Source organism: Arachis hypogaea, chromosome 16, assembly GCF_003086295.3.
Source record: "Arachis hypogaea cultivar Tifrunner chromosome 16, arahy.Tifrunner.gnm2.J5K5, whole genome shotgun sequence".
In the NCBI taxonomy this organism is placed as follows: Eukaryota; Viridiplantae; Streptophyta; class Magnoliopsida; order Fabales; family Fabaceae; genus Arachis; species Arachis hypogaea.
The window spans coordinates 115,785,668-115,846,615 of NC_092051.1; the positions used below are offsets into that span (position 1 = coordinate 115,785,668).

Here is a 60,948-nt window from a genome sequence, read left to right on the forward strand (position 1 = left end):
TGTGTTATATGTTTAAAAATGTCACATATGGGAGTTGAACCAAGGACCTTCAGCATGTGCAAAAGGTTCTTACCCACTGAACCAAATTTATAAATTTGTAATGTTGACTCATTTATTTTTATAAAACGTATATCTCATTTAATGAGATATAAATACAACTTTTAACAACCTAGTGGCCTCAATCATTCAGATTACAGCCCTTATTTCACAGCCACTCCCTCAGCGGCACAAGAACCCTAATCCTTTTCTCTCAATTCTAAAATCTAAATCTCTCTGCACTTTGACCGTGTCACCGGCGCTACCCACGTTACCCGCGTTGCCGGCGGTGTTATAATCTCCCTTCACTCTCGTTGCCAGCTTGTTCGCGAAGCCCCTTCTCTGTTCAACTTCCCCGCGTTGTTCCCCTATTCAGCACCGCTCCTCGTGTTAAAACTTTCAAAGTATGTATCTGCCTTCAAAATTGAAGCTCAGTTATTATTTAATTTGAATTTAATTTTATTTTAATTAGATATGTATGTGTGTGTGCGCAGTGTGCATTTGTGTTTGTGTGCTTTAATTTTATTTTAATTAGATATATATGTGTGTGTGTACAGTGTGCATATGTGTTTTATAAATTTGGCCATAGTTCATTAGTTCTGATTTGGTCATTTCTTGGGTTAATTAACATACATCGGTGAGGATATTTGGGGAAGGAGATGATATAAGGATATTGGCCATAGTTCATTATGTTTCATGGAACTGACTCTGAATGCTTGTCTCTGCATTATTTTTAGGCTCATATTTCAGTGCTTGTTAATTATACTTAGCTTCACAAGTTTAAGGAAAATGGAAAAGTTTCTTTCCTTGTTTAGTATTCATTTCCGGCAATATGATCTTCTGGGCAATATGCTCGTTTAGAAAAGAATTTGAAAATTTTAATGGGGAGATAACCTATATAATCACCAATTAACATAAAACAGTGTTTTTTTTGCCAAATTTTGTTACTAATGAATACTTAAATGCTGATAGTTTATCTGTTTTTTATTTAGTAATACTTGTTTAATTAATTTTGACTCATTTCTACAACAATAATTCTTAATTTCTTATACCTTTCCAAAAAGAATGAAGTTGAAATCCAGTGACTAGAAAATAGAATTTTTTACTAGCTGTGATAAGATGATTATTTTCTTTTTTCTTTCTTTTTTATATTATTTTATATGTACGTGTGTGTATTTTGACTCTGTAAATTGATTTTATTTGGACTGTTTGTAACTGGTATATCTGTACAAAGTGTATTTAAACATGTTACATTTATATATATTTGTGGGGAATTCACTTCGAAATATCAAGTACCAACATGGATGTAGTAGCACAAGATGTGGCTGCAGAAGAACAACAACAAGAACCCCCGGTGGAAGCAACCGGTAATTTCATTCTAGATGAGTCCGCTTTGATTGAAAATAGCAACAAATCGAGCTTGAAGAGTGTTTATTGGCAATACTTTAGTCGATTTCAAGAGGGAAAATAGTGGAAGGCAAAATAAAACCATTGCAAATCTATTTCTGTAGCCAATCCAAGAAATGGAACTACAAATTTGAAGAATCATGTGCTCCACTATTGTAAAAGGATCAAATTAGCAAACTCTAGGCAATCAACAATTGTTGATTCATTGTCTAAACATGCAACGAGTGCTGCGGATGTATTTGTATTTGATCTATCTTATACAAGAAGGTGTATTTCCAAGGCCATATGTATGCATGAGTACTCTTTATCTCTTGTGGAACATGTTGGAATGAAGGAAGTATATGCATCAATGCAATCAACCTTTAAGGTGCCTAGCCAAAACACAATCAAGAAGGACATTTTTGAAACGTAAGAGTTGGAGAAGCTTAACATGACTAAGTGATGCACCACTATTTTGTGGTACATTCTGTACTTCATTAAGTGGATTTTATCCACTATTCTCACACTTATTCATACTAATTGCATGGTTTTACATTTTCCTTCCTAACTTTGTTCTATAATTGAAAACTTGCTTCCCAAGCCTTTAAATTACCAAATATTAATTCCCCTTTATACCATTCGATACCTTGATATGTGTGTTAAGTGATTTCAGGGATTATAGGGCAGGAATGGCTTAGAAGATGGAAAGAAATCATGCAAAAGTGGAAGGAATACAAGAAGTTGAAGGAACTGAAAAGCTGTCAACTCTGACCTCTTCGCACTCAATCAATCATAACTTGAGCTACATAGGTCCAAATGAGGCGGTTCTAGTTGCGTTGGAAAGCTAACATCCAGGGCTTCGCAATGATATATAATTTGCCATAGCTGCCCCAAAGATAGGCGACGCACACCTGTGGATCACGCGCACGCGTGACCTGGAGAAAATTCAATCCACACGTACGCGTGACTTTGCCGTGTGCTGGACATATCAGAAATCGCTGGGGGCAATTTCTGGGCTATTTTTGACCCAGTTTTTAGCCTAAAAAACACAGATTAGAGGCTATAAAGTAGAGGAATCCATCCATTCATTCACACAACATTCATTATTCACAATTTAGGTTTTAGATGTAGTTTCTAGAGAGAGAGGCTCTCTCCTCTCTCTTAGGTTTTAGGATTTAGAATTTCTCTTAGTTTTAGGATTACTTCTTCTCAATTTCAGGTTCAATGTTCCTTTAATTTAACTTCTCTTCTACTTTTATTTGTTCTAGCTTACTAGTTTATTCTATTTTTCTTGTTGATTCTCTTTTTATCCAATTTGGTTTATGAAACTTCCAATGTTAGATTTGAATTTCTATTTAATACAATTTGGGGTATTTCATATTTATGATTTTTATCTAGCTTTTTACATTCTTAGCTTTGGTTGAGTAATTGGTAACACTTGAGTTATCAAACTCCTTTGTTGATTGAAAATTAGAATTTGCTGATTGATTTGGATCCCTCTAAAGCTAGTCTTTCCATAGGAGTTGACTAGGACTTGAGGAATCCCATTGATTAGTATTTAGTCCACTTGACTTTCCTTTATTTAGTAAGGGTTAACTAAGTGGTAGCAATAAACAATTCTCATCACAATTGATAAGGATAACTAGGATGAGATTTCTAGTTCTCATACCTTGCAATGGTTTTCATGATAATTAATTTACTTTCTTGCTAATTTATTTCCTTGTTCATTATTCAAAAACCCCAAAAAGTTACTTTTCCATAACCAATAATAAATCATACTTCCCTGCAATTCCTTGAGAGACGACCTGAGGTTTAAATACTTCGGTTATCAATTTTATTAGGGGTTTGTTACTTGTGACAACCAAAACTTTTAAACGAAAGAATTTCTTGTCGGTTTAGAAACTATACTAGCAACGATAACTTATTTATTTGTGAAAATTCTAGACCGTGCGAGAGTTTCATTCGTCAAAATGGCGCCTTTGCCGGGGAATTGCAAATGTGTGCCTTATTATTGGTTATTGTAAATAATTTTGCTTTTTCGTTTCTTTGTTAGTATTTTTAGTTTTAGGAGTTTAATTTCATTAATTTTTGTTAGTTTTTGTTTTTAATTTTTTATTAGCTACTATGAATTCTCACCCCTCTGGCTTTAAGTTTGATTCCAATGTTGTTGTAAGGAATGAAAGCTATAATGAGAATAGGCATCAAGGTTGGAAGAATCAAAGATGGGAGGAGCCACAAGGATCTGATCAACCCTCTTGGCAACAAGCCCCTCCAATGCACTATAACCAACAACCATTCTGTGATGCATACCAAGACAATAGTTATGGTGGACCCTTTCGTGACAAACCACCTCCACCAAATTACTATGGTCAAGAGCCATTCCAGGGAGCGTACCAAGATGATGAATATGGCGGACCCCCTTGTAATTACCAACAAGCCCCACCATATGCTTATGAACCACCTTCCCAACATACCTTTGAACCACCATACTCACTAGCCCCTTTACACCATTCACCTCTATATGACCCTAACCCATATCCACCATACCAACCACCCTATGAACCGTATGAACCATACATAGAGCCACCCCAATTCCAACCCAATTACTCCCAAGAACCACTACCTCCATATATACCATGTCCATATCCATCAATCCAAGAGCACTATGATCCTACTTATGATAGCCGAGCGCAACAAGAATCACAGGATCGTCTCAAGAAAACAGTGGATCAATTTCATGCAACCCTTCATCAACTGGAGCAAGCAATAAATCAATCAGCTTCCCGATGATCAGACACTCAAGGAACCCCCATGGCTTCATGTGGAGAATCTAATGAAAAACGTAGCATGAAGGAGAAGCTAGAAACTCCGGTGGACAGTAAGGAGCATGACTTTGTATTGGAACAAGTGGAGGAAGCCAGAATTATCGAAGAAGAAGAATTGGTTGAAGACTTAGGAGATGCGAAACGTCCATGGGAAAGCCCAGTCATAGAGCCTCCTTCTAAGGAGTTTGAATTTGATGTTGAGGAGGGTGTATAACCTCCAAGGCATATCATGGTTGAAGACTTTGAAGGGGATGATCAAGAGATGGATCCAATCATTGATGAATTTTTATCTACATTTGAATCCTCTCCCATTGGACTTGACATGGAGATTAAAGAAGAAGAAGCACAAACTCCCATGCCCTTGGTGAACAATGAAGAAGAGATCAAATTGGAAGAAAGCTACCAAGAGGAAGAGGTTGATATTGAAGAAGCTTGCAAAGAGGTGGAAGTTGTCAAAAAAAAAGCCCAAGGGAATGGAGCCGGAGATCACCTTGCCAAGGTTGTTGGAGACCTCTACCCCAAAGCCATAACCATCCATCCCTTCATTCAAGTGGATAAATCTCTCATCTCTAAGCTTAATTAGCCCACTTGAATATGCTTTGCTTGAGACGGATGGGCAACTTAGAGCTCTTTGTGGCTATAAGAGTAAGAGGGAGATGGTCAGTGGTTGGCAACACAATCCTAGGTTCATTATGGTAGGAAGCTCACGGCTGAATTATCATGGTTGGAAGAATACTAAATTGTATGAGTCTAGGAAGCAGTTTGGATGCCTCAGTGAGAATTCGGATTGCTTACCACCCGGTTGGAACAAAGATGGTCAACAAGAAGACGGGTGCAAAAGCAAGGTTTGGGACCCCGGAATTCAGTCTAGCAATCAACACTCTTGGGACCTTGTCACTTGCTTAATCTTGCTTGAAGGCTCTTTGCACCTAGTTTGAGATCCCGGAGGCCATTGGGATTACAATTGGTGGGGATTCAAGGATCAGTACAAGCACAAGCAACCATGACAAGGAACTCACCAAATGTCCAACTTAAGGACTTTAACTAAAAGTGCTAGGTGGGAGATAACCCACCATGGTATGATCGTCTCTTTTTATTCTCAATTTTATTTTATTTTAATTTTATCATTGTTAATTCGTAAATTCTGCATCATCATCTGTATTCTGCATCATCATCTGCATTCTGCATTCTGCATTCTGCATTCTGCACACACACACACACATATATATTTAAAAAAAAAAAGAAAAGCGCGTCCCACGCGTGCGCATGAACCACGCGCACACGTCACATGCGACGCTAAACCTTACAGAAAGTTACGCGGGAGCTGTGCAGGAAGAGTGCCTTGCGCACGAGCCAACCCATGCGTACGCGTGGGCGACGCATGCGCGTCACCCGTATTTTAGTCACCCCACGCGTAAGTGTTAGCGACGCGTACGCGTGAATCGCCAGATCGGCGTCAATGGGTGATTTGGCCGAGAGTTGTACTGCCTTGGTGCTGGTGTTGTGCGTTTAGCACAACCAGTGGTCACGCGTACGCGTGACCGATGCTTACGCGTCACTAGGATTCTTGCTCAACCACGCGTAAGCGTGGACAACGCTTACGCGTCGCCTCTTCTTCTGCACACCCACACGTACGCGTAGGCGACGCGTACTTACGCGCCGCTTCGCAGATTCCATTCTTCTCCTCTTCTTCTCTCCTTTCTCCTTCTTTCTTCTTCCTTTCTTACTTTCTTCTTCTTCATCTCTTTAACTTCTCATCCTTCTTCACTTTCATTATATTTTACTAATTTATTTGCATAGTTTCATTCATTGTATTTTAATTTTGTGCATATTTTTATTTGCTTTTCTAAATTTATTATTTTTCCATTGGTGTTAAAATTTTTTTTCAACTGTTGTATCTTTTCTGGTATTATTTTGGTGCTTAGTGACTTGTTTTACACTGTTGGATGATATTATTTATCTGTCACTGCCAATCTTTTATGTTACCTGTATCCCTTTTGCATTGACATGAATTTATATTTTCTTGCATTACCCACACTCTGTTCCCATTGTTGCAAATTTTTGCACTCTTGATTTGCCATGTGCTTCTACTGTTTTCTCACTTGCATGTTGTAGCTATCATGTAATTGAGACTCTCATCATTTGGCATTAACCCAACCATATTTTAAATTATTTTCTATCTTTGTTTCTGGGTTACTTTTCTTCTTTTTCCTCTTCTTTCAGGATGGCCACCGAGGAAGGGAAACGGAAAACTTTTACATGGGGCGACAAACAAGTTCCTACGCACAATCTTTGGAGAAAAGCATCAGTGTAGCAACCTGTCCACTTGCACATCTTAGCATGCACCGAGGACGGTGCAATCTTTAAGTGTGGGGAGGTTGATACCGATCTCCATGGGTTAGTTATTTTCTTCTCAACACCAATATTTTATTTTCTTTGTTTGTTCATTGTTGCATTTGCATGTTTGATTGCATATTTGTTTGATTTTGTGCATATCTTACCACCACTTGGTTAAAGTAATATTTTCTTTTTCAAGAAACCTTTTATAACATTTCGCTAATTTGATTTAAAATTTTTGATAAACTTGTTTGAAGGAATATTATACTGGAACATGGTTTAGAGCTCGAACACACAAAACCTGTGAGATTCTTAAGCTTATTTGAATTGGTTGTATTTTATCAACCAATATTTTATTTTTGGTGTGTGTTGTTCTCTCTAAAATTGTGATCTTTGTCTTGCTTAATTCTATATTTCTATGGTTTGATGTATGCATGCACTTATATGATTGAGGCCTTGGTTTCACTGAGCTTACATACCTATATGGCCTTAACATTTTCATTATCCTTTGTAAACCAATGTTGAGCCTTTTAACCCCTTTTATTCTTTACTTTAGCTCATCACTAACTCTAAGCAGAAAACAATAATGTCCTTAATTTGAATCCTTAGTTAGCTTAGACTAGTGAGAGTATGCATGATTTAAGTATGGGGAAGTTGGGCTTGCCAATATTTGGTTTGAGAATTGAGTGTTGTATATTCCTGTGAAAATGTGCAAAACAATAGTTAAGCACATATTGTTGCATTCAATAATTTAATCATATGCATTGAGAAAAATAAAAAAATAAAAAAATAAAAAAATAAAAAAATAAAAAAATAAAAAAATAAATAAAATAAATAAAATAAATAAAAGAGAAAAAGAAAAGAAAAAGAGCAAATAATAAAAAGGAAACAAAATGCCCCAAAGTAAATGGTGATAGCAATGCATATGTACTATACTCGAATTAGGATGCATGAATTTGTGGAAAACATAATTAATGGGTAGTTAGGCTTTATATTATGATTACATGGATTGTCCTAAGTTAGGTGAGAAGTTTAGGTTAATTAAGGATTCAGATTTTAGTCCACTTAACCAAATACAATCCTACCTTGACCCTAACCCCATTACAACCCTTAAAAGACCTCTTGATTTGTGTATTTGTGCATTAAACTTTTGTTGATTGGTAGAAAAAGAGCAAGCCTTAGAAAGCAAGATTAGTAGATAATTGAGAGAATCGAACCTCAAACACCTGAGCGATTAGAGTGTATACACTTCCAGTGAGGGTTCGATGCTCGATTCCTTGTTCCCAGCTTTCATGAGCTATCTTCTTCTTGCAAGTCTATTTGTACTTCATTTTTATAATTTGAATTAGTGAAATCTAGTTCATATTTGTTCTTGAAAGATTTATTTACTTTTCACCAAGTAGGTAAAAGCATTTTGCATTTAGCTGCATTCATACAGATAGGTTGCATTTCATACATTCTACCATTCCTCTTCACTCTTTTAGTTCTCTTGAGCTTAGCATGAGGACATGCTAATATTTAAGTGTGGGGAGATTTGATGAACCACTATTTCGTGGTACATTATGTACTTCATTAAGTGGATTTTATCCACTATTCTCACACTTATTCATACTAATTGCATAGTTTTACATTTTCCTTCCTAACTTTGTTCTATAATTGAAAACTTGCTTTCCAAGCCTTTAAATTACCAAATATTAATTCCCCTTTATACCATTCCATACCTTGATATGTGTGTTAAGTGATTTCAGGGATTACAGGGCAGGAATGGCTTAGAAGATGGAAAGGAAGCATGCAAAAGTGGAAGGAATATAAGAAGCTGAAGGAACTGAAAAGTTGTCAGCCCTGCCCTCTTTGCACTCAATCGATCATAACTTGAGCTACAGAGGTCCAAATGAGGCGGTTCTAGTTGCGTTGGAAAGCTAACATCTGGGGCTTCGCAACAATATATAATTTGCCATAGCTGCCCCAAAGATAGGTGACGCGCACGCGTGACCTAGAGAAAATTCAATCCACGCGTACGCGTGGACGATGCGTACGCGTGACTTTGCCGCGTGCTGGACATATCAGAAATCGCTGGGGGTGATTTTTGGGCTGTTTTTGACCCAGTTTTTGGCCCAAAAAACACAAATTAGAGGCTATAAAGTGGGGAAATCCATCCATTCATTCACACAACATTCATTATTCACAATTTAGGTTTTAGATGTAGTTTCTAGAGAGAGAGGCTCTCTCCTCTCTCTTAGGTTTTAGGATTTAGGATTTAAGATTTTTCTTAGTTTTAGGATTACTTCTTCCCAATTCCAGGTTCAATGTTCCTTTAATTTAACTTCTCTTCTACTTTTATTTGTTCTAGCTTACTAGTTTATTCTATTTTTCTTGTTGATTCTCTTTTTATCCAATTTGGTTTATGAACCTTCCAATGTTAGATTTGAATTTCTATTTATTGCAATTTGAGGTATTTCATATTTATGATTTTTATCTAGCTTTTTATATTCTTAGCTTTGATTGAGTAATTGGTAACACTTGGGTTATCAAACTCCTTTGTTGATTGAAATTTGGAATTTGCTGATTGATTTGGATCCCTCTAAAGCTAGTCTTTCCATAGGAGTTGACTAGGACTTGAGGAATCCCATTGATTAGTCCACTTGACTTTTCTTTATTCAGTAAGGGTTAACTAAGTGGGAGCAATAAATAATTCTCATCACAATTGATAAGGATAACTAGGATGGAATTTCCAGTTCTCATACCTTACAATGGTTTTCATGATAATTAATTTACTTTCTTGCCAATTTATTTCCTTGTTCATTATTCAAAAACCCTAAAAAGATACTTTTCCATAACCAATAATAAATCATACTTCCCTGCAATTCCTTGAGAGACAACCCGAGGTTTAAATACTTCGGTTATAAATTTTATTAGGGGTTTGTTACTTGTGACAACCAAAACTTTTGCATGAAAGGATTTCTTGTCAGTTTAGAAACTATACTCGCAACGAGAACTTATTTATTTGTGAAAATTCTAGACCGCGCGAGAGTTTCGTTCGTCACTAAGCTAATGGATGGAAATGATAGTCGAGTAGCAACTACAACCGACATGTGGATCTCTGATAAACCCTGTTTTTAGGGTTTATCTTGTGTTGAATTTAGAGCATTTTGATAACCTTTCCTCACATTTATTCAATGAAATAGCATGATTTTGTGATTGTCACCTTATATGTGCTTAGATGTGAAAACATGCTTTTTAGACCTTTAATTTGATGATTTTTATCTTCCTTTGATTCCACTAGATGCCTTGATGTGTTTGTTAGTGATTTCAGATTGAAAAGGGCTAGGAAAGGATCAAAGGAGTGAAAGGAAAGCATACAAAGTGGAGAAATCATGAAAAGCCAAAGATTCGGAAAACGCCTATGGACGCGCGCGCGCACTATGCGCCTACGCGCGGATTGTGAAATGCTCCAGGGACACGTACGCGCGCTGTGCGCGTACGCGCCGAAGGCCGTACATGATTTTTAAAGAAGAACTCGTGATTGGCGATTTTGGGGGGTTTTTGGCCCCATTTGGACCTGAGTTTTTGGCGGGAAAAGGCTAAATAGACCAAGGAATGAAGGGGAAGGGAGGATCTACACACCACTACACACATGAGAGAGTTTTAGTTAGTTTTAGAGAGAGAAGCTCTCACTTCTCTCTAGGATTAGGATTAGGATTAGGTTTAGGTCAATAATCTTAGATCTAGGTTTTAATTCATGCTTTCATCTACTTCTACTCTTCAATTCTTTGTTGTTACATTCATCATTCTTCTATTATTTGTTGCAATTTTCTCTACTTTATTTCTATGCTTTGTTATAGATCTACTCTTGTTCATTCTATTTTCTTTTAATTCAATTTGAGGTAATTCATAATAATTGTGTTTCTTTTTATTGTTGTTGTTAATTCCTTGCAATTAGTTGTTGTTAGATTTTATTCTTGTTGTCAAATTACTATGTTTTCCTTTTATGCCTTCCAAGTGTTTGACAAAATGCTTGGTTGGATTTTAGAGTAGAATTTTATGCTCTTGGCTTGGGAAGGTAACTTAGGAACTCTTGAGTTACTAATGTCCAAGTGATTGATGATTGAGAGCCATTAACTCTAGTTCTCACTAATTGAATTAGTGGAGAGTTAGGACTTATAGACTTGGATTGATATAACTCATTTTACTTTCCTTTACTACTAGTTAGAGGATGACTTAATGGGATTGATCCTTGCCAATTCTCATGTTGTGGTTAGTGATAAGGATAGAGATCCTTGACCACCAAACCTTGCCAAGACCGCTTTATCATTTACATTTTCATTGCCATTTACTTTTTATGTTCTCTTGTCAAAACCCCAAATATAACTCATAACCAATAACAAGAACACTTTGTTGCAATTTCTAGGGAGAACGACCCGATGTTTTAATACTTTGGTTTATAGATTTTAGGGGTTTGTTATTTGTGACAAATAAATGTTTGTATGAAAGGATTATTGATTGGTTTAGAAACTATCTTGCAACGAGATCTCATTAGAGAAATTCTATACCATCGAAAATTCCGTTCATCAAAATGGCGCCGTTGCCGGGGAGTTGCAATGGTGTTATGTTATTGGTTATTGTATATATGTGAATATTGTGAATAGGTTTGTCAATTGCTTGTTTACTAGTTTTTGTTAGTTTTATTTTGTTTTTTTTTCACTATGAATTCTCACTTTGGCTATGAGTTTGGTTATCACCATGTTGTAGGAAATGTGGACTTTAATGACAACATGTACGAAGGATGGAACACTTCAAGATGGTAGGAGCCTCAAGGAATTGATTACTTCTATTGGCAAAAACCTCTGGATATTTATAGGTATAATTCACATCCTAGTGCATGCCAATTCAATGGCTATGGTGACTCTTTTTGTGATAATCAAGTACCACCACCATATGCTTATGACCCTTATCCTCGACATGGCTATCAACCATGCTCACAAGCCCATTTTTACCAAGCACCTTCTTGTTACCCACATCCATTGTATGACCAATCACCCATGCCATTTCCTTGTGACCATTATGAGCAAGAACCTTTAGAACCACCACAATCATATCATGACTACTACCAAGAACCACCTCGATACTCACCATCTCCATACCCTTACTATGAAGAACCACCTTCTCATTATGAACCCTTTCTCCAAAATAATGAACCTTCTCATCCACCCCAATCCCCAATAGATGATTTCCTCATGTTGCTACTTCAAAGACAAGCGGATATGCAAAGGAACACCCTCGAGTTTGTGAATAATTTGACTAAGGTAGTGCATACTTTAGCCTACCAATGTTTGAATACTCAAAGTGTCTCCGTAGCCACATGTAAGAAATCAAAAAATGAGCAAAGCATGAAAGAGAAATTGGAGAACCCGGTGGAGAAGAAGGAAGAGTCGAGCTTTGTATTGGAGCAATTGGAGACGCCTAGGGTCATTGAAGAAAAGGAAGAAGTGGTTGAAGATCTAGGAGATGCGGAACCACCATGGAAGTCTCAACAACCTCCGGATCATATAAAGATTGAAGAATATGAGAAGGTTGATCAAGAGATAGACTCAATCATCAATGATTTCTTATCAATAATTGAATCCTCTCCCATGGGGCGTGAAATTGAAGCTATTGAAGACAACTCAACACCAAATGATGTTGGTGAACTCATTGAAGACTCTTCCATCAAAGGTGAAGTTGATATGAAAGTAGATTTTACACAACCTCCCAAGTTTGACTTGATTGATGATGAGGAGGAATTGGAAGAAGTCAACAAGCAAGAAGAAGATGAAAGAAGTTGTTAAAAGGTGAAAATACCCAAAGAAGAGCATAAGGAAGTCGACCTTGCATTGTCTAAGTGTGGGGAGGTTTCCCTCCTTAAGCCACCATCCAACATATCATTCAAGTGGGTAAAATCCTCAAACCTAAGCTTTACTTTCTCACTTGAATATGGCTTGATTGAAACGGATGGACAACTTAGAGCTCTTTGTAGAACAAAGGGTAAAAAGGAGTTGTGTAGTGGTTGGAAGTTTGGAATTAGGCTCATTGAGGTCAAAGCTTCAAAGCATAGGGACCATGATTGGATGAATGCTACTTTACATGGGTCTAGGAAAAAGACTTGGTGTGCTAGAGAGAATCCTACTTGTCAACCACCCAAACGGAAGATTCATGAAGACCAACAAGAAGACGGGTGCGAAAACAAGATATGGGATCCCGGATCGAAGCACGAAGACCAACTATGGGAGCTCATATCTTAGATGGAACTCCATCCAAACATGGTGAAGATGGCTGGGATTTCTGTCAACCATTTGAGGAGCAAATATCCTTAGAGATTCAAGGATGAGTACAAGCATAAGCCACCATGACAAAGAACTTCCCAAATGTCCAACTTAAGGACTTAAACTAAAAGTGCTAGGTGGGAGACACCCCCACCATGGTAAACTCTTTCCACCCTCTTGCATTTTGATTAATAAGTGAATTGAGTTACCATTGTAGATAGTTTTCTTTCCATATATTTGTTTCAATAAATTGGTTGTAGGTTGCTTGTAGGGCAAGCTTCTTTTGCTTGTATTTGAAGATTCCCAAAAAGCCAAAAAGAATTTTTGTCACTTTGTATTTTTGGCTAATTTTGAGCTGTAGATAATGTTAGGAGGATTTTGAGCTATTTTTTTATATGTTAAAAAAAGAGGGGGCAGGACGCGTACGCACGCTGTGCGTGTGCGCGTCCATACGCGGATACAGGCCCATACATTTTCCAGAGAGTTGGGCCACTCTCGTGCCAACACTAGGCTAATGGCATAACCTCATGCACGCGTATGCGCACTGTGTGCATACACGTCGATACGCATAATCTGCAACGCACGCGGATGTGCACATACTGCGTGCGCGTCAATTCATTGAAGCAGTTCCCAAGCCTACAACCCGAGAGTTGTGCTGAATCTGGGTCAGCATTAAGCCGCTAGCCCAACTCATCCCACGCGGACGTGCACTGTACGCATCCGCGCCCATGCCTACATCCCCCATCTACGCAAAGGCGCACCTGACGCTTCTGCGCTACTCGCTCATTTTTCCACCCACGCGGACGCGCACCGTGCGCAGGCGGGTGGATTCGAAAAACTTTAACCCAGGGACGTGGTGAACCCTAGCGCATTCGCACACTGATAAATCACTATTTTATGGTTTATCATGTGCTCAATTGAGTGGTTTTTATCAAGTCTTTGCACACTTATTCATACTAATTGCATGGTTTTACATTTTTCTTCCTAATCTTGTGCTATGATTGAAAACATATTTCTTTGGCCTTAAATTTGCTATGTTTAATCCTCTCTTATTATCATTCAATGCCTTGATATGTGTGTTAAGTGTTTTAAGGGATTACAGGGCAGGAATGGCTTAGAGGATGGAAAGGAAGCATGCAAAAGTGGAAGGAATACAATAAATTGAAGGAATTGCTGAGCTGTCCAGCCTAACCTCTTCGCACTAAATCGGTCATAACTTGAGCTACAGAGGTCCAAATGAGGCAGTTCTAGTTGCGTTGAAAAGCTAACATCCGGGGCTTTGCAACGATATATAGTTTGCCATAGCTGCCCAAAGATAAGTGATGCGCACGCGTGGATCACGCGCACGCATGACCTGGAGAAAATTCAATCCACGCGTACGCGTGGACGACACATACGCGTGACTTTGCCGCGTGCTGGACGTATCAGAGATCACTGGGGGCGATTTCTGGGCTGTTTTTGACCCAATTTTCAGCCCAAAAAACACGGATTAGAGGCTATAAAGTGGGGAAATCAATTCATTCAGACAACATTCATTATTCACAATTTAGGTTTTAGATGTAGTTTCTAGAAAGAGAGGCTCTCTCCTCTCTCTAGGTTTTAGGATTTAGGATTTCTCTTAGTTTTAGGATTACTTCTTCTTAATTCCAGGTTCAATGTTCCTTTAATCTAACTTCTCTTCTACTTTTATTTGTTCTAGCTTACTAGTTTATTCTATTTTTCTTGTTGATTCTCTTTTTATCCAATTTGGTTTATGAACCTTCCAATGTTTGATTTGATTTTATATTTAATGCAATTTGAGGTATTTTAGATTTATGATTTTAATTTAGCTTTTTAATTTCTTAGCTTGAATTGATTAATTGGTGACACTTGAGTTATCAAATTCTTTTGTTGATTGATAATTGGAATTTGCTGGTTGATTTGGATCCCTCTAAAGCTAGTCTTTCCTTAGGAGTTGACTAGGACTTGAGGAATCAAATTGATTAGTCCACTTGACTTTTTTTTATTTAGTAGGGGTTAACTAAGTGGGAATAATGAACAATTCTCATCACAATTGATAAGGGTAACTAGGATAAGATTTCCAGTTTTCATACCTTGCTAAGAATTTTATTAGTTATTACTTTAATTCTTGCAATTTACTTTTCCTGTTAATTATTCAAAAACCCCAAAAAGATAATCCTCCATAACCAATAATAAATACACCTCCATGCAATTTCTTGAGAGACGACCCTAGGTTTAAATACTTCGGTTATCAATTTTATTAAGGGTTTGTTACTTGTGACAACCGAACTTTTGTACGAAAGGATTCTTTGTTAGTTTAGAAACTATACTAACAACGAGAACTTATTTGTGAACTTCTTTACCGACAGAAAATCCGTTCGTCACGCACCTCATTCCACCCCCTCCAAACGTCTCTTCCTTTCCTCCCTCCATTGCCAACCCCCCTCAAGCTCTGCCACCACCGACCGCTGCCGTCAACCCCATCTCCTCTCTCTTTCCCCCTTCTCCTCTTCTCTCGCTCTTCCTCTCTCCCTCGCCCTCTCACTACTTCACTCCTCCCACCACTGCGATCACCTACGCCGCCGCGGACCATCGCTGTTGGCCGCATTACTTTGCTGCTTTTTCTTCCCATTTCCTTCTTTCTAATTCTGATCCTACTACACCCCAGGTTCCCTACCCTCACCTCTGCTCCTGCTCTGAGTCTCTGATTTCTTTTCAATTAGTTTTGTTGTTAATATTAGTTAGTTAGTTTATTACTTTTGATTGCTAGGTTAGTTAGATATGCATGTTTTAGTTGATCCTATGTTGTTAGGTAGCTAGGTTGTGGTTAGATGATCTTAGGCATGATAAGTGCTCCGTATTTGTTTACATTTTGAATGATGCATGACTGTTTGCTGCTATAGTGCCCTGTTTTCCTTTTCTTGATTATCACCAATGCTGCCTGCTGAATTCTGCTCGTCAAATTAAGTTTGATGCTGCTTGTGTATATGTAATCCTTGCTTTTCATGTTGTTACAATCTTTTGGATTCATATACTTGCATTTTGCTGCTGTATGCTATCCAGGAACGTCCGATTTACTATCGGAATGCTGCCCAAATTTCTAGAAATTGTTGTGTTCTTCAACTTACACCATAGGCATTGAACTTGGCGCTCCTGGTTTGAGAGTTACTTACCTCACACCAAGTTCAATCCCTAGGTCGCTTTGGCTAGCATCTCTGTGTTTATGTTGTTTCCCGTGATATGCATTGAACCTTCATGCACTTTCATCTCTCAAGTTTCTCAATTGTCTTATGTTCAAGCTAATGATTCAGCTTATCATTTGAGTTTAACTTGCAATTTGTTGAATATGGTGCATTCATTTGCAATAATTGACACATTCAACTTGTGTAACTCTTTTTCACTCAAATTGATTCCTAACTTGTCTAGTTACACAAAATGCACTTTCATTTTGTCAACACCGATTATTGCAAACCTAGTGATCATGATATTGATTGATGACTTGTTCTCATATTAGTTGCTTTTATGCAATGTCATATTTCATCATCAATGACTGCTTCCTCCTCATGTTTGTGAGTATGCTTGTTACCCATACTTGTGATTCATTATGATTAAGAAAATGACCATCATACCCCTAACCTTTGAACCAGTTTTTCTAACTTTTAACTTGCCTAACATACTTATTTTTCTTTTTAGTTTTCAACTAACTCTCTAACCATTCTTTTTTGGTATGATGCTCATTGAGCTTAATGAACAAGCATTGTGCATATATTGCTTGAATTCTTGGTTTATGGCTTTTGTGTTGAATGCTACTTCCTGTTGCTTGTACACCAAGTTTTCTTCTTTTTAACTCACTTCATGTTAATATGCCATTCCTTGCTTTCCATGCCCCTATTTGGCCTATTTGTGTATGTCATGTCATATTTGCTTTCAGGATGGCCGATAGAGGAAAAGCAAAGGCTACTACCTCAAGAAAGAGGAAGGAACTTCATGCCTCTACTATCTCTCCTTTTGTCAACTATGCCAAGAACCCACTTAATGAAGTGGATAAACAAAATCAGCAGCTACCGCCCACTGACACGTACAGATTTCCCAATCTTTACTGCGAGTTGTGCTTCCCTACCTATCAGAAGACAAAACTAAACATTGAGAAGAAATTGGCCCTTCCCAATGACCTGAGGTGCTCCATTAATACCCGTATTCAGGGGTTGGGCTTAGGTTTTGTTGATAAGGATTTGGGAAGAATCAACACTTCATGGGTCAAGGAGTTTTACTGCAACCTCTTTCGAGCGAACCTCGATTCAGTCCACCTACGGGGCGGGCAGGTCTTAGTGACTGAGGCTGCTATTGAGGGTGTATTGCATTGTCTACCTCGGACTGGTGATACATGTGCATACCAGCAGGCAGAGATAGTAATAAATACTATGACCTTTGATTATGAGGTGCTGAAGTGCGTTATTGCCACACCAGACGCCCCTTGGGTGATGGATTCTAAGAACAAGAGGCCCAAGGGGATGTTATTTGCTTATCTGTCTAGAGATGCTAGGACTTGGCAGCAGATATTCGCCCACTATGTCCTTCCTACTACCTATTTTTCTGAGATTTCAGATATGCTTCTTCTGATTGGCTGTGTCATGGATGGGAAGGAAGTATACTTCCCTCGGTTGATCGGGCGAGGCATGTGGCGAGCACACATCCGTGGCCTACTACCATTTCTCACATTGGTCACTACCATGATTGAGTTAGTCGGTGCCCATGGAGGGACGATGACGTGACATCACCCCCCCAGACGATGACGACAAGGAGGTTACTATTCCGTGGGGCACGTGGGTGCACGAGAAGCCCCCATCCAGGCACCGCTCTCGAGCTAGAGTAGCAGTAGAGGCAGCTAGACCTTCATCTTGTATAGCAACGGCAGGACCCTCTTCTTCAGCAGTAGCGGTAGCACCTTTACCACCGCCACCAGCACCCGAGCCGACATATCTGCTAGTACAACGCCTGTTTCGCTTCATGGAGTGCAGCGAGCATCGTATCATGCGACGTCTCGATCGCATAGACTAGGTGTTTGTACAACAGGGCATTGAGCTACCCCCTCTCCCCGACTCTCCCGCTTCCGACGCGGAGGATCACGAGGAGGAGCATGTTGAGGAGCCAATACCCCAGTCTGTGACCCAGCCGGAGCCAGATGTGGTTGTTAACCCTCACCATGAGCCCGATCAGTAGCATCGAGGACGATGCTTCATCTTAAGTGTGGGGAGGTCACCGTCGTCGCCGTCGGTGGATTTGGTGAACATTTTCGGACACTATCACTTAGTTCATCTTATTTTGCTTTATTTTGCACTATTTTGGGATTATTGTACATATTTGCTATTGTGGATACTTTTATTTTGGTTATTGCACACTTTTATTGTATAGATTGCATTTTAGCCTTGTGGTTGTGATTTGAAAAATGTTTTGAATTGTTGAAAACCTAGTTAAACCCTTTGTGCATAAAAGAATTTGTTTTGCTTGAAAAAGAGGGTAAACTAAGGAATTTTATAATTTCTTAATCACAACATTGCATTTAGAATAAGCTTAATCAAAACAATGAATTTTTTCAAGGAATTTATAAAAAGAGCACCACCCCAATTAAGTGAAAAATTTTTGTGGAACTTGCATGAATTCATACTTTTGTGGATCATGTCTTGAGCTAAGAACACAAGCTTGTGAGTTTTGAGCCTAATTGTGTGGTTACATCTCATAACCACTTATTTTCCATCTTGTGTGGAATTGTTCTCTTCCTATGATTGTGATCCTTGATTTGTTTAATTCTATATGTCCCATTATTCCTTGTATTCATGCATTTATATGATTGATGCCATTATTTCATTAGCTCACTTACCCAAATAGCCCACCTTTTACTCTACATTGTCAACCAAATTTGAGCCTACGTTTAACCCAATTGTTCTTTATTTTAGCATATTACAAGCCTAAAGCAGAAAACAATAAAGTCTCTTGTTTGAATCTTTGATTAGCTTAGACTAGTGAGAGTGTTTTATATTCAAGTTTGGGGAAATTGGGAACATTGGTTGGGATAAAAGGGTACTTTGTATTTTTATATTTGGGAATTGGGTGCATACTCTTGTATTAATCAATTGTTAAACCTTGTGCATTAAGATTCTTGCATGTAGTTTGAAAAAAAAAGGGAAAGAGATCAAAAATGAAAAAAACAAAAGAAAAAAAATATGAAAAAGAAGAGAAAAGAAAAAAAATATGCATAGACAAAAAAGAAAAAGAAAAACAATAAAAAGGGGACAAAATGCCCCAAAGTAAAGTCCAATAAGAGTCAATGCATAAGTGTTGTGAAAATCAAAAGAAAATGCATGAGTATGTGAAAAGTGAAGGATGGGTAGTTAGGCTAGAACTTAATTGTATAGGTCATTGGTGCGCAGAAATTGTGACTACACTTTGATTATGTAAAATTCATCGTTCTTTCTTTCCCTGGTAATGGCGCCAAAAATATGATGCCAATACCATAGTTCACAACTTCGCACAACTAACCAGCAAGTGCACTGGGTCGTCCAAGTAATACCTTACGTGAGTAAGGGTCGAATCCCACGGAGATTGTTGGTATGAAGCAAGCTATGGTCACCTTGCAAATCTCAGTCAGGTAGGGTTAAATGTGATTGGATTAGATAATTAAAAGATAAATAATAAAGGATAGAAATACTTATGTAATACATTGGTGAGAATTTCAGATAAGCGAATAGAGATGCTTTCGTTCCTCTGAACCTCTGCTTTCCTGCTATCTTCATCCAATCAGTCTTACTCCTTTCCATGGCTGGCTTTATGTGATACATCACCATTGTCAATGGCTACTTTCGGTCTTCTCTCAGGAAAATGATCCAAATGCCCTGTCACGGCACGGCTAATCGTCTGGAGGCATCACCCTTGTCAATGGTTTCATCTTATCCTCTCAGTGAAAATGGTCAACGCACCTTGTCACGGCACGGCTATTCATCTGTCGGTTCTCGATCATGCTGGAATAGGATTTACTATCCTTTTGCGTCTGTCACTACGCTCGGCAATCGCGAGTTTGAAGCTCGTCACAGTCATTCAATCATTGAATCCTACTCGGAATACCACAGACAAGGTTTAGACCTTCCAGATTCTCTTGAATGCCGCCATCATTCTAGCTTACACCATGAAGATTCCGATTAAGAGATCTAAGAGATACTCATTCAATCTAATGTAGAACGGAAGTGGTTGTCAGGCACGCGTTCATAGGGAATGATGATGATTGTCACGTTCATCACATTCAGGTTGAAGTGCGAATGAATATCTTAGAAGCGAAATAAGATGAATTGAATAGAAAACAGTAGTACTTTGCATTAATCTTTGAGGAACAGCAGAGCTCCACACCTTAATCTATGGAGTGTAGAAACTCTACCGTTGAAAATATATAAGTGATAATGGAGTTCATTGGTCTCGGCCCCAGAGGGGGAACCGGAGTAACCAAGACTACTATGATCCGAAGATGAAACTCAGGATGTCTAATACAATAGTAAAATGTCCTATTTATAATAAACTAGTCACTAGGGTTTACAGAAATAAGTAATTGATGCATAAATCCACTTCCGGGGCCCACTTGGTGTGTGTTTGGGCTGATCTTGAGTGTTGCACATGTAGAGGTCCTTCTTGGAGTTGAACGCCAGCATTTGTGCCAGTTTGGGCGTTCAACTCTGGTTTTGGATCTTTTTCTGGCGCTGGACGCCAGAATTGGGCAGAGAGCTGGCATTGAACGCCAGTTTGCGTCGTCTATTCTTGGGCAAAGTATGGACTATTATCCATTGCTGGAAAGACCTGGATGTCTACTTTCCAACGCAATTGGAAGCGCGCCATTTCGAGTTCTGTAGCTCCAGAAAATTCACTTTGAGTGCAGGGAGGTCAGAATCCAACAGCATCAGCAGTCCTTCTTCAACCTCTAAATCTGATTTTTGCTCAAGTTCCTCAATTTCAGTCAGAAAATATCCGAAATTACAGAAAAATACACAAACTCATAGTAAAGTCTAGAAATGTGAATTTAACATAAAAACTAATGAAAACATCCCTAAAAGTAACTAGATCCTACTAAAAACAATGCCAAAAAGCGTATAAATTATCCGCTCATCACAACACCAAACTTAAATTGTTGCTTGTCCCCAAGCAACTGAAAATCAAATAGGATAAAAAGAAGAGAATATACTATAAATTTCAAACTATCAATGAAACATAGCTCCAATCAAATGAGCGGGACTTATAGCTTTTTGCCTCTTGAATAGTTTTGGCATCTCACTTTATCCATTGAGGTTCAGAATGATTGGCATCTATAGGAACTCAGAGTTCAGATAGTGTTATTGATTCTCCTAGTTCAGTATGATAATTCTTGAACACAGCTATTTTATGAGTCTTGGCCGTGGCCCTAATCACTTTGTTTTCCAGTATTACCACCGGATACATAAATGCCACAGACACATAATTGGGTGAACCTTTTCAGATTGTGACTCAGCTTTGCTAAAGTCCCCAATTAGAGGTGTCCAGGGTTCTTAAGCACACTCTTTTTTTGCTTTGGACCTTGACTTTAACCGCTCAGTCTCAAGTTTTCACTTGACACCTACACGCTACAAGCACATGGTTAGGGACAGCTTGATTTAGCCGCTTAGACCAGGATTTTATTCCTTTAGGCCCTCCTATCCACTAATGCTCAAAGCCTTGGGATCCTTTTTATTTGCCCTTGCCTTTTGGTTTTAAGGGTTATTGGCTTTTTGCTCTTGCCTCTTGGTTTTAAGAGCTTTTGGCTTTTTCTGCTTGCTTTTTCTTTTTCTATTTTTTTTTTCGCCTATTTTTTTTTCTGCAAGCTTTGTTCTTTGCTGCTTTTTCTTGCTTCAAGAATCATTTTTATGATTTTTCAGATTATCAAATAACATGTCTCCTAGTCATTATTCTTTCAAGAGCCAACATATTTAACATTCTTAAACAACAACTTCAAAAGACATATGCACTGTTCAAGCATACATTCAGAAAACAAGAAGCATTGTCACCACATCAATATAATTAAGCTAAGTTCAAGGATAAATTCAAAACTCATGTACTTCTTGTTCTTTTGAATTAAAACATTTTTCATTTAAGAGAGGTGATAAATTCATAGGATATTCATAACTTTAAGACATAGTTACTAACTACTAATGATCATGTAATGAAGACACAAACATAGATAAGCACATAACATAGAAAACAAAAACAGAAGAAATAAGAACAAAGAATGAATCCACCTTAGTGATGGTGGCGTTTCCTTCTTGAGGAACCAATGATGTCCTTGAGCTCTTCTATGTCTCTTCTTTGTCTTTGTTGCTCCTCCCTCATTGCTTTTTGATCTTCTCTTATTTCATGAAGGATGATGGAGTGCTCTTGATGTTCCACCCTTAGTTGTCCCATATTGGAACTCAATTCTCCTAGGGAGGTGTTGATTTGCTCCCAATAATTTTGTGGAGGAAAGTGCATTTGAGGCATCTCCGGGATCTCATGGTGATGAGCTTCATACGCCTCTTGAGCTCCATGAATGGGCTCTCTTGCTTGCTCCATCTTTTTCTTAGTGATGGGCTTGTCCTCTTTGATGAGGATATCTCCCTCTATGTCAATCCCAGCCGAATTGCATAGGTGGCAAATGAGGTGAGGAAAGGCTAACCTTGCCATAGTGGAGGACTTGTCAGCCACCTTGTAGAGTTCTTGAGGTATAATCTCATGAACTTCCACCTCTTCTCCAATCATGATGATATGGATCATGATGGCCCGGTCTATAGTAACTTCAGACCGGTTGCTAGTGGGAATGATTGAGCATTGAATGAACTCCAACCATCCTCTAGCTACAGGCTTGAGGTCCAATCTTCTTAGTTGAACTGGCTTGCCTTTGGAGTCAATCTTCCATTGAGCTCCTTCTACACATATGTCCATAAGGACTTGGTCCAACCTTTGATCAAAGTTGATTCTCCTTGTGTAGGGGCGTGCGTTCTCTTCCATGTTTGGCAAGTTGAACACCAACCTCACATTTTCCGGACTAAAATCTAAGTATTTCCCCCGAACCATTGTAACATAGTTCTTTGGATCCGGGTTCTTACTTTAATCATGGTTCTTGGTGATCCATGCATTGGCATAGAACTCTTGAACCATTAGGATGCCGACTTGTTGGATGGGATTTGTTAGAACTTCCCAACCTCTTCTTTGAATTTCATGTCGGATCTCTGGATACTCATTTCTTTTGAGTTTGAAAGGGACCTCAGGGATCACCTTCTTCTTGGCCACAACATCATAGAAGTGGTCTTGATGGGCTTTGGAGATGAACCTTTCCATCTCCCATGACTCGGAGGTGGAAGCTTTTGTCTTCCCTTTCCCCTTTCTAGAGGATTCTCCGGTCTTAGGTGCCATCAATGGTAATGGAAAAACAAAAAGCTTATGCTTTTACCACACCAAACTTAGAATTTTGCTCACCCTCGAGCAATAAAAGAAAGAATAGATGAAGAAGAAGAAGAAATGGAGGAGAGGGAGAGTGGGAAGTGTTTCGGCCAAGAAGGGTGTAGAGGGGTGTGTTGTGTGAATTTGATGGAGAATGGAGGACTTTATATAGGGAAGGGAGGGGGGTTAAGGTTCGGCCATATGGGTGGGTTTGGGTGGGAAATTGGTTTTGAATTTTGAAGGTAGGTGGAGTTTATGAGGTAGGTTTATGGGGAAGAGTGGGTGGATGTGAGTGGTGAAGGTTTAATAGGGAAGAGGGATAGATGTGATAGGTGAAGGGTTTTGGGGAAGGGTGTTTATGGGATTGTGTGAAAAAGGGGTGAGAAGAAGTGAGTGGAGGTAGGTGGGGATCCTGTGGGGTCCACAGATCCTGAGATGATCCTGTGGGGTCCACAGATCCTGAGATGATCCTGTGGGGTCTACAGATCCTGAGGTGTTCAAGGATTTACAACCTTGCACCAAATTAGGCATGCAAAGTGCCTTTGCACATAACTCTGGGCATTCAGCGCTAGGTTGGTGCCCATTTTGAGCGTTCAACGCCCATTTACTGGCCATTTCTGGCGTTGAACGCCAGAACCATGCTTGTTCTGGGCGTTCAGCGCCAGATACTGCCCATTTTGGGCGTTCAGCGCCAGAACCATGCTCTGTTCTGGCGTTGAACGCCAGGCAGATGCTTCCTCCAGGGTGTGATTTTTCTTCTGCTATTTTTGATTCCGTTTTCAATTTTTATATTATTTTGTGACTCCACATGATCATGAACCTATAAAGACATATAACTAGGAAAAATATAGTTAGATAAATAAAAAATTGGGTTGCCTCCCAACAAGCGCTTCTTTAATGTCAATAGCTTGACAGTGGGCTCTCATGGAGCCTCACAGATGTTCAGAGCATTGTTGAGACTCTCCAACACCAAACTTAGAGTTTGGGTATGGGAGTTCAACACCAAACTTAGAGTTTGGTTGTGGCCTCCCAACACCAAACTTAGAGTTTGATTGTGGGGGTTTTGGTTGACTCTGCTTTGAGAGAAGCTTTTTCTGCTTCCTCTCCATGGATGCAGAGAGGGATCCTTGAGTTGTAAACACAAGGTTGTCCTTATTCAATTGAAGGACCAATTCTCCTCTGTCCACATCAATCACAGCTCTTGCTATGGCTAGGAAAGGTCTTCCTAGGATGATGGATTCATCCTCTTCCTTTTCAGTATCCAGGACTATGAAATCAGCAGGGATGTGAAGGCCTTCAACCTTTACTAGCACGTCCTCTACTTGTCCATAAGCCTGTTTTCTTGAATTGTCTGCCATCTCTAATGAGATTTTAGCAGCTTGCACCCCATAGATTCCCAGTTTGTCTATTACAGAGAGTGGCATGAGGTTTATTCCTGAACCAAGGTCACACAGAGCCTTAAAGATCATGGTGCCTATGGTACAAGGTATTATGAACTTTCCAGGATCCTGTTTCTTCTGAGGCAATGTCAGTTGATCCAGATCACTTAGTTCATTGATGAACAAGGGAGGTTCATCTTCCCAAGTTTCAATACCAAATAATTTGGCATTCAGCTTCATGATTGCACCAAGAAACTTGGCAGTTTGCTCTTCAGTAACATCCTCATTCTCTTCAGAAGAGGAATACTCATCAGAGCTCATGAAGGGCATAAGGAGGTTTAATGGAATCTCTATGGTCTCTAGATGAGCCTCAGAGTCCTTTGGAGGTCCCAGGAGGTCTTCCTCCTTGGGATTCACGTCCTCTCCTTCCCTTACAGGTTCGGCCATGGTGCTTATGTCAATGGCCTTGCACTCTCCTTTTGGATTCTCTTCTGTATTGCTTGGGAGAGTACTAGGAGGGATTTCAGTGATCCTTTTACTCAACTGGCCCACTTGTGCTTCCAGATTTCTAATGGAAGACCTTGTTTCATTCATGAAACTTACAGTGGCCTGATGAGCGGATATTTTATACGCTTTTTGGGGATAATTTCATATAGTTTAGAGTGTGTTTTAGTTAGTTTTTAGTCTATTTCTAGTAGTTTTTAGGAAAAATTCATATTTCTGGACTTTACTATGAGTTGTGTGTTTTTCTGTAATTTCAGGTATTTTTCTGGCTAAAATTGAAGGAGCTGAGCAAAAATCTGATTCAGGCTGAAAAAGGACTGCTGATGCTGTTGGATTCTGACCTCCCTGCACTCAAAGTGGATTTTCTGGAGCTACAGAACTCGAAATGGCGTGCTTCAAATTGCGTTGGAAAGTAGACATCCAGGGCTTTCCAGCAATATATAATAGTCCATATTTTGCACAAGAATTGACGACGTAAACTGGCGTTCAACGCCAGCCTTCTGCCCAATTCTGGCGTCCAGCGCCAGAAAAGGATCAAAAACTGGAGTTGAACGCCCAAACTGGCACAAAAACTGGCGTTCAACTCCACAAATGGCCTCTGCACGAAATCTCAGCCCCAGCACACACCAAGTGGGCCCCAGCACACCAAGTGGGCCCCAGAAGTGGGTCTCTGCATCATCCATCATAGTCCACTCATATTTTGTAACCCTAGGCTACTAGTTTAGTATTTAAACAACTTTTAGAGACTTATTTTGTACCTCATGACATTTCAGATCTAAACTTTGTATTCTCTGACGGCATGAGTCTCTAAACCCCATTGTTGGGGGTGAGGAGCTCTGCTGTGTCTCAATGAATTAATGCAAGTATTTCTGTTTTCATTCAAACACGCTTGTTCCTATCTAAGATGTTCATTCGCGCTTAACTGTGATGATCGTGATGAGCTGTGACACTCATCACCTTCCTCAACCCATGAACGTGTGCCTGACAACCACCTCCGTTCTATATCCGATTGAATGAGTGTCTCTTAGATTCTTTAATCAGAATCTCCGTGGTATAAGCTAGAACTGATGGCGGCATTCATGAGAATCCGGAAAGTCTAAGCCTTGTCTGTGGCATTCCGAGTAGGATTCAAGGATTGAATGACTGTGACGAGCTTCAAACTTCTGAAGGCTGGGCGTTAGTGACAGACGCAAAAGGATAGTAAATCCTATTCCAACCGGATCGAGAACCAACCGGTGATTAGCCGTGCTGTGACAGAGCGCGTGAGCGTAGTTTTCACTGGAAGGATGGAAGGTAGCCATTGACAACGGTGATCCACCAACACACAGCTTGCCATAGGAGGACGTGCGTGCGTGAATCAGAAGACAGAGGAAAGCAGAGATTCAGAGGACAGAGCATCTTCAAAACTCCAACATATTCTCCATTACTGCACAACAAGTAACTTTTAATTTATGCTCTACTGGTTATTCACAATTCAACTGATAAACATAATTGACTTCCTGACTAAGATTTACAAGATAACCATAGATTGCTTCAAACCAACAATCTCTGTGGGATTCGACCCTTACTCACGTAAGGTATTACTTGGACGACCCAGTGCACTTGCTGGTCAGTGGCACGCGTTGTGAAAAGTGTGATTCGTGATTCGTGCTACCAAGTTTTTGGCGCCGTTGCCGGGGATTGTTCGTGTTTGAACAACTGACGGATTATTTTGTTGCTTAGATTAGGAAAAAAATCTTTCCTTTTTTTTGGTTTAGAGTCTTTTATTATTTATCCCTTGTTAAAACACTTTAAATTTATAGCTCAGTTAATTAGAACGTGGTGTTTATGTTCATGATAATTGGCTATCATATTTTTTTTAAAAACCTTTTTCAAAAATAATTTTTCTATTAAATCCTGTGTCAAACTTTAAGTTTGGTGTTTTCAAAAATAATCTTTCTTAAAATTTCATAATAAGGTCCCATAACTCATTTGGCTAGAACATTAATTTGATTGGGTTAGAATCTTTTATACTCTTTTCAAAACATTCTTTTTCAAAAACATTTTTTTTATTAAATCTTGTGCCAAACTTTAAGTTTGGTGTTTTCTTGTTGATTTCCCTGTGATTTTCGAAAATTTTGTTTGGTTTTCAAAAAAATTTTAAGTTTGGTGTTCTTCCTTCATGTTCTTGTGTTCTTGTGAGTCTTCAAAGTGTTCTTGAGTTTTCCTTGTGTCTTGATCTTAAAATTTTTAAGTTTGGTGTTCCTTGGTGTTTTCCCTCCAAATTTTTCGAAAACAAGGAACATTAGATCTAAAAATTTTAAATCTTGTACTATCTTATTGTTTTTCTCTCTCCTCGCTAAATTCAAAAATATCTTTTCAAAATATCTTTTCTAACTTCCTATCTTTTCAAAATTTGTTTCAACTAACTAACTAACTTTTTGTTTGTTTCTTAACTTTTTCAAAACTACCTAACTAACTCTCTCTCTCTAATTTTCGAAAATATCTTCCCTCTTTTTCAAAAAAAATTTCGTTTTTTTTAACTAATTATTTTTAATTTTTTTTTACGAAAAAAAAAAATTTTATTATTTCAAAATTCAAATTCTTTTTAGTTATTTTATTTTATTTAAGTATTTACTTCTTATAAAATAAAATAAATAAAAAGATAAATCAGTCCAAGTTATATCCATAGAGATCCATCATGGACATAAGTGGAGATGGACAGTCCAGGAGGACTTTGGGGTCATATTCTAACCCCTCTACTGCTTCATATGGGAGTAGCATCTGCATACCCTCCATTGGAGTTAGTAGCTTTGAGTTGAATCCTCAGCTCATTATCATGGTGCAGCAAAGTTGCCAGTATTCCGGTCTTCCACAGGAAGAACCTACAGAGTTTCTGGCACAATTTTTACAAATTGCTGACACAGTACATGATAAGGAAATAGATCAGGACGTCTACAGACTATTACTGTTTCCATTTGCTGTAAAAGATCAAGCTAAGAGGTGGTTAAATAACCAACCTAAGGCCAGCATAAGAACATGGAAACAGCTGACAGAAAAATTCCTGAATCAATATTTCCCTCCAAAAAGGATGACACAGCTAAGGCTGGACATCCAAGGCTTTAAACAAGGAGATAATGAATCTCTTTATGATTCCTGGGAGAGATACAGAGAGATGCTACGAAAATGCCCCTCTGAAATGTTTTCAGAGTGGGTTCAGTTAGACATCTTCTACTATGGGCTTGCAGAAGGAGCTCAGATGTCTTTAGATTACTCAGCTGGTGGATCTATCCATATGAGAAAGACAATTGAAGAAGCTCAAGAGCTCATTGATACAGTTGCCAGGAATCAGCATCTGTATCTAAGCAGCAACCCTTCCATGAATGAAGAGGTTAAAACAGTAACTGCTGAATTCAGTACTGTAAAACAAGCTGCTGAAATCAATCAGCAATTAGATTTTCTAACAAAGCAGCTAGCTGAATTCAAAGACAGGTTACAGGAGACAAGGATAGCTAATATGCATATGGAAGAACAGTTTAAGCAAACAAAGCAGCAGCTATCAAAGCAAATAGCAGAAGAATGCCAAGCAGTTCAATTAAGAAGTGGGAAAACATTAAATACCCCACCTCAAGGCATCAAAAATTCAAGAAATGAGCAACCCACCAAAGATTCCCCTGAGGACAGTAAGAGCCCAGGGAAAAATAATTCTGGCACTAAAACGCCAGAAAATAGGTGGAAGGCTGGCGCTGAACGCCCAGACCATGCCCAGAACTGGCGTTCAGCGCCAGAAACAAGGCAGGATTGGCGTTCAACGCCAGAAATGGGAAAGAATCTGGCGTTGAACGCCCAAATGGGGCAGAATCCAGCGCTGAACGCCCAACAGGGGCACATTTCTGGCGTTCAGGCGCCAGGAACAGACAGTGAGTTGGCGTCTAACGTCACTCCAACTTCTAACTCTGGTACGCAATTGCCAGTGAGGGATCAGACACACATAAGTGCTGATAACAACCCCTCTAAAAAGGCTTCTTTAACCACTAAGGTTGAGGAATATAAAGCCAAGATACCTTATCCTCAAAAACTCCGGAAAGAGGAGCAGGATAAGCAATTTGCTCGCTTTGCAGATTATCTGAGGACTCTTGAAATAAAGATTCCATTTGCAGAGGCACTTGAGCAAATACCTTCTTATGCCAAGTTCATGAAAGAGATCTTGAGTCATAAAAAGGAGTGGAGAGAAACAGAAAGAGTTCTCCTCACTGAAGAATGCAGTGCAGTCATTCTGAAAAGCTTTTCTGAAAAGCTTAAAGACCCTGGGAGTTTTCTGATACCATGCATATTGGAAGGTGATTGCACCAAGACAGCCTTATGCGATCTTGGGGCAAGCATCAACCTAATACCTGCATCCACTATCAGGAAGCTTGGCTTAACTGAAGAAGTTAAACCAACCCGGATATGTCTCCAACTTGCTGATGGTTCCACTAAATACCCATCAGGCGTGATTGAGGACATGATTGTCAGAGTTGGGCCATTCGCCTTTCCCACTGACTTTGTTGTGCTGGAAATGGAGGAGCACAAGAGTGCTACTCTCATTCTAGGAAGACCCTTCCTAGCAACTGGACGATCCCTCATTGACGTCCAGCAGGGGGAAATAACCCTGAGAGTCAACGATGACGAGTTCAAATTGAACGCTGTCAAAGCCATGCAGCATCCAGACACATCAACAGACTGCATGAAAGTTGACCTTATTGACTCTTTGGTAGAAGAGATCAACATGGCTGAGAGTCTCGAATCAGAGTTGGAAAACATCTTTAAAGATGTTCAGCCTGATTTGGAGGATTCAGGGGACATGAAAGAGCCTCTGAACTTTCTTCTGAAAGAGGAAAAACCTCCTAAACCAGAGCTCAAGCCACTGCCACCATCCTTGAAATATGCATTTCTAGGAGAAGGTGACACTTTTCCAGTGATCATAAGCTCTGCCTTAAATTCACAGGAAGAGGAAGCACTTATTCAAGTGCTAAGGACACACAAGACAGCTCTTGGGTGGTCCATAGGTGATCTTAAGGGCATAAGCCCAGCTAGATGCATGCACAAAATCCTATTGGAAGATAATGCCAAACCAGTGGTTCAACCACAGAGGCGGCTAAATCCAGCCATGAAGGAAGTGGTGCAGAAAGAGGTCACCAAATTACTAGAGGCTGGGATTATTTATCCCATTTCTGATAGCCCCTGGGTGAGCCCTGTTCAAGTCGTCCCAAAAAAGGGAGGCATGACAGTGATTCATAATGTAAAAAATGAACTGGTTCCTACAAGAACAGTTACAGGGTGGCGCATGTGTATTGACTACAGAAGGCTCAATACAGCCACCAGAAAGGATCATTTTCCTTTACCATTCATAGACCAGATGCTAGAGAGACTAGCAGGTCATGATTATTACTGCTTTTTGGATGGCTACTCAGGCTATAACCAGATTGCAGTAGATCCCCAGGATCAAGAGAAAACAGCATTCACATGTCCATCCGGAGTGTTTGCTTATAGAAGGATGCCCTTTGGGCTATGCAATGCACCTGCAACCTTCCAGAGATGCATGCTCTCTATTTTCTCTGATATGGTGGAAAAATTTCTGGAAGTCTTCATGGATGACTTCTCAGTATATGGAGACTCATTCAGCTCCTGTCTTGATCACCTGAAACTTGTTCTGAAAAGATGCCAAGAAACCAACCTAGTTTTAAACTGGGAAAAGTGTCACTTCATGGTGACTGAAGGAATTGTTCTTGGGCATAAAATCTCAAACAAGGGAATAGAGGTAGATCAAGCAAAAATAGAGGTAATTGAAAAATTACCACCACCTGCCAATGTTAAAGCAATCAGAAGCTTTCTGGGGCATGCAGGATTCTATAGGAGGTTTATAAAGGATTTTTCAAAAATCGCAAAACCCCTAAGCAATCTGCTAGCTGCTGACACGCCATTTGTGTTTGACACAGCATGCCTACAGGCGTTTGAAATGCTGAAAGCTAAGCTGGTCACAGCACCAGTCATTTCTGCACCAGACTGGACATTGCCATTTGAGTTAATGTGTGATGCCAGTGATCATGCCATTGGTGCAGTACTGGGACAGAGGCATGACAAGCTTCTGCATGTCATTTATTATGCCAGTCGCGTTTTAAATGATGCCCAGAAAAATTACACAACCATAGAAAAGGAATTACTTGCAGTGGTTTACGCCATTGACAAGTTCAGATCTTACTTAGTAGGATCAAAGGTGATTGTGTACACTGACCATGCTGCTCTTAAGTATCTACTCACAAAGCAGGATTCAAAACCCAGGCTCATCAGATGGGTATTGCTTCTGCAAGAGTTTGATATAGAAATAAGAGACAGAAAAGGGACAGAGAACCAAGTAGCTGATCATCTGTCCCGGATAGAGCCAGTGGAAGGGACGTCCCTCCCCTTCCTTGAGATCTCTGAGACGTTCCCTGATGAGCATCTATTTGCCATTCAGGAAGCACCATGGTTTGCCGATATTGCAAACTATAAAGCTGCAAGGTTCATACCCAAGGAGTACAATAGAATACAAAAAAAGAAACTAATTACTGATGCAAAGTACTACTTGTGGGATGAGCCCTATCTCTTTAAGAGATGTGCAGACGGAATTATCCGTAGGTGTGTCCCCAGAGAGGAAGCACAGAGAATCTTATGGCATTGCCATGGATCTCAATATGGAGGTCATTTCGGAGGTGAGCGAACAGCCACCAAGGTCCTCCAATGTGGCTTCTATTGGCCCACACTCTATAAAGATTCCCGAGAGTTTGTACGTAATTGTGACAGTTGCCAAAGAGCTAGTAACCTGCCTCATGGTTACGCCATGCCTCAACAAGGGATCTTGGAAATAGAGTTGTTTGATGTATGGGGAATTGACTTCATGGGACCTTTTCCACCATCATACTCAAACACTTATATTCTGGTGGCAGTTGACTATGTATCAAAATGGGTTGAGGCTATCGCCACACCCTCCAATGATACTAAAACAGTGCTGAAATTCCTCCAGAAACATATCTTTAGCAGGTTTGGTGTCCTAGAGTGTTAATTAGTGATGGGGGCACCCACTTCTGCAATAAACAGCTTTACTCTGCCATGGTTCGGTATGGAATTCGCCACAAGGTGGCCACTCCATATCATCCACAAACCAATGGGCAAGCTGAAGTCTCTAACAGAGAATTAAAGAGAATCCTGGAACGGACAGTAAATACCCGTAGAAAGGATTGGGCAAGGAGCTTGGATGATGCTCTGTGGGCTTACAGAACAGCATTCAAGACCCCTATAGGGACCTCTCCATACCAACTCGTGTATGGTAAGGCATGCCACTTGCCCGTGGAACTGGAACATAAGGCCTACTGGGCAACCAGATTCCTAAACTTAGATGCCAAATTAGCAGGAGAAAAACGATTGCTCCAGCTAAATGAGCTAGAGGAATTCAGATTCACAGCTTTCGAAAATGCCAAGCTTTATAAAGAAAAATAAAAAAAATGGCATGACAGAAAGCTGTCATCTAGAATCTTTGAACTAGGACAGAAGGTCCTGTTGTTTAACTCTAGACTCAGGCTATTCCCCGGGAAACTGAAATCCCGGTGGAGGGGACCATACGTGATTACAAGTGTGTCACCATATGGTTATGTGGAGCTTCAAGATATTGATTCTGATAAGAAGTTCATTGTCAATGGACAGAGAATCAAGCATTATCTTGAAGGCAACACTGAGCAAGAATGCTCAAGGCTGAAGCTAGATTGAAAGCTCAGCAAAGTCCAGCTAAGGACAGTAAAGAAGCGCTTGTTGGGAGGCAACCCAATTTTTATTTATTCTCATGATTTTTCATGTTTTATTAGGTTCATGATCATGTGGAGTCACAAAATAAATATTAAAAATTGAAAACGGAATCAAAAATAGCAGGAGAAAAATCACACCCTGGAGGAAGCACCTGTCTGGCGTTCAACGCCAGAACAGAGCATGGTTCTGGCGTTCAACGCCAGAAATGGCTAGTAAATGGGCGTTGAACGCCCAAAATGGGCACCAACCTGGCGCTGAACGCCCAGAGTTGTGTGCAATTCCCTCTTCTTTTGCTCGAGGGCGAGCAACATTCTAAGTTTGGTGTGGTAAAACAATTATGTAAAGGATCTATAGCTCAGTGGTAGAACATGTGGCTGCAAATCAAGAGATACCTCAGGGGATGCACTTCCCTCCACATAATTATTGGAAGGATGTGAGGATAGAAATACCAAAAATCACTTGGAATCAAGCCACAAAGGCAAGGAAGAGACATAAAAGAGCTCAAGAACATCATTGGTGCCTCAAGAAGGAAATGCCATCATCACTAAGGTGGACTCATTCCTTGTTCTTACTTTCTCTGTTTTTCGTTTTCTCTATGATAAGTGCTTATCTATGTCTGTGTCTTCATTACATGATCATTAGTAGTAATTAGTGTCTAGTTTGATTTTATCCCCAATTAAGTTATAGTCTATTTTTCTCATCATCAGCAAACATGAATAAAATAGTAGATCTTTTGAATAAGAGGCAATAAAATTTCGAGTTTAATAAGAGAAATTCTAATTAGTTAAATGTGGTGGCAATGCTTTCTGTCTTCTGAATGAATGCTTGAACAGTGCATATGTCTTTTGAATTTGTTGTTTAAGACTGTTAAATATGTTGGCTCTTGAAAGAATGATGAACATGAGACATGTTATTGATAATCTGAAAAATCATAAAAATGATTCTTGAAGCAAGAAAAAGCAGCAAAGAACAAAGCTTGCAGAAAAAAAAAAAAAAAAAGCAAGCAGAAAAAGCCAATAACCCTTAAAACCAAAAGGCAAGGGCAATTAAAAAGGATCCCAAGGCTTTGAGCATCAGTGGATAGGAGGGCCTAAAGGACTGAAATCCTGGTCTAAGCGGCTAAACCAAGCTGTCCCTAACCATGTGCTTGTGGCGTGAAGGTGTCAAGTGAAAACTTGAGACTGAGCGGTTAAAGTCAAGGTCCAAAGCAAAAAGAAGAGTGTGCTTAAGAACTCTGGACACCTCTAATTGGGGACTTTAGCAAAAGCTGAGTCACAATCTGAAAAGTTTCACCCAATTATGTGTCTGTGGCATTTATGTATCCGGTAGTAATACTGGAAAACAAAGTGCTTAGGGCCAAGGCCAAGACTCATAAAGAAGCTGTGTTCAAGAATCATCACACTGAACTAAGAGAATCAATAACACTATCTGAATTCTGAGTTCCTATAGATGCCAATCACTCTGAGCTTCAATGGATAAAGTGAGATGCCAAAACTGTTCAGAAGCAAAAAGCTACTAGTCCCGCTCATCTAATTAGAATCTGAGCTTCAATCAAAAACTCTGAGATATTATTGCTTCCCAACCTATTAGTCTTCTATTTTATTTGTCTAGTTGCTTGAGGACAAGCAACAGTTTAAGTTTGGTGTTGTGATGAGCGGATATTTTATACGCTTTTTGGGGATAATTTCATATAGTTTAGAGTGTGTTTTAGTTAGTTTTTAGTCTATTTCTAGTAGTTTTTAGGAAAAATTCATATTTCTGGACTTTACTATGAGTTGTGTGTTTTTCTGTAATTTCAGGTATTTTTCTGGCTGAAATTGAAAGAGCTGAGCAAAAATCTGATTCAGGCTGAAAAAGGACTGCTGATGCTGTTGGATTCTGACCTCCCTGCACTCAAAGTGGATTTTCTGGAGCTACAAAACTCGAAATGGCGTGCTTCCAATTGCGTTGGAAAGTAGACATCCAGGGCTTTCCATCAATATATAATAGTCCATACTTTGCACAAGAATTGACGACGTAAACTGGCGTTCAACGCCAGCCTTCTGCCCAATTCTGGCGTCCAGCGCCAGAAAAGGATAAAAAACTGGAGTTGAACGCCCAAACTGGCACAAAAACTGGCGTTCAACTCCACAAATGGCCTCTGCACGAAATCTCAGCCCCAGCACACACCAAGTGGGCCCCAGCACACCAAGTGGGCCCCAGAAGTGGGTCTCTGCATCATCCATCATAGTCCACTCATATTTTGTAACCCTAGGCTACTAGTTTAGTATTTAAACAACTTTTAGAGACTTATTTTGTACCTCATGACATTTCAGATCTAAACTTTGTATTCTCTGACGGCATGAGTCTCTAAACCCCATTGTTGGGGGTGAGGAGCTCTGCTGTGTCTCAATGAATTAATGCAAGTATTTCTGTTTTCATTCAAACACGCTTGTTCCTATCTAAGATGTTCATTCGCGCTTAACTGTGATGATGGTGATGAGCTGTGACACTCATCACCTTCCTCAACCCATGAACGTGTGCCTGACAACCACCTCCGTTCTATATCCGATTGAATGAGTGTCTCTTAGATTCTTTAATCAGAATCTCCGTGGTATAAGCTAGAACTGATGGCGGCATTCATGAGAATCCGGAAAGTCTAAGCCTTGTCTGTGGCATTCCGAGTAGGATTCAAGGATTGAATGATTGTGACGAGCTTCAAACTCCTGAAGGCTGGGCGTTAGTGACAGACGCAAAAGGATAGTAAATCCTATTCCAACCGGATCGAGAACCAACCGGTGATTAGCCGTGCTGTGACAGAGCGCGTGAGCGTAGTTTTCACTGGAAGGATGGAAGGTAGCCATTGACAACGGTGATCCACCAACACACAGCTTGCCATAGGAGGACGTGCGTGCGTGAATCAGAAGACAGAGGAAAGCAGAGATTCAGAGGACAGAGCATCTTCAAAACTCCAACATATTCTCCATTACTGCACAACAAGTAACTTTTAATTTATGCTCTACTGGTTATTCACAATTCAACTGATAAACATAATTGACTTCCTGACTAAGATTTACAAGATAACCATAGATTGCTTCAAACCAACAATCTCTGTGGGATTCGACCCTTACTCACGTAAGGTATTACTTGGACGACCCAGTGCACTTGCTGGTCAGTGGCACGCGTTGTGAAAAGTGTGATTCGTGATTCGTGCTACCATGGCCTTAGATAGATCAGAGACTAAGTTTGCTAAATTAGAAGTATTTTGTTCAGAGTTCTCTGTCTGTTGCTGAGTGGATGATGGAAAAGGTTTATTATTGTTAAACCTGTTTCTTCCACCATTATTAAAGCCTTGTTGAGGCCTTTGATCCTTCCATGAGAGATTTGGATGATTTCTCCATGATGGATTATAGGTGTTTCCATAAGGTTCACCTAAGTAATTCACCTCTGCTATTGCAGGGTTCTCAGGATCATAAGCTTCTTCTGCATAAAAAGCTTCTTGAGTACTGTTGGATGCGGCTTGCATTCCATTTAGACTCTGAGAAATCATATTGACTTGCTGAGTCAATATTTTGTTCTGAGCCAATATGGCATTCAGAGTATCAACTTCAAGAACTCCCTTCTTCATAGGCGTCCCATTACTCACAGGATTCCTCTCAGAAGTGTACATGAACTGGTTATTAGCAACCATGTCAATGAGTTCTTGAGCTTCTGCAGGCATTTTCTTTAGGTGAATAGATCCACCTGCAGAGGTATCCAATGACATCTTTGATAGCTCAGATAAACCATCATAGAATATATCCAGGATGGTCCATTCTGAAAGCATGTCAGAAGGACACTTTTTGGTCAGCTGCTTGTATCTTTTCCAAGCTTCATAGAGGGATTCACCATCTTTTTGTTTGAAGGTTTGAACATCCACTCTAAGCTTGCTCAGCTTTTGAGGAGGAAAGAACTTGGCTAAGAAAGCCGTGACCAACTTATCCCAAGAGTTCAGGCTATCTTTAGGTTGAGAGTCCAACCATATTCTAGCTCTGTCTCTTACAGCAAATGGGAAAAGCATGAGCCTGTAGACTTCAGGATCTACTCCATTAGTCTTAATAGTATCACAGATCTGCAAGAATTCAGTTAAGAACTGAAAAGGATCTTCAGATGGAAGTCCATGAAACTTGCAGTTCTGCTGCATCAGAGAAACTAATTGAGGTTTCAGCTCAAAATTGTTTGCTCCAATGGTAGGAATAGAGATGCTTCTTCCATGTAAATTGGAATTTGGTGCAGTAAAGTCACCAAGCATTCTCCTTGCATTGTTGTTGGGTTCGGCTGCCATCTCTTTTACTTGTTCGAAATTTTCAATCAAGTTGTCTCTGGATTGTCGTAATTTAGCTTCTCTTAGTTTCCTCTTCAGAGTCCTTTCAGGTTCTGGATCAGCTTCAACAAGAATGCCTTTTTCTCTGTCCCTGCTCATAAGAAAGAGAAGAGAAAAAGAAAAGAAGAGGAATCCTCTATGTCACAGTAAAGAGGTTCCTTATTGTTAGTAAAAGAAGAAGAAAAGGAATAGGGGTGAAGAAGAATGAAGAATCCAAACACAAGGGTAAGGATAGCAGAGATGTGAGATGAGGAGATGTTAGTAGATAAATAAATAGAAGGAGATGAGGAAGAAGGTGAATTTTCAAAAATTATTTTTGAAAAAGAGTTAGTGATTTTTGAAAATGGTTTTTGAAAAATGTTAGTAATTTTCGAAAATTAAAATAAGAATTTAAAATAATTAGTTAATTAAAAAGAAATTTTGAAAAGGGGGAAGATATTTTCGAAAATTAGAGAGAGAAAGTTAGTTAGGTAGTTTTGAAAAAGATAGGAAACAAACAAAGAGTTAGTTAGTTAGTTGAAACAAATTTTGAAAAGATAAGAAGTTAGGAAGTTAGAAAAGATATTTTGAAATCAAATTTTTGAAAAAGATAAGAAGATATTTTTGAAAGGATATGATTGAAATTAGTTTTGAAAAAAAAAAGATTTGATTTTTAAAATCTCAATTAATGACTTGATTCACAAGAAATCATAAGATATGATTCTAGAACTTAAAGTTGAATCTTTCTTAACAAGCAAGTAACAAACTTGAAATTTTTGAATCAAAACATTAATTGGTGATGTTATTTTCGAAAATTTGATATAAAAATAAGAAAAATATTTTTGAAAAATGTTTTTAGAATTTTCGAAAATAACTAAGAAAATTGAAAAAGATTTGATTTTTGAAAAAGATTTTGAAAAAGATAAGATTTTTAAATTGAAAATTTGATTTGACTCATAAAAACAACTAGATTTTAAAAATTTTTGAAAAAGTCAAATCTAATTTTCTAAATTTTGAGAGAGAAGAAAAAGGGAAAGATATATATATATATATATATATATTTTTTTTATTTTTGAATTTTTATGATGAGATAGAAAAACATGAGAATTATGCAATGCATGAAATTTTTAGATCAAAACAATGAATGCATGCAAGAATGCTATGAATGTCAAGATGAACACCAAGAACACTATGAAGATCATGATGAACATCAAGAACACATTTTTGAAAAATTTTTAATGCAAGGAAAACATGCAAGACACCAAACTTAGAATTCTTTAATGCTTAGACACTAAGAATCCAAGAATGCATATGAAAAACAAGAAAAGACACACAACATGCAAATGCAAATGCAAAGATCAAACAAGAAGACTTACCAAGAACAACTTGAAGATCATGAAGAACACTATGAATGCATGAAATTTTTGAAAAATGCAAGATGCACATGCAATTGACACCAAACTTATAATATGACTCATGACTCAAACAAGAAACACAAAAAATATTTTTGATTTTTTTATGATTTTCTAATTTTTTTGTATTTTTTCGAAAATTATTTGAAAAAGAAAAAAAATAAGGATTCCAAAATTTTTAATATGAATTCCAGGAATCTTGCCATGTTAGTCTAAAGCTTCAGTTCAGGAATTAGACATGGCTCACTAGCCAGCCAAGCTTTCAATGAAAGCTCCGGTCCAAAATACTAGACATGGCCAATGGCCAGCCAAGCTTCAGCAAACATAGATACCTCTCATGTATACAACAGTTGATATTTCATCCAACTTCATATACTTATAAGTGGAAGCCTCAGTCCAAAAGAATTAGACATGGCTTTACAGCCAGCCAGGCTTCATAAAACACTAGAATTCATTCTTAAAAAATTCTGAAGAAAAATATATTTTTGAAAACACATTTTTTTTTTTGAAAACAAAGGAGAAAATTTTGAAAGATTTTTGAAAAATTTTTTTGAAAAGAAAACAAAAAGAAAATTACCTAATCTGAGCAACAGGATGAACCGTCAGTTGTCCAAACTCGAACAATCCCCGGCAACGGCGCCAAAAACTTGGTGCACAGAAATTGTGACTACACTTTGATTATGTAAAATTTATCGCTCTTTCTTTCCCTGGTAATGGCGCCAAAAATATGATGCCAATACCATGGTTCACAACTTCGCACAACTAACCAGCAAGTGCACTGGGTCGTCCAAGTAATACCTTACGTGAGTAAGGGTCGAATCCCACAGAGATTGTTGGTATGAAGCAAGCTATGGTCACCTTGCAAATCTCAGTCAGGTAGGGTTAAATGTGATTGGATTAGATAATTAAAAGATAAATAATAAAGGATAGAAATACTTATGTAATTCATTGGTGAGAATTTCAGATAAGCGAATAGAGATGCTTTCGTTCCTCTAAACCTCTGCTTTCCTGCTATCTTCATCCAATCAGTCTTACTCCTTTCCATGGCTGGCTTTATGTGATACATCACCATTGTCAATGGCTACTTTCGGTCTTCTCTCGGGAAAATGATCCAAATGCCCTGTCACGGCACGGCTAATCGTCTGGAGGCATCACCCTTGTCAATGGTTTCATCTTATCCTCTCAGTGAAAATGGTCAACGCACCCTGTCACGGCACGGCTATTCATCTGTCGGTTCTCGATCATGCTGGAATAGGATTTACTATCCTTTTGCGTCTGTCACTACGCCCGGCAATCGCGAGTTTGAAGCTCGTCACAGTCATTCAATCATTGAATCCTACTCGGAATACCACAGACAAGGTTTAGACCTTCCGGATTCTCTTGAATGCCGCCATCATTCTAGCTTACACCACGAAGATTCCGATTAAGAGATCTAAGAGATACTCATTCAATCTAATGTAGAACGGAAGTGGTTGTCAGGCACGCGTTCATAGGGAATGATGATGATTGTCACGTTCATCACATTCAGGTTGAAGTGCGAATGAATATTTTAGAAGCGAAATAAGATGAATTGAATAGAAAACAGTAGTACTTTGCATTAATCTTTGAGGAACAGCAGAGCTCCACACCTTAATCTATGGAGTGTAGAAACTCTACCGTTGAAAATACATAAGTGATAATGGAGTTCATTGGTCTCGGCCCCAGAGGGGGAACCGGAGTAACCAAGACTACTATGATCCGAAGATGAAACTCAGGATGTCTAATACAATAGTAAAAGGTCCTATTTATAATAAACTAGTCACTAGGGTTTACAGAAATAAGTAATTGATGCATAAATCCACTTCCGGGGCCTACTTGGTGTGTGTTTGGGCTGATCTTGAGTGTTGCACGTGTAGAGGTCCTTCTTGGAGTTGAACGCCAGCATTTGTGCCAGTTTGGGCGTTCAACTCTGGTTTTGGATCCTTTTCTGGCGCTGGACGCCAGAATTGGGCAGAGAGCTGGCGTTGAATGCCAGTTTGCGTTATCTATTCTTGGGCAAAGTATGGACTATTATACATTGCTGGAAAGACCTGGATGTCTACTTTCCAACGCAATTGGAAGCGCGCCATTTCGAGTTCTGTAGCTCCAGAAAATCTACTTTGAGTGCAGGGAGGTCAGAATCCAACAGCATCAGCAGTCCTTCTTCAACCTCTGAATCTGATTTTTGCTCAAATTCCTCAATTTCAGTCAGAAAATACCTGAAATCATAGAAAAACACACAAACTCATAGTAAAGTCCAGAAATGTGAATTTAACATAAAAACTAATGAAAACATCCCTAAAAGTAACTAGATCCTACTAAAAACATACTAAAAATAATGCCAAAAAGCATATAAATTATCCGCTCATCAGTCATCATAGGCTAGGTGGGAAAGTTTAAGCTTAACAGAGATTCAAATTTGAGTCCACTTATCCACATATGATCCTACCTTGACCCTAGCCCCATTACAACCTTATGGAAAGACCTCATGATATTTGTATGCATGCATTGAATGATTGTTGATTGTTAGATGAAGAACGAATTTTGGAAAGCATGATTAGGGGGGAATTGAGTGAATCAACCCCCAAACACTTGAGTGAATAGAGCGGATACACATCCGGTGAGGGTTCGATTGCTCAATTACATGTATTCACCATACTCATTCTTATTCATGCAAGTTGAAAATCCTATTTGATAATTCAATACAATTGTGGGTTGGATTTTGATTCTCATTACTTTGGCCCTCATGCTTGCACATATCCCTTAGAAGTTGAGTTATTTTGGCCAAGCATTTGCATTCATATAGCTAGTTGCATTTAGATAGTTTGCGTTTAGATAGTTTAGTTCCATTGAATAAATGTCATACCCTTTACTTCATTCTTAGTTTAGCATGAGGACATGCTAAGGTTTAAGTGTAGGGAGGTTGATAAACGCCATTTTCAGGGTTTATCTTGTGTTGAATTTAGAGTATTTTGATAATCTTTCCTCACATTTATTCAGTGAAATAGCATGATTTTGTGATTGTCTCCTTATTTGTGCTTAGATGTGAAAACATGCTTTTTAGATCTTTAATTTGATGATTTTTATCTTCCTTTGATTCCACTAGATGCCTTGATGTGTTTGTTAGTGATTTCAAATTGAAAAGGGCTAAGAAATGATCAAATGAGTGAAAGGAAAGCATACAAAGTGGAGAAATCATGAAAAGCCAAAGATTTGGAAAATGTCTATGGACGCGCGCGCGCACTATGCACCTACGCGCGGATTGCGTAATGCTTCAGGAACGCGTACGCGTGCTGTGCGCGTACGCGCTGAAGGCCGCACGTGATTTTTAAAGAAGAACTCGTGCCTGGCGATTTTGGGGGGTTTCTGACCCCATTTGGACATGAGTTTTTGGCAGGAAAAGGCTAAATAGACCAAGGAATGAAGGGGAAGGGAGGATCTACACACCATTACACACATGAGAGAGTTTTAGTTAGTTTTAGAGAGAGAAGCTCTCACTTCTCTTTAGGATTGGGATTAGGATTAGGTTTAGGTCAATAATCTTATATCTAGGTTTTAATTCATGCTTTCATCTACTTTTACTCTTCAATTCTTTGTTGTTACATTCATCATTCTTCTATTGTTTGTTGCAATTTCCTCTACATTGTTTCTATGCTTTGTTATAGATCTACTCTTGTTTATTCTATTTTCTTTCAATTCAATTTGAGGTAATTCATAATAATTGTGTTTCTTTTGATTGTTGTTGTTAATTCCTTGCAATTAGTTGTTGTTAGATTTTATTCTTGTTGTCAAATTACTATGTTTTCTTTTTATGCCTTCCAAGTGTTTGACAAAATACTTGGTTGGATTTTAGAGTAGAATTTTATGCTCTTGGCTTGGGAAGGTAACTTAGGAACTCTTGAGTTACTAATGTCCAAGTGATTGATGATTGGGAGCCATTAACTCTAGTTCTCACTAATTGAATTAGTGGAGAGTTAGGACTTATGGACTTGGATTGATATAACTCATTTGACTTTCCTTTACTACTAGTTAGAGGATGACTTAATGGGATTGATCCTTGCCAATTCTCATGTTGTGGTTAGTGATAAGAATAGAGATCCTTGACCACCAAACCTTGCCAAGACCGCTTTATCATTTACATTTCTATTGCCATTTACTTTTCATGTTCTCTTGTCAAAACCCCAAATATAACTCATAACCAATAACAAGAACACTTTGTTGCAATTTCTAGGGAGAATGACCCGATGTTTAAATACTTCGGTTTATAGATTTTAGGGGTTCAAGTTTGGGGAGATTGGGAACATTGGTCGGGATAAAAGGGTGTTTTGTATTTATATTTTTGGGAATTTGGTGCACACTCATGAATTGATCAAATGTATAGACCTTATGCATTGATGTTCTTGTATGTAGCTTAAAAGAAAGAAAAAAAAATGAGAAAAACAAAAGGAAAAAAAAAAGAAAAAAATTAAATGTGAAAAAAAAAGAAAAGAAAAGAAAAAATATATAGAAAAAGAAAGAAAAAGAAGAAAAACAATAAAAAGGGGACAAAATGCCCCAAAGTAAAGTCCAATAAGAGTCAATGCATAAGTGTTGTGAAAATCAAAAGAAAATGCATGAGTATGTGAAAAGTGGAGGATGGGTAGTTAGGCTAGAACTTTATTGTATAATTTAATTTATAGGTTAGGTGGGAAAGTTTAAGCTCATCAAAGATTCAAACTATAGTCCACTTAACCATACATGATCCTACCTTGACCCTAACCCCATTACAACCTTTGAGAAAGACCTCATGACATTTGTATGCATGCATTAAATGATTGTTGATTGTTAGATGAAGAACAAATTTTGGAAAGCATGATTAGGAGGGGAATTGAGTGAATCAACCCCTAAACACTTGAGTGAATAGAGCGTATACACATCCGGTGAGGGTTCGATTGCTCAATTACATGTATTCACCATACTCATTCTTATTCATGCAAGTTGAAAATCCTATTTGATAATTCAATACAATTGTGGGTTGGATTTTTATTCTCATTACTCTAGCCCTTATGCTTATATATGTTCTCTTGGAAGTTGAATTGTTTTGACCAAGCGATTGCATTCGTTTAGATAGTTTGCATTTAGATAGTTTAGTTGCATTGAATAAATGTCATACCCTTTGCTTCATTCTTGGTTTAGCATGAGGAATGCTAAGGTTTAAGTGTGGGGAGGTTGATAAACCCCATTTTTAGGGTTTATCTTGTGTTGAATTTAGAGCATTTTGATAACCTTTCCTCAAATTTATTCAATGAAATAGCATGATTTTGTTATTGTCTCCTTATTTGTGCTTAGATGTAAAAACATGCTTTTTAGACCTTTAATTTGATGATTTTTATCTTCCTTTGATTCCACTAGATGCCTTGATGTGTTTGTTAGTGATTTCAAGATTGAAAAGGACTAGGAAGGGATCAAAGGAGTGAAAGGAAAGCATACGAAGTGGAGAAATCATGAAAAGCCAAAGATTTGGAGAAAGCCCATGGACGTGCGCGCGCACTACGCGCCTACGCACGGATTGCAAAATGCTCCAGGGACGCGTACGCGCACTGTGCGCGTACGCGCCGAAGGCCGCACGTGATTTTTAAAGAAGAACTCGTGCCTGGCGATTTTGGAGGATTTCTGGCCCCATTTGGAGCTGAGTTTTTGGCAGGAAAAGGCTAAATAGACCAAGGAATGGAGGGGAAGACATGAACTACACACCACTACACACATTAGGATTAGTTTTAGTGAGTTTTAGAGAGAGAGAAGCTCTCACTTCTCTCTAGGATTAGGATTAGGTTAGATCTAGATTAGAATTTCTTATATCTAGGTTAATTTCATGCTTAGATTTACTTTTCCTTTATCAATTCTTCTTCCTCTACTTCTGCTCTTTCTAGTTTTGTATTTCAATTCTTGTAATTCTCTACTTTCATGTTGATACACTTTTGTTCTTCTATTTTCCTTTAATGCAATTTATGATTCATGTTCCTTTATTGTTGATTTGATTTGTTGTTGTTTAATTCCTTGCAATTGAGTAGTGTAGATTTACTTTCCTTGTAATTTTACTATGCTTTCCTTTTATGCCTTCCAAGTGTTTGATGAAATGCTTGGAAGGATGTTAGAGTAGAATTTTATGCTCTTGGCTTGGAAAGGTAACTTAGGAACTCTTGAGTTACTAATATCCAAGTGATTGATGATTAGGAGCCATTAACTCTAGGTCTCACTAATTGAATTGGTGGAGAGCTAGGACTTATGGACTTGGATTGATATAGCTCATTTGACTTTCCTTTACCTAGTTAGAGGATGACTTAATGGGATTGATCCTTGCAAATTCTCATGTTGTGGTTAGTGATAGGGATAAAGATCCTTGACCACCAAACCTTGCCAAAACCTTTGTAACTATTATTTTACTTCCTTGCCATTTATCTTTCATGTCTCTTATCAAAACCCCAAACATAACTCAAAACCAATAACAAGAACACTTTGTTGCAATTCCTAGGGAGAACAACCCAAGGTTTAAATACTTCGGTTTATAATTTTATGGGGTTTATTACTTGTGACAAACAAATATTTGTATGAAAGAATTATTGACTGGTTTAGAAACTATACTTCGACGAGATTTCAATTGTGAAATTCTATACCATCAAAAATTCTGTTCATCAATCTCCAACCAAGAAAAAGGATACATGGTTGTCACGGCACACTACATTGATAGTTAATGGATTCTGTAAATGTGCGTATTAAGGTAATCTTCTAAATTATACTTCTAGTAATTGATATGACTTTTAATATTTTTTCCTTGAAATTAATGTAACTTTTAGATAATAATTGAAATATTTTTTTGAACGATTTTCAGTTTTACTTATGTTCCCGCTCCTCATACGAGTGAAGTGCCCTCGAATGTATTAATGAAAGTTTTGTTAGACTGGAACATAGATAGAAAATTATCAACTATTACATTGGATAAATTGCTCTACTAATGTTGCTATAGTTGACGAGTTGTTGGGGCGCTTAGATTCAAAATATTTGTTGTTGGGGGGTTCCATGTTGCATATGCGTTGTTGTACGCATATCTAGAACCTACTTGTGAAAGATGGTCTAAATTTAGTTAAGAAAAGTGTGGAAAAAAATTCGTGGTAGTGTGGTGTATTGGACTCCAACCCCTAAAAGACATGAAACCTTTGTGAGTTGGTGTAGTAAGTCAAATGTTCAATTGACAAAAAAATTAGTTCTTGATTGTTAGAGACTGCATAGTTGTATCGAAATGTGTGTCCTCGATTAAGACAGAAGGATCATAATTACAAAAGATTCCCAAGCAATGAGGATTGGGACCTTGCTAAGGAAATTTGTGGTAAATTAAAGTTTTTTTATGATGTGACAATTATTTTTGGTACTCAAGTTCCAACAGCCAACATTTATTTTAACAAAGTAGGTGATATAAATGTTGCTTTGAAAAAATGGTCTGCTTCTCCAAATCCATTGATTAGTAATATGGGATGTAGTATGAGGGTAAAATTTGATAAGTATTGGGAAGAAATTCATGGCATGATGGGTGTTGCTGTCATTCTAGATCCTGGGTATAAGCTTGCTAGGATTGAGTATAAATTCTCAATGTTATGTCAAAATCAAGATGAGTGCTCAAGTAAGATTGAGAAGATCAAACAAATATGCTATGACTTACTTCCTGAGTACTAACAGAATCTGTCTAACTCAAGTAATGTATTTGAGGATTCTACAATACAAGAGATACAGATGAATGCAGAGCAAGATGATGATGATGCTTACCAGTTGTATATTAGACAAAAGAAGAGGAAAAAAGGTGCATTTGTGAAGACTGAATTTGATCATTACATAGAGGAAGATGTTCATCATTTGAGCGCCGACTTTGATATTTTAGCTTGATGGAAAGTGAATGGGGCTAGATTTCCAACACTTCAAAGAATTGCGAGAGATATATTTTCTATCCCTGTGTCTACTGTTGCTTCTGAGTCTTCTTTTAGCACAAGTGGTCGAGTAATTGCTCCTCATCGTGGTAGTCTTCATAAAGATACTGTGAATGCTCTTATGTGTAATCAAAACTGGTTGTGGGCAGCATATCGTCAAAGAGGTTATTTATGATTTAACTTTTCTATTTGTTTATGGTAATGTTAAATTTATATATAGATTGATTAATAAATAAATTTATTATCTTTGATTTTTAGGTGAAAAACCTGATTATCAAACTGCGAATGATGATGATGATGATAGGTTAATGTTATTTCTCTTTAATAGGTTTGAGTTATAAAATGTATCTCATTCAACTATTTCTTCTCATTCATCTTTGAAAATTTGAAATTCAGCCTTACCTTTTGATATTCTTACTCTGTGTAAAGACCTAATCCGGCCTTTATCCATTTTCTTGAAGGACAAGGCACCCCTTGTCTAATAAAAAGGAACACTTCGGCCCTCAACCTTTTCATATTAAGCCAATACGACCCTTCTGTTAAAAAATCCGTTAAATAGTAACAAAAATTAGTTTTGTGGGGGATTTTATTTGTAATTTGTGGAGGTTTTAAACTTTCACAAACTACTAAGTTTATTTCTGAAAAAATCTTTCACCGGAGGTGGTTAAGTGGAGAAAGACAATTGCTGAAAATGATGTCGTAGGAAAAAAAGGTAATTGTAGTACTAAGACCTTTTAAAGGAAAAAAATAGCATCAAACATGAAACTAAATAAGATAACATTAATGTTGAGGTGATGATGATAGTAGAGGAGATAATGCTGGTGATAAAATATGGTTACACAATAGAAAAAGTAGAGGTAGAAGCGATAATGATGAGGACAAAATTATTTTATAGAAGTTATATTTATAATATTTTTGTTGCCTTGCATGCCTACCATGACAACAGCAATCTCATCTTTTTTTTTCTCATGTGTTCTTGGTATCTTGATGACAATGAGAACAATAAGTTGTTGCAACAACGGATAATAAAAATGCAAATTACGAAACAAGCCGGACTTGCCACTATTTTAGAAGAGGAGGAGGAGGGAGAAAAACGAAGTCTTCATCAAAAGTTGATGAAGATCTAAAACCATTGAAGATCTTAATATAAGAAGGTGGAATACAAGGATCACATTCTTCAAATTTGGTGTCTTGAATGATCAAACCATGCATGCATTTGGTAAGATTATAACTTTAAATTAATATTCCTTAATTTAATTTCTAAATCTTTCTGTTTGTTTGTCACATTTATATATTACAACTGTGAGTGAACAATCTCCAATTAAAGATTCAGCTCAATAAGATTTTACCATAATAAAAACAAGTTCCTGTTGGAAAAAGGTGCAAAATCACCACTAATACATTAACAGAAGGGAAAATAAAGTGCATTATTTTTGCCAAAGTTAAAACTTAACTCTGTTAATATCTAAAAATAAAAATAATAAACTTGGGTACAGATATCTTAGCTTCATATTATGGTATGCCAGGTTCAAAAGATTCATTGAAGGTCTGAAGCAGCTAGTTATCGTTTAGCTCTCTAATGATATCGCGTAAACTGCAATACGAGAAATTAATATCCGTTAATTATGAGTTATGACAAAAAAATGGAAGTCAAGGAAACAAGCCCGTTAGAGACCCTGCACTCAGTGGTTCATGCTTTTGTAATAGAACCATTAAACAGTCTTTATCTTGGTCCTGTAGTTGATTTTCGTACCTGAAAGAAAGAAATATCAAATAAATGCATCACTACTGAATGATAATTACAACTTGGAACAGAAAAGAATGAATCAGTGATTTGTGCACAAATGCAAGAAGTGATCGGTGCCATAACACAGGAAGTTGTCTAGTTTTTGTAAGAAACCTCATATAGTGATCCATTAATGCATTAACAGCTGGATCAGGATCAGGATCAGGCAGATCAGGTTCTTTCTCCATCAAAATCTTCATGAAATAGCTGCAGTTATTATCACAATTAGTTCCCATCAAATATAACATTTTAGCAAACTGCATTTAATCTATGCCACCTCTTTTGAGTATGTATGTACATTTATAGTAGACAATTATTAAATTATTAACTATGCTTTATAATATTAAAAATGTTTGGTAATCAAAATAAATTAGCCAAAAACAGCTAGAACTTGCCTTATTTAGCATTCATTAATTGTTGTAATAATTAATAAATGCTAAATAAGACAAGTTTTGGTTTTTTTTGTCTCCCTAACATTACCGTTACGATATATATTGTCACCTTCTCAGCTTTGTACATATTATACTTCAATAAAAAAAAAAAGAAGAAATACCTTATAGTGCCAGAATATTCCATGCTTGCCAGCATCAATAATGCAAAGTTGTAAACAAATTGATAAGTTTGAGTGAAGCCAATATTGCTATTAATACATTTATTCTACTTTTCCAAGTGTGCACTAAAATCAACTACTAATATGAAATAGATGTTGTAATACAAAATACAAGTAAAACAATATATGTATTTATACACAGTTACACTTTAACTGATTTTGGTTTACACATGATAATTTTTATATTTATATTCAAAGAGTGCCTCAGCTAACATACCTGGAAACAAGTGGAGGAACAAAGACCCCTCTAGAATGGACCCAACATATATAGCTTCCCTCACAGTGCAAGTTCCTGACTGCATATCACAAGTATAAGTTGTTTAGAGCACAAACATTGACTTGTTTGTTTAGTCCTTCTAATTTCCTAGATTAGATAAACACTCACATATATCTAAGATGCACTTGTCATTTAAGAAATCAGTTATTTTCATGAAGACATCTATGATATTCTGAACCCTTAGATGATTTGACATGTTTGGCTTAACATATTTGAAATCAAACAATGTTTTACACTGCACCAAAGTCTATGCCATCAATTAAGAATTAACTGAAATCACCTAAACAATAGAACCTAGTAAAATAAACAGAACAAATATAATGTATGATTAACTTATTAGAACAACAAAATTAAGGGTCAAAATAAGTGACTATATATATAACCGTTCTACACAGTCCTACAATCATAACCGTTCTCTTAGATTATTATTCACAAGATAATTATTTTTGCTAATATGATGTTATGTGATAAGATGCACGTGTAAAACAGTTTTACATTGACAACACATCAAAATTAAATTCTATATATACCTCACAGAGTGAAAACACAATTCCATCGAAGAATGCTTGAGGTACGAGTGATGCCCTTGCGACTGATCGAAATAAAAGATAATGCAACTCTTGATTTTTGTTGATATAATCTCTCACTCTTGGAAGCAACACAAGCTTGTAGAAGCTTTGTGCTTTTGTAGTGGATGATAAAATCCTTGTGATTTCATACACAGCATTTAGTGACCAATTTTGAGGTTGATTTTTTGCAAAGTATATGAACAAGAACAAAAATCAAATCTCCAAAGAAAGAGAAAACAAAGAAAAAGGACAAGTGGATGCAGCTTAATACTACCCCAAGCCATTGTAGTCTTGCTTCCTCACCACTCTAATCACACAATTTCCATAGAATACTCAATTTCTAGTTAATTTTGTAAAGAATTTTCGAGAGTTTGTTTTTAATCATGTTAAAATCCAATCTAATCCAATTCAAAATTCAATTAGATCATAATTTTTAATTTAAATTTAAATTTTAAAATTGATTTTATCTCATCTAGGTCATGTAACAAACTAATATAAAGTTAGAATAAACAGTATTTATTGCAACAAAATTGGAAGCTTATTTTTTTTCGATTTAAACGTATTTTCAACAAATCAAATAAATCAATTTAAATTTAATTTTCAAAATTGATTTTATCTCATGCAAAACAAAACAAAATCAACATTTTATCTTTTTTTTTTTGGACTTGAATCTTTTATCTTCTAATGAGTACTACATCCCAAGAATAGTAATTAGGTGAGATGGGCCTAGCCCGTAAAGATGATACCAAAACACCAAGAAAGCCCAAAATACTTTATGAACTTGGACAAAAACATTGGTATGCCCCAAGATGATAGTTAGGGCATAGATCATGCTCATGGCCTGATCTAACCGAAAAAACAACACTTGAACCCAGTCAATTTGAGTCAAATTTGGCTCGGTTTTATTTGAACACAAATATTTTTTTATTTTTCACATTATTTCTCAGTCTGTCAGACTAAGGACTAATCTACCATGGTAATGAGCTCCATTTAAGGGTTTATCACTGACTAATAGATTGCAGCATGCACAAGACGAGATTCGAATCTCCAACACTTATTTAAGCGGATTGGTGAACTAACCAGTAGACTAATCTAACTTGATTTATTTAAACATAAATATGTTTTGTCTAATAAGATGAGAAAAATAAAACATGCAAAAACCATGGTCTAAGGTAAAATAATAATCATGGGATTAAAATGAGAGAGATAAATATTAAGAAGTTTCTAGGATATAGAATTAGCTATCATACACCACATAACAGCACAAAGCCACCAACTAAGCCTAGCAGCTTGGATCCTACCCAACCCGATCCGCTATGGGTAGGGTTGGGCGTGGAGCGGGTAGGTGCGGGTTGAGCAGAGTTGAACCAAGGACCTTCAGCATGTGCAAAAGGTTCTTAGCCATAGAACCAAATTTATAAATTTATAATGTTGGCTCATTTATTTTTATAAAATGTATTTCTCATTTAATGAGATATAAATACAACTTTTAACAACCTAGTGGTCTCAATCATTTAGATTACATCCCTTATTTCATAGCCACTCCCTCAGTGGCACAAGAACCCTAACCCTCTTCTCTCAATTCTCAAATCCAAATCTCTCCGCACTCTGACCGTGTCGCCGGCTCTACTCACGTTACCTGCGTCGTCGGTGGTGTTGTAGTCTCCCCTCACTCTTGTTGCCAGCTTGTTCACGAAGCCGGTTCTCTATTCAACTTCCCTGCGTTGTTCCCCTGTTCAGCGCCCTACCCTGTGCTTCATTCGGTCGTTCTTCTGTTCAGCGCTACTCCTCGTGCTAAAACTTTAAAAGTATGTATCTGCTTTCAAAATTGAAACTCAGTTATTATTTAATTTGAATTTTAATTTTATTTTAATTCGATATGTATGTGTGTGCGCGTAGTGTGCGTTTGTGTTTGTATGCTTTAATTTTATTTTAATTAGATATGTGTGTGTGTGTACAGTACGTGTATGTATTTGATAAATTTGGCCATAGTTCATTAATTCTGATTTGGTAATTTCTTGGGTTAATTAACATACATCGGTGAGGATATTTGGGGAAGGTGATGATATAAGAACATTTGGCCATAGTTCATTATGTTTCATGGAACTGACTCTGAATGCTTGTCTTTGCATTGTTTTCAGGCTCATATTTCAATGCTTGTTAATTATACTTAGCTTCACAAGTTTAAGGAAAATGGAAAAGTTTCTTTCCTCGTTTAGTATTCATTTTTGGATAATATGCTCTTCTGGGCGATATGCTCATTTAGAAAATAATTTGAAAATTTTAATGGAGAGATAACCTATATAATTCACCAATTAACATACAATAGTATTTTTATTTGCTAAATTTTGTCTCTAATGAATACTTAAACGCTAATTGTTTTTTTGTTTTTTATTTAGTAATACTTGTTTAATTAATTTTGACTCATTTCTTTGACAATAATTCTTAATTTCTTATACATTTCCAAAAAGAGTGAAGTTGAAATACTGTGACTAGAAAATAGAATTTTTTACTAGCTATGACAAGATGATTTTTTTCTTTTTTTTTTCTTTTTATTTTATTTTATATGTATGTGTGTGTAATTTGATTATGTAATTTGATTTTATTTGGACTGGTTGTAATTGGTATATCTGTACAAAGTGTAATTAAACATATTACATTTATATATATTTGTAGAGAATTCACTTCGAAATATCAAGTACCAACATGGATGTTGTGGCACATGATGTGGCTGCAAAAGAACAACAAGAACTCCTGGTGGAAGCAACCGCTAATTTTATTCCAGATGAGTCCGCTTCCATTGAGAATAGCAACAAATCGAGCTTGAAGAGTGTTTATTTTCAACACTTTAGTCGATTTCAAGAGGGAAAAGAGTTGAAGGCAAAATGCAACAATTGCAAATAAGTTCTTGGAGCAAATCGAAGAAATGGAACTACAAATTTGAAGAATCATGTGCTCTACTATCGTAAAAGGACCAAATTAGCAAACTTTAGGCAATCAACAATTGCTGATTTATTGTCTAAACATGCAAGAAGTGTTGTGGATGCTTTTGTATTTGATCAATCTTATACAAGAAGGTGTATTTCCAAGGCCATATGTATGCATGAGTACCCTTTATCTTTTGTGGAACATGTTGGAATGAAGGAAGTATATGCAACACTACAACCAACTTTTAAGGTGCTTAGCCGAAACACAATCAAGAAGGACATTTTTGAAATGTATCAGTTAGAGAAGCTTAACATGACTAAGCTAATGGATGGAAATGATAGTCGAGTAGCAGTTACAACCGACATGTGGATTTCCAACTAAGAAAAAGGATACATGGTTGTCACGGCACACTACATTGATATTTCATGGATTTTACAATTGTGCGTATTAAGGCAATCTTCTAAATTATACTTCTAGTAATTGATATGGCTTTTAATCTTTTTTACTTGAAATTAATTTATCTTTTAGATAATAATTGAAAAAAATTTTTTGAACGATTTTCAGTTTTACTTATGTTCCCGCTCCTCATATGAGTGAAGTGCTCTCGAATGCATTAATAAAACTTTTGTTAGAGTGGAACATAGATAGAAAATTGTCAACGATTATATTGGATAATTGCTCTACTAATGATGCTAAGATTAATGAGTTGTTGGGGCACTTAGATTCAAAATATTTGTTGTTGGGGGGTCCATGTTTCATATGTGTTGTTGTGCTTATATCTTGAACCTAATTGTGAAAGATGGTCTAAATTTGGTTAAGAAAAGTGTGAAAAAATTTGTGGTAGTGTGGTGTATTGGACTTCAACCCCTAAAAAATATAAAACCTTTGTGAGTTGGTGTAGTAAGTCAAATGTTCAATTTACAAAAAAATTAGTTCTTGATTGTCCAACTAGACGAAACTCCACTTATGTGATGTTAGAGACTGCATGGTTGTAACGAAATGTGTTTCCTCGATTAAGACAGAAGGATCCTAATTACAAAAGTTTGCCAAGCAATGAGGAGTGGGACCTTGCTAAAGAAATTTGTGGTAAATTAAAGTTGTTTTATGATGTGACAATTATTTTTTGGTACTCAAGTTCCAACAGCCAACATTTATTTTAACAAAGTAAGTGATATAAATGTTGCCTTGAAAAAATGGTCGGCTTCTTCAAATCCACTGATTAGTAATATGGCACGTGGTATGAGGGTAAAATTTGATAAGTATTGGGAAGAAATTCATGGCATGATGGGTGTTGCTGTCATTCTAGATCCTAGGTATAAGCTTACCAGGCTTGAGTATAAATTCTCAATGTTATGTCAAAATCAAGATGAATGCTCAAGTAAGATTGAGAGGATCAAACAAATATGCTATGACTTACTTCATGAGTATCAACAGAATCCGTCTAATTCAAGTATTGCATTTGAAGATTCCAGAGTACCAGAGCTACAGATGAATGCAGAGCAAGATGATGATGCTGCTTACCAGTTGTATATTAGACAAAAAAGAAGGAAAAATGGTTCATTTGTAAAGACTGAATTTGATCATTACATAGAGGAAGATGTTCATCCTTTGAGTGCCGACTTTGATATTTTAGATTGGTGGAAAGTGAATGGGGCTAGATTTCCAACACTTCAAAGAATTGTGAAAGATATATTTTCTATCCCTGTGTCTACTGTTGCTTTTGAGTTTTCTTTTAGCACAAGTGGTTGAGTAATTACTCCTCATCGTGGTAGTCTTCATGAAGATACTGTGGAAGCTCTTATGTGTAATCAAAACTGGTTGTGGGCAGCATATCGTCAAAGAGGTTATTTATGATTTAACTTTTTTATTTGTTTATGGTAATGTTAAATTTATATATAGATTAATTAATAAATAAATATATTATCTTTGATTTTTAGGTGGAAAACCTGATTATCAAACTGCAAATGATGATGATGATGATGATAATGCTGTATCTGAGGTCATAGACTAATGATGGTGTTGTTGCAACAAATGGAATGCTCATGGAGTTTATTTATGTTTATGTTATTTACTTAGGCAAAGACTTTTATGTGTAATTAAATATTTGATAGTTATGTTGTGTATGAGATAGTTGTGTTATTTGTGGGATAATTTGTGTTGTTTGAATGTTTGAATTGAATTTTTTAATTTCTATGCATTTTAGATTTTTACATTACATAATAATGATGTTTCTTTTTGTCAATCCGCGGGTAGAGTCGGATACCTGCGGGTTGAGTACAAGAAGGGTTAGGGTTGGGTATTTCTCAACCCACGGGTAGGGTTAGGATTGGGTTCAAACTCTACCCTATCCTACCCATTGCCACCCCTAGAAAAAACGTACATCCTTTCGAGTGGCAGCTTTGGTGAGGATAGCATCCAGCAAGTCATCAGCTACATAAACAGCATCCTTCAGACTGTTAAGCCATTCCCTCACAGAAGGGTTGTCCTATTGCTTGTAGTCAACATTACTAACCAGAGCTTCAGCAGCAAGCAGAGAAATCTTCAGCCTTTCAACTAAGTCAGGACCGAGCTTCTTGCCCAAGACCAGGTTAACCGCATCCGTTGTAATGAACCTGTCAAAGACAATGTTAATGAAGCCAAAGAGCAAAGCTCCTTCAACAAGTGCACCAACCATGATATGATCTTAGCAACAGCAAGTGAATGGCTTTTCAGCAAAGGTTTTATGGAGTTGCAAGCTGGCTTTGATCTAATAATTCTTCTTTGAAAATTAATTAGTTATATAAAAGTGGCTAAATAAACGAGGAACATCATGTTGCAGCACATGTATGTATGAAAATATCATGGCAATATATATAATGTTATGAGATTATTGATAACAATAATAATGGTAATAACATATAAAAACTATAGGAACATGTAGTTGCACATGAATCATGGTAACAATATAAGGTTAAAAAATGTTGTGCCAATAGACAATGCCTTTACATTTTCACGTGGTCTCTGCCTTCCACGTTATGATAGGTTTCTTTTGAATCGACAATTATTTTGTTTTTAATTATCTGAGAGATACAATATAATTGCAACTTGAGGAACGTTTCTATGGTTGCCAAATCAAGGTAATAAACTAATAATATGGTTTTCTATTTTTTTTAATTGGATCACTATGCTTCATATTCAAAGCTATTTATCTATTTATTATTATTACTATTACCTATTTATCTATTTATAATATATTAGAAGAAAAACTAACAATTCTGAAATCATCTTTAGATATTTGACATTTCTCTATTTTGTCACAGAAAATTTTTTTCTTAAATAGTATTACCTTCTATCTTTGTATTATATTATAAGATTTTTATTACATTTTTATCCTCTTGTAACTTTCTATCTTTACGTTATGCCATAGAATTCTTTTTTAGTCTCATGTTGTCTAAATATTTATTTCTCTTTAAATTACTCTATGTATTCAATCTTAATGTTATTTCTATTTAATAGGTTTGAGCTATAAAATATATTTCATTCAACTATTTCTTCCCATTCATCTTTGAAAATCTAAAATTTAGCCTTACCTGTTCATATTCTTACTTTGAGTAAAGACCCAAACTGGCCTTTATCCATTTTCTTGAAGGACAAGGAGCCCATTGTCTAATAAAAAGGAACACTTAGGTCCTTAACTTTTTCATTTTAAGATAATACGACCCTTCTGTTAAAAATTTTGTTAAATAGTAACAAAAATTAGTTTTGTGGGGAGTTTTATTTGTAATTTGTGGAGGTTTTAAACTCCCACAAACTATTAATAAGTTTATTTCTGGAAAAATCTTTCACCAGTGGTGGTTAAGTGGAGAAAAATAATTGCTAAAAATGATGTCGTAGGAAAAAAAAGTAATTGTAGTACTAAGACCTTTTAAAGGAAAAAAAATAGCATCGAACAAGAAACTAAATAAGATAACGTTAATGTTAAGGTGATGATGACAGTAGAGGAGATAATGCTGGTGATAAAGTATGGTTACACAAAAAAAAAAGGTAGAAGTAGAAGTGATAATAATGAGGATAAAATTATTTTATAGAAGTGATATTTATAATATTTTTGTTGCCTTGCATGCCTACCATGACAACAGCAATCTCAACTTTTTTTTCTCATATGTGTTTTCGATATCTTGATGACGACGAGGAGAATGAGTTGTTGCAACAACGGATAATGAAAATGCGAATCACAAAACAAGCCGGACTTGCCACTATTTTAGAAGAGGAGAAGGAGGAAGAAAAACTAAGTCTCTATCAAAAGTTTATGAAGATCTAAAACCATTAAAGATCTTAATATAAGAAGGTGGAATACAAGGATCACATTCTTCAAATTTGGTGTCTTGAATGATCAAACCATGCATGCAATGGTGAGATTATAACTTTAAATTAATATTCCTTAATTTAATTTCTAAATCTTTTTGTTTGTTTGTCACATTTATATATTGCAACTGTGAATGAAGAATCTTCAGTTAAAGATTCAACTCAATAAGATTTTACCATAATGAAAACAAGTTCCTGTTAGAAAAAGGTGCAAAATCAGCACTAATACATTAACAGAAGGGAAAATAAAGTGCATTATTTTTGCCAAAGTTAAAACTTAACTCTGTTAATATCTAAAAATAAAAAAAAGAAACTTGGGTACAGATATCTTAGCTTCATATTATGGTATGCCAGGTTCAAAAGATTCATTGAAGATCTGAAGCAGCTAGTTATCGTTTAGCCTCTAATGATATCGCGTAAATTGCAATACGAGAAATTAATATCAGTTAATTATGAGTTATGACAAATGGAAGTAAAGGAAACAAGCCCATCAGAGACTCTGCACCCAGTGGTTCATGCTTTTGCAATAGAACCATTAAACGATCTTTATCTTGGTCTTGTAGTTAATTTTTGTACCTGAAAGAAAGAAATATCAAATAAGTGCATCACTACTGAATGATAATTACAACTTGGAACAAAAAAGAGTGAATCAGTGACCTATTCACAAATGCAAGAAGTGATCGGTGCCATAACACAGGAAGTTGTCTAGTTTTAGTAAGAAATCTCATAAAGTGATCCATTAATGCATTAACAGCTGGATCAGGATCAGGATCACGCAGATCAGGTTCTTTCTCCAACAAAATCTTCATGAAATAGCTGTAGTTATTATCACAACTAGTTCCCATTAAATATAACATTTTAGCAAACTGCATTTTAAGCTATGCCACCTCTTTTGTGTATGTGTGTACATTCATAGTAGACAATTGTTAAATTATTAACTATACTTTATAATATCATAAATGTTTGGTAATCAAAATAAATTAGCCAAAAACAGCCAGAACTTGCCTTATTTAGCATTCATTAATTGTTGTTCATTAATTGTTGTAATAATTAATGAATGCTAAATAAGGCAAGTTTTGGTTGTTGTTTTCTTTTTGTCTCCCTAACATTACCGTTACAATATATATTGTCTCTTTCTTAGCTTTGAACATATTATACTACAATAAACAAAAAAAGAAGAAATACCTTATAGTGCCAGAATATTCCATGCTTGCCCGCTTCAATAACGCAAAGCTGTAAACAAATTGACAAGTTTGAGTGAAGCCAATATTGCTATTAATACATTTATTCAACCATTCCAGGTGTACACTAAAATTAGCTACTAATATGAAATAGATGTAGTAATACAAAATACAAGTAAAACAATATATGTATTTATGCACAATTACACTTTAACTGATTTTGGTGTACACATAATAATTTTTATATTTATATTCAAAGAGTGCCTCAGCTAACATACCTGGAAACAAGTGGAGGAACAAAGTCCCCCTCTATAATGGACCCAACATATATAGCTTCCCTCACAGTGCAAGTTCCTGACTGCATATCATAAGTATAAGTTATTTAGAGCACAAAAATCTTGTTTGTTTAGTCCTTCTAATTTCTTAGATTAGATAAACACACACACACACACACACATATATATATATATATATATATATATAAAAGATGCACTTGTCATTTAAGAAATTGGTTATTTTCATGAAGACATCTATGATATTCTGAACCCTTAGATGATTTGACATGTTTGGCTGAACATATTTGAAATCAAACAATGTTTTACACTGCACCAAAGCCTATACCATCAATTAAGAATTAACTGAAATCACCTGAACAATAGAACCTAGTAAATAAACATGAACAAATATAATGTATGATTAACTTATCAGAACAACAAAATTAGGGGTCAAAATAAGTGACTATTATTATAACCATTCTGCACAGTCCTAGAATCATAACCGTTCTCTTGGATTATCATTCACAAGATAGTTATTTTTGCTAATATGACGTTATGTGATAGGATGCACGTGTAAAACAGTTTTACATTGATAATACATTAAAATTAAATTCTATATATACCTCACAGAGTGGAAACACAATTCCATCGAAGAATGCTTGAGGTACGAGTGATGCCCTTGCGAGTGATCAAAATAAAAGATAATGCAGCTCTTGATTTTTGCTGATATAATCTCTCACTTTTAGAAGTAACACAAGCTTGTAGAAGCTTTGTGCCTTTGTAGTGGACGATAAAATCCTTGTGATTTCATACATAGTATTTAGTGACCAATTCTAAAGTTGATTTTCTGCAAAGTACATGAACAAGAATAAAACTAAAATCTACTAAGCAAGAGAAAACAAAGAAAAAGGACAAGTGGATACAGCTTAATACTACCCCAAGCCATTGTAGTCTTGCTTCCTCACCACTCTAATCACTCAATTTTCACAAAATACTCAATTTCTGGTTAATTTTGTAAAGAATTTTCGAGAGTTTATTTTTAATCATGTTAAAATCCAATCTAATTCAATTCAAAATTCAATCAGATCACAATAATTAATTTAAATTTAAATTTAAAATTGATTTTATCTCATCTTGCTCATGTAACAAACTAATATAAAGTTAGCATAAGCAATATTTTTTGCAACAAAATTCGAAGCTGATTTTTTCCAATTTAAACGTATTTTTAGCAAATCAAATAAGTCAATTTAAATTTAATTTTCAAAACTGATTTTATCTCATGCAAAACAAAATAAAAATAAAAATAAATCTTTTATCTTTTTTTGGGACTTGAATCTTTTATCTTCTAACGAGAACTACAGCCTAAGAATAGTAATTAGGTGGGATGGGTCTATCCCACAAAGATGATACCAAAACACTAAGAAAGCCCAAAATACTTTATAAACTTAGACAAAAACACTGGTATGGCCCCAAGATGATAGTTACAACTTAGATCATGCTCATGGCCCGGTCCAACTGAAAAAACAACACTTGGACCCTGTCAATTTGAGTCAAATTTGGCTCGGTTTTATTTGAACACAAATATTTTTTATTTTTCGCAGTATTTCTCAATCTGCCAGACTAAGGACTAATCCGCCGCGGTAACAAGCTCCATTTAAGGGTTTATCGCTGACTAATAATTGGTGCATGCACAAGGCGAGATTCGAATCCCCAACACTTATTTAAACAGATTGGTGAACTAACCAGTAGACTAATCTAACTTGATTTATTTAAACACAAATATGTTTAGTATAATAAGATGAGAAAAATAAAGCATGCAAAAACCATGGTCTAAAGTAAAATAATAATCATGGGTTTAAAATGAGAGAGATAAATATTAAGAATTTGCTAGGATATAGAATCAGCTATCATACACCACATAATAGCACCAAGCCACCAAATAGGCCTGGCAGCATGGTGTATATTAGACAAAAGAAGAGGGAAAATGGTTCATTTGTGAAGACTGAATTTGATCATTATATAGAGGAAGATGTTCTTCCTTTGAGCGCCGACTTTGATAGTTTAGCTTAATGGAAAGTGAATGCGACTAGATTTCCAACAGTTCAAAGAATTGCGAGAGATATATTTTCTATCCCTGTGTCTACTGCTGCTTTTGAGTCTTCTTTTAGCACAAGTGGTCGAGTAATTACTCCTCATCGTGGTAGTCTTCTTGAAGATACTGTGAATGCTCTTATATGTAATCAAA

At 37.0% G+C, this 60,948-nt stretch overlaps 1 non-coding gene across 1 annotated transcript; it reads left to right on the forward strand.

Annotated features, from left to right (window-relative positions):
• Positions 1-36,826: 36,826 nt before the first annotated feature.
• On the forward strand, positions 36,827-36,934 carry LOC112761952 (small nucleolar RNA R71). The gene has a single exon (XR_003182318.1). It is a non-coding gene; the product is annotated as a small nucleolar RNA R71 (small nucleolar RNA).
• The last annotated feature ends 24,014 nt before the right edge of the window (positions 36,935-60,948 follow it).